The sequence below is a fragment of the Phyllostomus hastatus genome, unplaced genomic scaffold (genome assembly GCF_019186645.2).
Source record: "Phyllostomus hastatus isolate PE091 unplaced genomic scaffold, TTU_PhHast_1.1 phas_contig_308, whole genome shotgun sequence".
NCBI lineage: Eukaryota > Metazoa > Chordata > Mammalia > Chiroptera > Phyllostomidae > Phyllostomus > Phyllostomus hastatus.
The window spans coordinates 34652-106740 of record NW_025333848.1 but is presented as its reverse complement, the minus strand read 5'-3'; the positions used below and the strand labels follow the sequence as shown (position 1 = coordinate 106740).

General features: G+C 38.3%; 1 protein-coding gene across 1 annotated transcript; it reads left to right on the top strand.

The window, feature by feature from the left end:
- The first annotated feature begins 30556 nt into the window (after nt 1–30556).
- Nucleotides 30557–54651, top strand: LOC123819355 (antigen WC1.1-like). Its single transcript, XM_045839686.1, has 11 exons — nt 30557–30701; nt 30777–31091; nt 32201–32515; nt 39910–39951; nt 40041–40355; nt 40619–40651; nt 41239–41376; nt 41785–41880; nt 42151–42201; nt 53109–53255; nt 54521–54651. Exons 1-11 carry the CDS (start codon nt 30557–30559, stop codon nt 54637–54639), a joined length of 1716 nt encoding a protein of 571 aa, XP_045695642.1. The 3' UTR covers nt 54640–54651.
- Nucleotides 54652–72089: the final 17438 nt, after the last annotated feature.

Sequence of the window (72089 nt, the reverse complement as noted above, 5' to 3'; positions counted from 1 at the left end):
AATAACAAATGCAGAAGACAAAGGTGGCAAGCTGATTATGCTCCATCCTTGGGAAAATTCACACAGGCTTTGGAAATTACCCTGAAGATAGGCAATAAATATCTACTGTTTCAGACCAGGGTGAGACTGTTTTAGCTAGAGCAAGCCATAATAGTTTGGATGCATTTTCTAGGCCTGATCCCCACAGGATAACCCGGTTTGAGGGTCTGGCTTCTTTCCACCGCTTTGCTCCTATTGGCTTTCCATACAGGGCTGAGTCACATTTGCCAGATTAAAACAAGCCAGTTCCCTACAAACTGGTAGGAACAAAATCAATAGGGGGATGTTAAGAATAAGATAGGAAATGGAGAAGCCAAAGAACTTGTGTGCACAATCCATGGCCATGAACTAAGGAAGTGATTAGTGGAGGGGAGAAGGGTACCAGGTAGAGGTTGGCAAAGGGAGAAAAATGGGACAACTGTAACAGCATAATCAATAACATAGTTTGAAAAGGCAAAAGTGATTTTTAAAAAAGCAAAAGTAGCAATGTAAAAAAACAATGAACATGAAAAACCAAGGACATGTCATCAGCAAAAAATAATAATTCTTCACTATCCAAGCTCAAAGACATGAAGTTTTGCCATCTAATTGATAAACAATTTAACTGAAGAATTCAATAAATGAAATGAAGAAGAGAGCATTTGCAATGGTGCTCTGCAAATGAGACAAAAAACATTGACCTACATGCCAGGAATTTTGAAATACCAAGTCAAAGGAGAACAAACATTAAAGAATTCATAAAATGAAAAAGCCTATATGATGTGTGAGACTCCATCAAAAGAACAAATATTGGTATAATTCAGATTCCAGAAGGAGAAGAAAGGAAGAAAAAGGCAGAAATTTTACTTTAAAAAGTAATGGCAAAAAGTTCCCAAACCTGAGAAGATATTTGGACATCCAAGTTCACAAAGCTAATAGATCACCTTATTACCCCAGTGCAATAAAAGAACATCATCAAAATATAAGACAATATGAGACAAAATATAAGACAAAATATAAGACCATCAAAACCAAATATAAAGAGAATACTAAAAGTAGTCAGGAAGAAAAAGGATTGAACATGTAAGGAATCCTCTAAAGGCCAGGAAAGAATGGAATGATATATCCAAATGGTTGAAAGAAAAAAGTTTCCAGGCAAGATTACAGAAAAATTACCCTTTGCATATGAAGGGAAGTAAAGTATTTTCCAGGAAAACAAAGCTGAGGAAGTTCATCACCACTAAACTTGCCTTGAAAGAAATCCTGAAAGGAATTCTTCAAATTGAAATGAAAAAAAATGCTAATCAGCAACATGAAAACATATGACAAAATATTGCAAACTGGTAAAGGTTCAACTTAGAATATTCTAATTCTGTAATAGGATGGTGTGTTAACAACTTAACTACAGATATAAAGAAAATTATTATTAAAAATAAGTATAGCTACTATAATTTTTAACAAATATACAACATAAAAAAAGTAAATTGTGATGTCAAAAATATACATAGACTATGAAAGGGTGGACCTCTAATAGGCAATCAAAAGTAAGTTGTTAAAGACTTAAAATGACTGACATGTTTTATGTAGGCCTAATAGTAACTGAAAAGCACAATCCTAGAGTACATGCACTAAAGATAAAGAAAGGAGAAGAGAGCATGCCAACACAGAAAATCAATTATTTTAACAGGTAGGCAGAAACAGAGAGGAAATAAACCATAAAAATGTAAATTTAAAAAAGCTACAAAAGAATTAATAAGAGAATTACTAAGTCTTTACATATCAATTATTACTCTAAATAAATTGAATTCACCAATCAAAAAGCACTAAGTTGGCTAAAAAAAAAAGAGACCCAACTATGCTGTCTGCCAAGACTCACTTACATTTTAAAAGACATACCATAGACTTAATTGAAGGAATGGAAAAAGGTATTCATTCAAGGGCACATCAAAAGACAGGGTAGCTATACTTATACACACAAATACCATATTTTGCTGTGTATAATGCACACCCACTTTGGTGCACAATTGTACACAGGATTATTATACCTTTTATTATACATATCTTATGTAATCATTATACCCATGTATAAGGTATATCCTTATTTTTCCTGCAAAAATTTGGGCAAAAAGGTGCACATTATACATGGCAAAGTATGGCAACCTTTAAGCCAAAAGCAGTAAAAAGAAACAAAGAACATCATTATGTAATAATGAAAAGCTCAGTTCATTAATAAGATATAACAATCATAAACATATACACACCTCACATTAGAGCAACTAAATGTGTTAAGCAAATACTAACAGACCTGAAGGGGAAATAGACAATGAAAATAGGAGAATTTAATTCTTTTTCAGCAATGTAAAGATTATCTAGACTGAAAATCAACAAAGAAATGTTGGACTTACACCATACATTAGGCCAGAGATTTTCAACCAGTGTGTCACAAGAGGCTACAAGAATGAGTGTGCTGCAAGAATTTTTAAAAAATGGAATACCTGATTATTTAGCCATGGGCACTGACTTCTTTTCCCTTAGATTGTCAAAGTTAAAAATGACAATAGCCAACACAACAATTACCATGTGCTATAAATGAATCAAAATTATACCTTTTTTATTTGTTGAGCTGTTTTATTGCCATCTTATGCTAAATTTAAGAATCCCAGAGGAAAAAATGAATCCTTCAAATCTTGAATTTCTAAATAAGTACTAGAATCACATAAAGAACTAATAAGAAATATTCAAAATCTACTAAACAAGAAGTAAACAAGATGACCAGAAAAAATTTCTAAAAGGTCTTTAAACATATTCACCATATTTACAATCTGCACTATATTACATAAATAAATATACAGAGACACATAAAAACTCATTCCCTTATATAACTGAATCATGTTGCCATGATTCAGTTCAAGTTAGTCACTTCACCAAAAGAAGGAAAAATTTCTACAACTGAGACATGACATAGAACTTTGTGTTATTGTATTCAGCTTTATTCACAATATTGATGAAATGTCATTATCCTTTTTGCTTTTTTTATATCTATTTTTGTCAAATTGGAAAAAATATAATATATTTTTGGTTTGCAGCAGAATTTTAGTAATTAGTTTGTGTGTACCATGAGACAAAAAAGGTTGGAAATTGTGGCATTAGACCACACAGACCTAACAGACATAGAACATTTTACCAAGAGCAGCAGAATGTCCATTCTTCTAAACTATACACTGAACATGCTCCAGGAAAGATCATATGACAGTACACAAAAAATTCTTGGCAAATTTAAAGAAAATTGAAATTATACCATGAATATTTTTCAGTCACAGTGGTATAAAACTAGAAGTCAACAAGAGGAAAGGTGGGAAATGTACAAATATGTAGAAATGAAACTACACACTCATGAAATAACAAATGGGTCAAAAATAAATCAAGAGGCAAATTTAAAACTATCTTGAAACAAGTGTAAATAAAAATACCATATACTAAAACCTAGAGGGTGCTGTAAAAGCACCTCTGATAGGAAAGTTTATAACAATAAATGTATGCACTAATGAAACAGAAAAATCACAAGTAAACAACCCAAGTTGAAATCTCAGAGAACTAGAAAAGAAAATATGAACCATGCCCAAAGTTAGCAGAAATAAGGAAATAAAACATCAGAGCATAAAAAATGATACAGAGACCAAATAAACAATAGAAAAGTCAATAGACAAGGAGCTAATTTTTCTTTTTTTATTTTGTTGAAGTACAGTTGTCTCCATTTTCCCCTACCACTCTCCTCCACCCCACTGACCCTCACCTCCCACCCTCAATTCTACCCTCCATTTGGTTTGTCTATGGTCCTTTATACATGTTCCTTGACAACCCTTCCCCTTCCTTCCTCTGTTACCCTCCTCCCCCCTCCCCTCTGGTTTTCAAAAAATAGAAACAAAATTAACAAAACCTTAGCAAGATTAACCAAGGAAAAAAAACTTAAAATCAGAAATGAAAGAACAAACATCATAACTGATACTACAGAAATATATAGGATCAAAAGAGACTGCTATAAAAATTAACATGCCAACAAATTGGAAAATATAGAAGAAATGAATAATTTTCTAGAAACATACAACCTACAGTTATTAAATAAGGAAGAAATAGAAAATCTGAAGAGATTGAATTCATAATCCAAAAACTCATGACCATGAACAACAGTGTGGTGATTGCTGGGGTGAGGAGGGTAAAAGGGGACTAAATGGTAATGGAAAAAATACAATAAAAATTAAATAAAAATAAATAATAAAATAATAACAAAAATCTAAATAAAATAAAAAATACAGGACAGGGAAAAAAAAACCCTCCTGACACAGGACCAGATAGATAGATTCACTGACAAATTCTACCAAACATTTAAAGAAGAATAAATGCCAATCCTTCTCAAACTCTTGCAAAAACTTGAAGAGGAAGGAACACTACCAGACTCACTTTATGAGCCTAGTATTGCCCTAATACCAAAGCCAGATAAACACACTGCATGAAAAAAACAAAACAAAATGAACTATAGACCAATATCCCTGGTGAATATAGATACTAAACTTCTCAACAAAACCTTAGTAAACTGAATTTAAAAATAACTTTAAAATGGTTATGCACCCTAACCTGGATGCAAGGATGGTTCAACATATGCATATACAAATATGATACATCACATTAATAGAATAAAAGATAAAAATCCTATGATCACCTCAATACATGCAGAAAAACCACTTGACAAAACACAACAAATTTTCATGATTAAAACCCTAAACAAAATGAGTGTAGAATAACATACTTCAATGAAATAATGGTCATGTACAAGAAACCCACAGCTAACACTATATTCGATGATGAAAAACTGAAAGCTTTTCTTCTATGAAGAACAAGACAAGTATGATCAAGAACAAGACAAGTATGCTCATTCTCACTACTTCTATTCTACACAGTACTGGAAATCCTAACTACAGCAATTAGGCAAGACATAAGATAAAAGCCATCTAAATGAGAAAGGAAGAAGTAAAATTGTAATTACTTGCAGATGATGTAATCTTATATACAAAAACCCTAAGAATCAATCAGAAATCTATTGGAACTAATCAACAATTGCAGGATATAAAAATAAATATATGGATATTAGTTGCCTTTCTACACACTAACATCTAAAAAAGAAATAAAACTATCACTTTCAGAATGGCATCAAAAAGCAATCAGTTTACCAAGGAAATAAATATCTATATGATGAAAATAACAAGAATTTTGTAAAAAAAAATTTTAAATAAAAACAAGTGGAAAAATATCCAATGTTTATTTATTAAAATAATTAATATTCTTAAAATGTCCATACTACCTAAAACCATCTATAGAATCAACACAATCCCTATCAAAATCCCAATGGCATTTTTTCCAAAAATAGAAAAAATAACTAATCATGAAATTCATACAGGATCACAAAAGAGACAGAATAGAGAAAACAATTACGAGAAAGAACAAAGCCAGATGCATTATACTTCCTGATTTCAAACTATTCTATATAATAATGGAATAGTAATTAAAACAGTATGGTACCATCATAAAAAATGGACACAGAGGCCAATGGAACAGAACAGAGAGCCTGAAATAAACCCTCATGTATACAGTCAACCAATATTTGCCAAGGAAGCCAAGAACATTTAAGGGGGAAAGAATATTCTCTCCCACAAATGTTGGCAATATTGGATAACCACATACAAAAAAAATGAATTTGGATCCCTATTTTAAATAAACTCAAAATGAATAATAAACTTTAACATAAGATCTGACACCATCAAATCCCTAGAAGAAAATGTAGGGAAACCTCATTGACATTGATATTGACAATAAATAATTTTTTGGAGATGACACCAAGAGTACAAGCAAGAAAAGAAAAAAATCAGTAAGTGCTATGACTTTATGCTAATTGGGCATTATATTAAGTGAGATAACTCAGACAGAGAAAGACAAAGACTGTATGGTATCATTTATATGTAAAATAAAAAACAAAATTGAAACAGAAAGTAGAACAGAAGTTATCAGGAGCTAGGTGGGTGAGTTGGGGAAACGTTTAAAGGTACAAACTTGCAACAGTACACAAATAAATCTTGGAGATCTAATGCACAGCATAGTGATTACAGATAATAATGTATCATAAACCTCAAAGTTGTTAAGAGACTAGATCTTAATTTTTCCCACCACACATAAAAAACAATAAGTATGTGGTATAATAGAGGTATAAGCTAAAACTACTAATATTATTTTTAAATGACAATGTTAGTATTTATTTTGTTGATAGCAATGATAAGAAATTTGTGTAAAATTTATTCCATTTTCAAACATTGTCATGAGAGTCACCTTATTTATTTATTCAGAAGTATGAAAAGAATGTGAGAGTGGACTAACTGGTTTACATGAAAATGAATGGAAAGTGAGAAAGAGGAACAGAAGTGTTGAAAAGATGACCAAGGATTAGAAGGGCATGCACTTTTTAACCACTGAAGAATACATTGTCCAGTGCAAATTTCCATATTGTAAAATGGGGATTAATTTTGTAACCCATTTGTAATCTGTAGTACCACCATGTCTCAGGAAACTATAATTATTCCTAGGAGAAGTGTCCTCATTATGTTTGCCTTGGGGGCAACAAATTCTCTGAAGTGAGAGAAGGAAAGACAGACTTTATACTTATTGCCATCAACTGCTCTATTTTTTAATGAAGCTTTTAATTATAAATCAGAAATAAAAGGAGAGGAAAGTCCACCCTATGAAACCAATAATCATGTCCCCTTGGTTTTTGTTTTACTGTTTTTTTTTTCATATACCTGATAACTACTTAAATTTATAGGGTTGACATAGGTTCACAAAATCATACTGGTTTCAAGTGTACAATTCAACAAAACATCATCTATATATACACTGCATCATGAACCCATCACTCTAAGAAAAGTCTCTTTCCATCTCCATTCACAACCCCTTTTGCCCCCCTCCATCTGTATCCAAAGAAACGCAAAACACCTGAGAATTTTTATATTTCTAATCCTAATTTTCCATTAACTTTACTTTTCGTTCTTACTGTTAGATGCTTCTTCTTTCTTTGCACCCATAACATGTGACATCGAAGATCTAGACCGAATTAAACAAAAATCACTTTTACTCGGTCCATGGGGTGGTAGAACTGTCCTAGAAACAGTACATCTAACTGATCTCACCAGCTGCACTGAGCCAGCCATTGAGCCAGACCTATGGGGTGGAGAAAAGAAAGCCACATGTATTTTTTTAATTATATATTTACTGTATCAGCTTTGTAGGAGAGGGGAGGGTGGACAAAGTAGCCCCTGACATTAGAAAACCTTGTTTCTCATATAAGGAGATATGTAAGATTCAGCATCTAATTGGTGTTTGAATTTCAGAAAGTTTCCTTTTATATAGTCTCTAATGGCAGAGAGGATGTTAACTAGAGTTTCTATTGGCTGCTGGAAGATGGCGATGTCAGGCAATGGGACTATATAACCCCCTTCCTGCTGTAGGAGTCCCCATTAAGGGTCAGAAAGATTGCTTGTATGGTTTGAGAAAGTTAAGGCTATTACCTGTAGACATGAGGGTCAAAACGACCATGAATGGACACTGCTTTCTCCAAGGACTTGCTTTTTTCCTCTTCAGTGTCCTAGCGAGTGCTCAAGGTAAGCGTAGCCTCACTTCTTAAAATCAGCAGTGATACTGGATTAGCTCTAACAGTCTGGGGAGATTATCCTTGGAATTGTAAAGACAGTGCCTCCCTATAGACCATTTGGTTTTCACAAAATGTAATCTTCAGTGACAGTCAACACTGATTTTTTTTTCCTGTGGGGACTCTGCTTTTCAAGTTTAAATGAGTGATGTTGCAGAGATGTAAACCTTGTTCTCAGATTGACCCAAATCTGAGTTTCATGCCTCTCCAACACCTAAAGCTCAAATCACTTTCTGCAGTGGATTATGGCTGAGGGTCTACCCCAGGCTGGGTCTCTGATCTGTCCTTCCTCTATTCTACATTATGTCTCTCTCAACTGGTATTTTGGTGTTTCTGCTCTTTCAGCCAATAGATTGTGTGTATGTGTATATATTTGTACATGTGTTTATTGGAAAGATAGAGAAGAGAAATGGGTGGGGGGAAGTTTGAAGAGTATGTGAAGGTTAAATACGAAAGCAAGAATGTGTCTGCCCAGGGAAATCAACATTTTAGATAGGAATCCATAGAACTCACACTCTCTATGCCAAACTGTTGGACTTGGTGGAGGAAGTGGTGGTGGTGATGATACATGTGCATGTGTATATGATTAGGGCAGAGATGGAAACCTTCCTGCCTATAATGAAAGCCCTCCCAACATGAACTATAATTATACTGCCAGATAACCTTGCACCTGCAATCTAAGCCTGACTTTGAGATTCTTTATCTTTCCCACAAACCCACAGCTCTGATGTTTTTCTGCTTTACTGTAGTTTTCCCATAGCATTGGGTTCTTGGTAGAATTTTGCCTTCCTGTCTGTGATGTTTTCCTTTCCTAACTCTTGGGCTGATGGTCCTCAAACCCCATTGTACAACAGAGAAAAGTGATACCAAATGTAGGTGATCATGGGTGAATTAATATTAGCATTGAAGGCAGAAGGGGAATGGAGCCTCAGAGACTTCAGGATGTACCTCTCTTGGTCAACCTTGCCCTGTCCCACTTGGGTACATGAGCTTGTTCTGTGACATCCTAAAAGATCTGCTAATTAAGAAGAATCTTATCCTTATCAACATCTCATGTTGAATTTTCTCTCTTACAGTTCCCGCAGGTCCTCAATGAAAATTGGCCCCCGTTGGGCCTCTGACCCAAGATATCAATGTAGGAGGTCCTAAAATGTGAATAACCTAGCCACATACCTGGAGAGCTGGCTCCCGTAGGTGTGGGCCTTGGACTCTGGCAGCTTTTGCAATGTTCCTCACCTCTCTATTCCTTCCCCTAACCCATCTTTCCTTTTTATTTCAAGCCTCTCCAGTCAGAAGTCTTTGTTTCTCTTCTTTGGGAAATTCTACTCCTCCCAACAGGAGAAAGAATTTCTGTTTCTCACCCTTTTATTATATTTCTTGAAATTTCCAGTTCCTTGGGCTTGGATGATATGCCAAGATTAATTTTGATATTTTTATCTGTATTTAGGGCTTCCCATTATAGTCATGAAAATTCTCTCCTTAATTCAATTAGTGTGCCTTGCTTTGAAGTCTACTTCTTGTGATATCAATATAGCTACTCCACTTGACTTATGGATAGTGTTTACATATATATAAATACATTTTTCCATCATTTAAATGTCAACCCATTTTTTGTCCTCCTATATAAGGTATCTTGCATATAGCATTTACCTGAATTTTGTTGTTTTATCTAGATTGGCTTTTACTTGAAGTATCTAATCCATTTACATTAAATGCAATTAATGATATTGTTTGGTTAGTGTGTGCCTTATGCTTTAATTGACCCACATGTTTTATATTTCTTTTTCTCTCCTTTTTGTCTTCTTTATATTAGACACATTTGTTATTATTCTAGATTTTTCTCTTTTTCTTTGATTTTCAACAGCTTTATTAGGCATGGGGCTTTTCATATCTTTCTTAGGTTTCTTTGAGCTTCTTGAATGTGTGCATTATACTTTTCATTCATTTTTTAGGTTCTCAACCCTTATCTCTTCAAATATTACTTCTGAGGCTCTATTTGTCTCTGTCTCCCTCTGTGTGTGTTTCCCCATCCCTCATCCTCATCCTCCTTTTCTTCTCTCCTTTAAGTCACTGTCTTAAATTGTATCTAAAATTCTTTTAACCTCTTCACTTAGTTCTTTTTGCTGTTGTTGTTCAGTTACACTTGTCCCCATTTTTCACCCATTACTCTCTCCTCCCCTACCCACACCCCACCTCCCACATTCAATCCTCCCTTCTATTGTCTTTGTCTGTGGATCCTTTACACATGTTCCTTGATTTCACTGTTCCCCTTCTTTTCCCTGTTATCCTCCTTACTCCTCTGCTCTGGTCACTGTCAGTTTGTTCTTTATTTCCATACCCATGGTTCTATTTTGTTCATTAGTTTATTCTGTTCACTGGATTCCTCTTATAGATTATATGGTATTTATCTTTCACTGACTGGATTATTTCATTTAACGTAATCTTCTCCAGTTCCATCTATGCTGTGGTGAATAGTAGAAGCCCCTTCTTTTTTTCTGCTGTGTATTATTCCATTGTGTTAATGTACCATCATTTTTTGACCCACTCATTTACTAATGGATACTTAGACTGTTTCTAGCACTTGGGTATTGTAAATAATGCTGATATGATCATTGGGGTACATAAATTCTTTTGAATTGGTCTTTCAGGATTCTTCCAGTATAATCCCAGCAGTGGACACTGGATCAAAAGTCAGTTCCATCTTCAGTTTTTTGTGGAAATTCTATACTGTTTTCCACAGTGGTTGCACATGTCTGCATTCCCATGAACAGTGTGCTAGGGTTCCCTTTTCTCTACAACCTTGCCAGTACCTGTTGTTTGTTGATTTATGATGGTTTTTCTGACTGGTGTGAAGTGGTATCTCATTGTGGTTTTAATTTGCATCTCTCTGATGGCTAGTGATGTTGAGCATCCTTTCATATGCTTATGGGCCCTCTGTATGTTCTCCTTTGAGAAGTGTCTGTTCAGGTCCTTTGCCCATTTTTGAATTAGATTGTTTGTTTTCCTGGTGTGGAGTCATTTGAGTTTTTATATATTTTGGAGATCAAACCCTTGTTCGAGGTATCATTGACAATTACATTTTCCCATACAGTTGGTTCTCTTATCATTTTGCTTATGCTTTCTTTAGCCATGAAGAAGTTTTTAATTGTATGTAGTCCCATTTGTTTGTTTTTTCCATTATATATCTTGCTCTAGTGGACATATCAGGAACAAGACAAGGGTGTCTGCTTTCACCACTTCTATTCAATGTAGTATTAGAAGTTTTTGTCACAGCAATCAGACAAGAAAAAAAAACAAAGGACATCAAAATTAGAAAGGAGGAAGTAAAACTGTAATTGTTTGCAGATGATATGATAGTACACATAGAAAAACCTATTTATTTAATTGTTAATTCTAGATATTTTATTTCCAGTTGGCATTGTGATTTTGGTTTTTATATATTTATAATTCCTCATTTATTTTTTCATATTTTTTACCTGTTTTTTCCTTCTTCCCTCTTTTTTCTTAAATACATAGGTCATAGTTAAAATCCTTATCTGCTAACTTCACCATCTTTATCATGGATTTTTGTCTCTTCTTTTTTTTTTTCCACTCTGTTATTTTGTCATATGATCCCCATTCTTTATGTGCCATGTAAGTTTTTATTGAATGCTAGAAATTGTATATGAAAAAGATAAAATACTCCAGATATATAGTTTAATACCTAGAAGGACTCATCTTCTGTTCTACTAGACAGGTGGGGGAGAGGGGCTGATCACCCATATATCTAAATACAACCTAGAACTGAGCTGGAGCAAGTCTGTGTTGCAGTTTTAGCAACACTCAGTGTACTTCTGATTTTTTCCTGTTTCTATGGCATGGGCTCAGAGGGATTTCAGTTGAAAGCCTGCATGTTTTGGTAGCTTAGCACCCAAGAGAATGAGGGAATATCCACTCTGCTTTTCAAAATTTTTGACTTAGTCCTTTGGCCTCCTGCCCTTTTCAGTTTTTATATTGGGCAAACATTTGAGGAGAAAACCTGTTGTGTGAGAGTGGTCTGCAAGCCTCCAATTTTGCCACTCCAGCACCAGGTAACTCCCAAAGGTAATCCCCAAAGGTATGCTTGCCTCTTTATCCCAACAGGAGTCCTCTGCCTTGCTTAAGCCCAGATTCTGTGCTATTAACCCATGAACTGAATTGAAAAATTCCCATAGCCTTAGCTCATGTAGTTCAGTGGATTGAGCATGGGCCTGCAAACCAAAGGGTCATTGGTTCAATTCCCAGTCAGGGCACATGCTTGGGTTGTGGGTCAGGTCCCCAGTGTGGGACACATGAAAGGCAACCACACATTGATGTTTCTCTCCCTCTCTTTTTCCTTCCCTTCCCCTCTCTCTAAAAATCAATAAATAAAATCATTTAAAAAAAGAGAAAAAAGAGAAAAATTCCTATAGAGAAAAGGAAAGCTGTAGATCCTTGGTAACACTGAAATAATCTCTATTATTTTAGCATATGTAGTCCATGTGGTATCCACAAATATCTAATACCTTTACCTTTTTTTTTAACATTTTCTAGGTTTTTTTTGGATACTGTTTATATTCTCCTTCTGGTATCCCTATTATACAGATATTATTATGTTTCATGTTGTTCTGCAGTTCCCTTAACCCCTCTTTATTATTTTTGAGTTTTTTCTTTTCTTTTCTTTTCTTTCTTTCTTTTTCTTTCTTTGCTCCTTCTGGGAGTTTTTTTCTACTTTGTCCTCCAGCTCACTGATTTGATCCTCTGTTTTACCTAGCTTGAATTGGATTCCTTCTATTATGTTCTTCAATTCAGAAATTGTATTATTCATTTCCTCTTGGCTTTTGTTGATAGTTTCTTTGTCCTTTTTCATACTGATAGAGTTTGCAGTAAGTTCCTCATAGTTTCCCTGTAGTTTTTGGTAATTAACTGTGAGCTCATTGAGCTTCCTTATAGCAATTGTTTTGAATGCAATATCTGATAGTTGACTTGCCTCTATTTCATTTAGCACTCTTTCTGAGGATTCCTCTTTTCCTTTCATTTGGGGATTGTTTCTTTATCTTCCATTTTTTGTGAGACTCTTCTTGTTTGCTTCTGCTTCTTAAATTGATCTGTTTTGACTCCCTGAGTGTGTGGTGAACTTCTGTGATAGGAGACCTGTGAGATCCAGCAGTGCAGATTCCTTGATCTCCTGAACTTGATGCTCTTTGATGCCCTGTATACCACTTATGTTGGCTCTCTAGATATAATTGAGTTTTGATTGTTGTTGGGTCATCCTTTGGTGGGTCCTTCCCTCCAGCTGGTTGACTGAGGGTCATTCTGCCCACCACATCTTATATGTTGTTGTGTAGGTGTTGCCAGAGCAAAACCATAAAGCTCAGGGAAAAAACCCACACCCCCCAAAAATAACCCCCACCCCACAATCCCACTATCAATATTCAGTATTGGTTCAGTAAATGAACCAGTATTAATAATGGTGTAAAGAGATTAATACTATTATAAGAAAGGACAGTGAATATAAGATGACCTACTGAAAGAAAAATTTGAGAAGGTAGAGGGAGGAGCACTAATAAGAGTTGGGAGTTGGAGCAATGGGAAGAGAGAAAGTAAAATTCACACCATGAATAAAAAAAGGAATGAAGAAGGTGGAAACAGGTATGAGAAGGGAAATATATAGTACTAGATTTGAACAGAAATTGGAGTAAAATAAAATAAAGTGAGAGAGAGAAGGAAAAAGTAAAAAAATAATAAAAATATAGGAGCCATATTGGAAAGATCCACCACAGCACTATCAACAACAAATGAGCTAAAATTAAAATAGCTTGTATGAGAATAAGAGGACAAAAAGAAAGAAAGAAAAGCTTAAGAGATGTCTAGAGGGATGGGAAGTGCTCTTGAAATGATAGAGTGAGAGGGAATGCTAAGAGTGAGGAATGAAAACCAGGCTAAGAGAAAGGAAAATGAAAATTTGAGACAAAAATAAAAAATAAAAAAAGGAGAATACAGAAAAATAAAAGGGCAGGATGGGAGAGAAAAAGAAGAAAAAAGAAAAAACAGGCTAAAACAGGGCAAAATTAAAAATTTGAGATGAAAAATAATAGGGGAGGGGATTAGTAAAATCTGAAATTTAAAATACAAAATTAGTGAAGATCTAGAGATAAAATTTAAAAAATGCAACAACAACTACCCTATCCACAACCAACTAGTAAAGATTGCTAAACATGTAGGGAGAACATGGGTATTTTAATAGCATGGGAAAAAGATATGAGATGACCAACAATAAGAAAAATAGTTTTGTGTGACTGGACAGGAGAGAAATAGTAAGAGTGTGAAATGAAAACAAGTTGTAGCAAGAGAGAAAACAAAATTTAAAATGAAAATAAACAGAGGAAAGAAGAAGTTAAAATGGGGGTAAAAGAAGGGAGGGGCAAAATATGTGAATTGACATAAACTATAGTATAAAATCTAGTGACTTAATATGCACAAACCTGATGGACAACAAATGATTGTTAAAAAGCTATGCAGAAAAGAAAATATCACAAATCATGGAGAAGAACACAGTGGATTTTGTCTCAGTAGATTCTAGTACTTACCATTGTTTTTTCATTCTGGATCCATTCCACCTCTGGTGAGGTCAGATGTTGACCCCATATGAGACTTCCTGGGAACTACTGTCTGTGGCTGTCTCCTTCAGTTGTTAATCTAACCACTCTGCACTCAGCAGTCAGGCTTAAGCACCACAGGGCCAGGGCAGAGTCCCTCCTGGGGTTCATCTTCATTCTCCCCGCAGGCATCTCTAGCCCACTCTGTCCCCCACCCCTTTTCCAGAGCCCAGAGTAAGTGGCTGCAAATGAAAATTTGTGTTTGGCCCTTTAAATGGCTCTTTGCATCTCCAGCCATTCATCTCTGGCAGAAAGCAATCCTGACGCTTTTTGCCACTGATTATTATCTGTGTACTTTTTGGGCTCTGGTGCTCTAGGCTTGGAATCCCACCTTGGGGTTTAGACCCCATTCTTCTTAGAGGGATCCAACTGGCCACTTAATTATCCTTCTAGCACTGCCACCTGTGGGTGCCCAGCCAGCCCCTTACCAGTCAGGTTGTGCTGAAGGTGCTTCTGTCTGTCCATGGTTATAAGGTTTCTTTCTTGCTATTGTTCAGTTGTTTATTCTGGGTGATTTCTCCACAATTTAGTTGTAATTCTAGATGGGTCCTGGGAGGAAGTTAGTTTGACTTCCATTTGCTCCTCTGCCATCTTGCCAGATACCATTTTCCAGCTTTTCTGTTGTACCTAGTAGGACCATTGGTCTGCTGTGAACACCTCCATTCTCGATGGAAACAAAATTTTTAGGTTTTAGTCTCTACTCATCACTTGAAGTAAATTGATAGCCATTATTTAACTTCTCTTTACATCTCTTTTTCATGTGTAAAAACTAGACAATAATAATATAGTAGATCTGTCAAAGCAGGAATAGTCCTTTCAGAATATTCCTTTCCCAAATATTCCTTTCAGAGCAGGAATATACTATTTCTGCTCTGTGATCAAGTTAGAAATACATGATATTTTCCCCAGAGAAAAAATAACTCTATATTTTGAATAGCAACTTCTGATATGACAATTAGATTTGTTTGGGAGAAGCAGCAACATTCTATGATTCCCACTGGAATGTGTGGTCAATATCAATCAATATCATCTGACATTATCTCTCATGTAAGATTGCCCAAGCTACTAAGAGAAAAGTATTTTTTTAAACTAAATATCCAGGTCTAGATTCTGAAGCCTAGAATAATAATGGAAGTATTCTGGGGTAAACCATGGCCTGTCTCATAGTTTATTTTTCAGCTCAGAACACTGTATACTAAGAAGAACATTTGTGAATGAGATAAAGCTGATGACTGCTACCTGAGACTTCTGATGAGCTCACTCAAGTTCTTCACTCCATTCCCTTTAATCTTATTCTTCTCATTCTTGGGTCAATGAAAACAAGGTGTATGTGGTTTATAAGAAATCCATCCAGCTGGTAGCCCATTACAATGACTTTAAACTTATTTACCAGCTCAGGGGAGAGATTCTAACATTTCCTGTATATCTTTTACAGGTGTTATACAGAACTCTGCAAATGAGAAGATGAACTCTGATAGGATCCAAATAACACTTTCTATCTAAGATGACTCACCACATTATTTTCTGCTTAAGTTTTCCTGTTTTTTCCTAATTTTCAACCCTATTACTCTCTGATTACTGCCACAGGAAACCAGACCTAGGTGTAATCCTAATGCAGCTCACCTGCTCAGGTGAATTTGTCTTGCACTGGACCAGAAAACCCTCCTCTTTTTCACTGTGTAAATATCCCATTGGCCTCTCTCTCCTCAGACAGTGGACAGCTCCGCCTGGTGAACGGGGGCAGTAGCTGTGCCGGCAGAGTGGAAATCCTTCACCGGGGCTCCTGGGGCACCATCTGTGATGAGGACTGGGACCTGAATGATGCTGAGGTGGTGTGCAGACAGCTGAGCTGTGGAGAAGCCCTCAATGCCATGCTCTCTGCTTACTTTGGACCAGGATCAGGCCAGATCTGGCTGAGTGGTATAGACTGCAATGGAAAGGAGTCCCACCTGTGGAAGTGCAATTCCTGGGGCTGGGGAGAGCATGATTGCTGGCACGAGGAGGATGCAGGAGTCATCTGCTCAGGTCTGCTCTGAACAATGTCTATTGCCTGGGGAGGAGATGGGAGCATTTGAGGATCAGAGTCTGAACCCTGGGGTCGGGGGGAGGGGCCAGGATTGAGGAAAGGAACAGAGGAGAAGAAAGCTTCCTTCCACAGTGCCTGTGGTGACAGCTTGACTGCAGAGAAGGCTTTAAGGCTACTTACTTCAGGGCAGGATTAAGATGGTTCTGGCTGGACAGTGTGAAGTGCACAGAAAAGGAGTCCCAAATGTGGAAGTGCCCTTCCCAGGGCTGGGGGCCATTATATGCAATCATGGGGAGAATGCAGTAGTCATTTGCTCAGGTATAGTCAGGGCATTGTCCACCAGATGAGAGAAGGGCAATTCCTAAGGAAGCTGGTGTCTGATTACTGGGGCAATAGAAGATGGATGGCTAAAGAATCTAAGACATCTACCCATCATCCCCCAAGTGCACAAAACACTTGTGAATGATAGGATTCCTCTACTTTCTTCTTATTGTCTCAGTTGCTATTCTTTCCATCTTCAGTGACAAAATAGTTCATTCTAGAATTATCTCAATTAAAATCAATCTTCGTGATTTTTTAAAATTTTATTTTTGTAAGAATGATTTTGTAAGTGATTTTGCAAATTACTACACACATTCCCTTTGTATTGTGAGCCAACCTAACAGAGGGAGGGTCAAGAATGAGGATGTACTTTCCTGGGTGGAATTGTTTCTGTGTATATAATGTAAGACACTGTTTTGCACTAGATTAGCAAGAATAGAGGCACAGAGGATATCACTAAACCAATCAGAGAGGAATTTATGAATTTGTGCCAAATTGCAATTCTCTTTTCCGAATTCAAGCCTATGTGTTTATAGTCTTTGGCCAGTAGAACCAAAGATATTTGGATGATACGCTTTGGGTCATAGGTTCTCCTTTCATTGTTACATGAAAAGATTCTTCATTTTTTTTCAAAACATCTGCATAAACTCGAACTTTGGAGGGACACTTGTACTGGCAAATCAATGGTAAAGGTAATGAAATATTCATTTGTGTCTTTTATGTAAGAATTATATAGTTTATACCTGACAGCTCAGTGCATTTGGAGTTTTTAATAAGAATGGGACTAAGGGGACAAACAATTTTTGAAGAAGGAGGTTTACAGTGGCTGTGGGTGGTGAGAATGACAATGGGATCTTCCAAAGGACACATATGGGGTTCTTTGAGCAGCACAAACAGTCTAGGGGTGGTGTAGAGAAGGCTCTGGGTAACTTCATGTGAATTCTGTGTGGCTGGTTGTAGGGATTGAGAAGAATGAGTTGTAAGGTGGACTCAAGACTGAGACAGGGAAAAGGTCAGAGTGATAGAAACAGGACCCCAGAGGTGAAATTTGAAGTAACTTGCCTAAGGACACAGGATATCTATATAGCAGGACACCAGACAGGGATATATCTAACCATAATTTTCATTTAGCTTTGGGTGAGGTTGATTAATACAAATATCCCTCTGATGAGGCAGTTTCATTTTCTTTGTGCTGTCCAGAACTCTCATACACTTAGCAGAGGTCTTAATTCTGTGTACTCATGTTTATCCTCCACTAGGAATAAGGTCCTAAAAAGATAAGAACATTCTTTCATTGTGATTTACATTCTTTCATTGTGATTTACCTATCAAAGTTCCTGAAATATGGCAAACTCTACAAAGATATTTGTATTTTGAATAAAACAACATGAAATGGACTCTTTTCAATATTGTTTTCAAATACCTTTTTCCTATCTGAATATCAGACCTGTGCAGGGAGTTTAGAGATGCCTCATTTGAAGCCTCTCTTCTCTCTCCCTTTTCATTATTTGCCAACCAGAGACTCCATTTTTGCCTATTTCTGGGCCTCCAGTGTCCCACTCTCCTTGCTCTTTGCTGCATCCTGATGGAAAATTCATACCAACCACCTCTGGCTTTGTAGGAGAATGCACAGCTCAAGGTCATGGGGCAAGTTTGGTCCTAAGCAGGCACTTGGATCTTTGTGGGTCTCTGAGTGGCCAAATACCACAACAAATGGAGACATTTTCCATATCTCAGACAACAAGGTGCTCTGTTTCCATCAGAGTAGTAGGATCCTGGACTGATGGATGAGGAGCTGAAAGGGTACAGACTTAGGTGAGGCTGACCATCAAAGGACTTCAGAGTTGGTGTGGATGCAGGCAGGACAGAGAAGACAGGGTCAGCAAGAGGTAAAGTAATAAAAATGGGACCTAGATGAAAAGTGATGATATCCAACCTGGTCATCCTTGCTCTCTTGCTTCTCTAGATAAATATCAAGGCAAAAATAAAGCTGTAACAATGAGAGGGAATATTTCTTCTTGCCAAAGGAACCCTAAGTACAAGCTGAGATATAGAAAATTGGGAATCTCTGAGGTGAGATGAGATGTGCTAACCTGGGACGTGGAGCTGGCATTGAAAGCATAAAACAGGCACAGAGGAAGTGAAGTCTGGAGCCAACAGTAATTCTTAATTTTGCAACTTTGAACAAATTCCTCTTATGATAAAGCCTCCCCAGATTCTGTCTTCTCTGGCTTAAAATGAGAACATAGTGCTTGAGGATCCCCAGTATTATTTGCAGCTTTTAAAGCTTGTTAATCTTTAATCTTAGCCCTGAAAGAGTCCATATTTTGCTTGGTGCGGGCTTGGGTGCCTCCCTCCTTTTTAATTCAAGTAAAGATATGTCCATATCTCTTCATATTTATGACTCAATATGTGAGCATAGTTCACTACAGTGAAAGACACAGATTTCAGATTTTAAAGGTTTTTCTAACTTTCAACTTTTATGTTGGTACTTTGGGGTTTCTGTAATATTAGGTTTAACATATTAATTCTAAATTCAGTATTTCTTGATAAAACTAATTGCACCTGTCATTTCTCCTGCTTAGGCAGGTTTTTGGAAACGTGTCCTGATATTTTTCAGGTCAGGTCAGGAAGACCAGTTTCCAATGAAAGGTAAAGAGCTGAACAGGAGCTCTCACTGTAAACCTAGTGCCTACCCTGAAGATTTCACTCTTTGTTCTCAAGTAAAGCCAGTCAGAAGTTCAGTGAGAATCTGTGTCAGTCAGATCCTTCCTTCTCTCCCATTTGTACAGAAACTTCACTTACCTTCCCATAAACACAGAAATAGCACAAAACTAGTGGGGATTATCTGTGGTGAGCCCTGTGTTATTTTACTTCAGATGATAACATCTATGGAAATACTGAATTATTAAAACTTCACTTCTCACTAGCAATAGCAGTCTTACACAGATATTAAAATCTCCTTCCCAATCACAGACTAATGGGAGGATTTGTCATATCACAGAAGTGAACTTCTTTAATCAGTATGAAAATGTGGGATCATGTTAGGTGACATGCTGAAGAAATGTATGTCAGTAGGATTGCCCCAGAATGAGTCTTTGTTACAATCAACTTTCTCAAAGGATATATATAATATATGTAATTTATATATTATATTAATTATACTATATTATATTAATTATATTTATTATATATTTTTTCTCAGTGCCTTATGGTTTGGTGGTAGATGGGAGGAACACAGGATGATAAAATGTGTTAAAAACTTGATCCACAAGTATTTTTCCCAAATATTTTTATCTTCTGACTATACTAAAGTTTTTGCATTTTGGAAGTCTCCAAATTATAGCTTGTTTGCTCTCTGCTTCCTTCATCTCCCTCTCCTTTTTTATAGCATGCTGGCTTCTCATCTCAAGAATCCAAGTAGGAGAGGGATATACACTTGGCACATAGATAGGGTTAACATACCTGAATTATTCTTACTCCCTAATATTTGCTAAAATTCCTCTGTCTGGGAAGAAAACCCAGTATGAAATGATCAACAGACTTAGCTGTCTTACATATTCCCCCTGAGAACTCACTCTCTTCCAGGTTCATTGGCAAATCCTAGGGTTCAAGAAAGATGACTAGGATCAGTCAGTCCCTTTCCCATGATTCTCAAGCTTTCTTAACATCCAAATTCATCTTTAGACAACTTATTTCACACCAGGTCACCTAAGAAATTCTTGGCATTTTTGCCATCAAAACTTGTGGAAAAAATAAAATGTGAAACGGTAAAATTGTTTTGGTTATATCCATATTTCCTCTCTTGAGCTATAAATATGCCTACAATTTGGCATGCACTTATGCCAACCCTCATAATTTTCCCTATCCTCAGTCATTTCAAGATTGGCTTTGGCCTTGGCTGGTGTGGCTCAGTGGATTGGGCACTAACCCGCAAACCAAAGGCCTGCTCTTCAATTCTCAGTCAGGGCACATGCCTGGATTGCAGGCCAGGTCCCCTGCTAGAGGCAAACACACATTGATGTTTCTCTCCCTCTATTTCTCCTTCCCATCCCCTTTGTCTAAAAAAAATGAATTAAATAAAATCTTTAAAAAAAAGATTGGCTTTTGAGATAAAGCTGCTCAGAATTCTAGCCCCAGAAATCTCAGGATATCCTTCTAACTTTGTCTGCCTGATAGGCCTCAAACTGCTGGAATTGCACTGTCTAGGAAGAAAATTCCCACGACTTTTTTATACTATGACTTAATTCAGTTATTCATACCTTTGCTCTCAAGTTTGAAAGCCCACTACAGTGCATTTTCCTTGGGCCTGTAATTACTAGTCCACCAGGTAAGGAATTCTCATTTCTAACCAATTTCAAAGTGTACGTTTCTCCTCAGAAACTTGTTTATGAAAATGCAATTCTGACAATAATTGTCACAACCCTTTTCCATGCCCCACCACCAGAAAAGTAAAACTTTCACACCACTGCCTATGGCATGTTTCTAGTTGCCAAGCCAGGATCATGCACACTTCACTGGGTTTGTTTTGTTTTGTTTTTTTTTTCTCTCAGGATTTGTGCGTCTGGCTGGAGGGGGTGGCCCCTGCTCAGGACGAGTAGAAGTGCACTCTGGAAATAAATGGACTCCAGTGTCTCATGCGAACTTTATGTGGCCCACTGCCCAGGTCATCTGTGCAGAGCTGGGGTGCGGTAAAGCAGTGTCTGTCCTGGTGGATGTGCCTTTCAGAGAGTCAGGTGGACGGTCATGGGCTAAAGAGTTCCAGTGTGAGGGGCAGGAGCCTGAGCTCAGGATCTGCCCCAGAGTGCCCTGTCCAGGAAGTGCTTGCCGGCACAGTGGGGCTGTTCAAGTTGTCTGTTCAGGTGAGATGCACAGAGGACTTTAACCTCCTTGCATACTCTGTTGGGATCAGAAAAACATGAGGTTTTGATAAAATCCTGTTTTGTCCTACCAGCATACACAGAAGTGCGGCTCATGAAAAATGGCACCTCTCAGTGTGAGGGACAAGTGGAGATGAAAATTTCTGGGGAATGGAGAATGCTCTGTGCCTCTCACTGGAACATGGCCAATGCCAATGTTGTCTGTCATCAGCTCAGCTGTGGAGTTGCCATCTCTACCCCAAAAGGAGCCTACTTTGTGGGAGGAGGTGACCAGATCTGGAAAGCCCAATTTCACTGCTCAGGGACTGAGTCCTTCCTGTGGAATTGCCCTGTGACTGCCCTGGGCATTCCTGACTGTACCCCTGGGAACACAGCCTCAGTGATCTGTTCAGGTAAGAGAAAGAGAAGGGCTACCTGGTACTAAGGATGTTTTTTGAGTGAATGTCCCTAAGAGCAGTAAGTTGGCAAAGTTGCCTTCAAAGGTAAGGTATTTCATGGTGAAATATGGTTCTATTGTTCAGCCATCTTTTTTGGTCAATGCAAAAATGTTAAGAACAATAATATTTTTCAAATAAATATTCTATTTAAATATAATCACAGAGAATATATAAGTAATAAGTGTATACCTCAGTCATGTACACCACCCCAGGTTAATGAAGAGAACATTAGAAGCACACAGGAAGTCAACTTCCCCTCCCACCATTCACTCCAGCCTCCCCCCTCTCCAAACAAGACCACTTCTGTAACTTCTACTACATAGAATATTATTGTCATTTTTGAACTTTTTTGTAAAATCATGAAATGTTTTCTTTTGTGTCAAACTTCCTTGACTCCATATTGTGTTTGAAATTCATTCATGTTATTGTTTAAGCAACACTTTATTCATTTGTATTGCTATAGAGTATTCCATTGAATGATCACGTGACTGTGTATTGATCAATGCAACTGATGGTAGATTTGAGTTGTTTCCAGTCCCTGAGTATTACAAATATAATGTTAGGAATTACCATAACAATGATTTTTGGTGCAGGTATGTATATTTATTTTGTATGTTTGATCCTTGGCCTTTTATTTTTACTCTCTTAATGGAATGGTGTTCTGTGTTGAATCAAGTTCTAATTTTAGTGAAGTATAACTTATCAACTATTTTCTGTACATTTAAGGTTTCTTATATTCTATTCTTTTTTATGGTGAGGCTGCACACACCACTTTGTTTATTTATTTTTTAAATGTATTTTATGTATTTATTTTTTAAATATATTTTATGTATTTATTTTTAAAAATATTTTATTTATTTATTTTTAGAGAGGAGAAGGGAGGGAGAAAGAGAGAGAGAGAAACATCAATGTGTGGTTGCCTCTCATGTGGCCCCCACTGGGGACCTGGCCCACAACCCAGGCATGTGCCCTGACTGGGAATCGAACCTGCAATGCTTTGGTTCGCAGCCCGCACTCAATCCACTAAGCTACACCAGCCAGGACTAAATGTCTTTGATTGATTATGCTATTACAGTTGTCCCATTCCCTCCCCCTTCGTTCCCCTCCACCCTACACACCCTCTCCCACCCACATTCCCCCCTTTAGTTCATGTCCATGTGTCATAAGTTCTTTAGCTTCTACATTTCCCATACTATTCTTGCCCTCCCCCTGTCTATTTTCTACCTACCATCTATGCTACTTATTCTCTGTACCTTCTCCCCCTCTCTCCTCCTCTCACTCCCCTGTTGCAAACCCTCTATGTGATCTCCATTTCTGTGGTTGTGTTCCTGTTCTAGTTGTTTGCTTAGTTTGCTTTTGCTTTTGTTTTAGGTGTGGTTGTTAATAATTGTGAGTTTGCTGTCATTTTACTGTACATGTTTTTTATCTTCTTTTTCTTAGATAAGTCCCTTTAACATTTCATATAATAAGGGCTTAGTGAGGATGAACTCCTTTAACTTGACCTTTTCTGAGAAGCACTTTATCTACCCTTGCATTCTAAGTGAAAGCTTTGCTAGGTAAAGCAATCTTGGATGTAGGTCCTTGCCTCTCATGACTTGGAATACTTCTTTCCAGCCCCTTCTTGCCTGCAAGGTCTCTTTTGAGAAATCAGCTGACAGTCTGATGGGAACTCCTTTGCAGGTAACTGTCTCTTTATCTCTTGCTGCTTCTAGGATTCTCTCCTTCATGTTAACCTTGGGTAGTGTAATTATGATGTGCCTTGGTGTGTTTCTCCTTGGATCCTTCTTTGGGACTCTCCGAGCTTCCTGAATTTCCTGGAAGTCTATTTCCTTTGCCAGAATGGGGAAGTTCTCCTTCATTATTTTTTCAAATAACTTTTCCACTTGTTGCTCTTCCTTTTCCCCTTCTGGTACCCCTATAATTTGGATGTTGGAACATTTAAAGATGTCCTGGAAGTTCCTAAGCATCTCCTCATTTTTTTTGAATTCTTGTTTCTTCATTCTTTTCTGTTTGGTTCTTTCTTTCTTCCTTCTGGTCCACTCCATTGATTTGAGTCCCAGTTTTCTCCCCATCTTATTGGTTCCCTGTGCATCTTCCTTCATTTCACTTATTGTAGCCTTCATTTTTCATCTAATTTGTGACCAAATTCAACCACTTCTGTGAGCATCCTGATCACCAATGCTTTGAACTGTACATCTGAATCATTGGCTATTTCTTCATCACTCAGTTGTATTTGCTCTGGAGCTTTGATCTGTTCTTCTGTTTGGGTCATTTTTTTGTCTTGTCAGGCCTGCTATGTATGAGAGGCAGAGCCTTAGGTGTTCACCAGGATGGGTCAACCCAGTTACTGGGTTGTGATGCTGTATGTGGGGCAGGGGTCCAAGAGGGAACAATGTCACTTGCTCTGCTCTCTGTCAGATTTCAGTCCTTTCCACCACTTCCCCCAAGCAAACTGGGCCCTTCTAGTGCTGATTTCCATGTTGGTGGGTTTGTGTATGTTCTAGGACCCTGTGGGTCTCTCCAACAAACTCTCCTGTGAGGCTGGGAGTCTCTTGCGGCACCTCAACCCCCACAGGTGTTTTCAATCCGTGTTTTGAGGCTTTATTTCCTGGCGCTGGGGCCCTGGGTTGCGTGGTCTGTCTCGTTCCCCAGTTTCACCTGGTTTATCTGTGTGCGAATGTGAGACCACCTGGTTCACCAGCCACCTTGTACGCCATGCCCCTCCACAATCTGCCGCCTTGCTGGATCTGCCCACTGCCACCCTTCACCCCGGGTCTACCAGCCACCGCCTGCGCACCTGGGATCTGTCAGTTTCTGCCTTGTGCACCCATGGTTCACAAGCCACCGCTTTTTTTGCCGTAACCCATCTTCGCCTGGCTGCCCATCTCCACCCCTCCTTATAGATCTGGATGAATGTGTCTATTCTAACTTCTTGGTTGTCGGACTTCCATACAGTTCAATTTTCAGTCAGTTCTGGGTTTTTTTGTTTCTAAAATTTTGTTGTCCTTATTTTGGTTGTGTGAGGAGGCACTGTGTGTCTACCTGTGCCTCCATGTTGGTCGTAAGTCTTCCTATATTCTTTTTAAGAAAAAGATCCTACCTGAGGATCACAAAATATTCTCCAAGAGTATTTTATGAAAGCTTAATTATTTTTCTTTTGCATATGACTGTACAATCCTTCTAGGGGATTAATATCTATGTATGGCATGAGATAAGGGTCAAGTTCCACAGTTTTTAATGGCTATCCAATTAACTCAGAATATTTTCCTGAAAAGACTCTTTTCCCTACTACAGTGACACCTTTGTCATAGAGTGCATGCATGTCTGAGTCTTTCTCTAGATTCTGTTCTGCTCCACTGTATAATTCAACTATCCCTGCACCACTACCACACTTTCTTAGTTATTGTAACTTTATAGTAAGTCTAGAAAACTCTGAAGAAGTTTATTTTATAACAACTCCCCTAACTTTATTGTTTTTCTTGCCTACGGTGTTAATCATTCTTTGGTTCGCAGGCCAGCACTCAATCCACTGAGCCACACCAGCCAGGGCAGTCACTCTTGATCTCTTGCATTAGCATAAAATTTTAGAATCAGCTTGTCATTTTTTTGCCCAGAAAAGTATAATGGTATTTTGATTGAGATTAGACTTATTCTACACATGAATTTGAAGATAATTAACCTTGAAAATATTGAGTCTTCCCATTCATTTACATGCTATATCTCTCCATTCATTTAGGTCTTTAATTTCTCTCAGAGGTTTTACACATCTTTCACTAGGTTTTCTCCTAGGTATTTCATATTTCTGATGTTTTTTAGTATTTCTCTTAGTGAAGGTGTCCTAAGAATGAATTCTTTCTGAATTGTTTTCACCTTTTATATTTCCATATTTTTATTTTCACTGATTTGAGACTTACAGAAAAATTGCAAGAATAGAAATTTCCAGATAGCCCTTTATCTACATTCTAGTAATGTTAGTGTCTTGCTATAATCTCTGTCTGCTCCACTCCCTCTGTCTGTCTTTCTGTCTCTCTGTCTCTCTTTCTCTCCTGCCCCATCCCTCCCTGAATATATAAATTCTTTCTGAATTAGTAGGTAAAATTGGTAGGTTACAGACATGGTATCCCTTTACCTTTAAAATACTTCAAAGAATTCCCTTACATATCCACAGCACAATGATCAAATTCCAGAAATGAACATTGTTGTAATACTATTATCTAGTCCATAAGCTTTATTCAGATTTTACTGACTGATCCAAGGAGATCAGCTAAAGGAGATTTAGCTGTTCACAGCTAAAAGGAGATTTGAGCAATGTGCTGCATTCAGGTCTCATGTCCATTTAGTCTCCTTTAATATGGAATATTTTCTGAATCTTTATATCTCATGGCACTGATCTTTTTAAAGAAGACAGGACAATTGTTATGCAGAATGTTCCTCAATTTCAGCTGGAACAATACACAAGGGAATTAAATACAGCAGAAACATAGTAAATTTATATTGGAATCCATCCTGCATCAATGTAAATTGATTTTTTTCCTAAGTAGAAATAGAAAAGAAGGCATTAACCAGATCAATCAGGAAACACCAATCTTCCCTAACTTGTTGTACAGCTTGAGCTATTAATATATGATAGAGCTGATGCACAGTGAATACTATCTTAAGATTTCTGTGATCCACAGTTAGTGTACAGGATTCATCAGTTTTTCTCACAGGTCATGCTAGACAGATCCTTAAGTAAGGCCTAAATTCTTAATGTTCCCCAGGTATAAAAAATGAAACACAACCCGTACTTCACACTACACTAAAAAAAAAATCAAAATGATTACCAACCAACCTATATGTAAAATGTTTAACTATTAAACTTCTAAAAGGAAACATAAGAGAAACTTTGGGGGATCTTGGAGTAGGCAAACATTTCTTAAGGCATTAAGCATTTAAAAAATGAGTATTAGACTTCATCATTAAATGATTAAGGAATTCAAATTAAAGTATGAGGAAAAACATCACTTCACTAACTAGAATGACTAAAATTAAAAGGTTTACAATTCCAGTTTTGACAAGGATGTGGGGCAACTAAAGCTCCATGCATTGCTGGTGGTAAGAGGATATAACGATTTGAAAAAAGGAAAAAAAATTAGTTCAACATACTTTTAAATGTTACCAAACAATTCTACTACTAGATACTTCCTTCAGAGAAATAAAAATCTAGGCTCACAGAAAGATTTGATCATTAATTTTCATAGTATATTAACAATAATTAAAAAGTATAAACAAATTTTATTAACAGAAGAATGAATAAACAAATTGTAGTATATTCAGACAATGAAAGACTTTTCAACCATAAAAAGGACAAACAACTGATAAATGCATCTACACAGGTAAATCTCAAAAACATGCTGAGAAAAAAAGCTATAAAAAAGGAATATATATTATATGATTCCACTGCATTCTACAAGATGTAACCTAAACTATGTGACAGGAGGCAGATTAATGTTTTCCTAGGAACTGGGTTGTGGGGTGAGGGATGTATTGGCTCCCAAGGCAAATGGGAACTTCCTGGGTTTGTGTTCATGCTGTAGGAAGGTGGTTGACTATATAGGTTTGTGCATTTTTCGAAACATGAAAATGTACTCTTAATACAGGTATATTTTATTGCATGAAAAGTATACCTTGATAGAGTTGATTTTACTGGGTTTGTTTTTGTTTGTTTCCAGCTTATTTCTACTGCAGTCCAAAATTATAATTTTTTTATCACTTTCTCTTAATTTTTCTTTTGAAAAAAATTGGAACTCATATTTGCTATAGCATACAATTAACCCTGCTAAATGGCCTACATGCCCTTGAGAATAACATGTATTCTGTAGTTTTGAGATGCAAAATTGTTAAAACACACCATTTTATATTTTAAATACTGATTGATCATTTTTGTTGGCTTGCTCTCTCAGTTACTGAGACAGATGTTTTTATTTTGTGTTTACGAATAACAAAAGCTCTATAAACCCTCACCAACAGTATCTACAAAGCCCATAAGGCTTCTGCCAATAGTCTCTCTAAGAACGTCCCAAGGCCTACTGCCTTGACCCAAAAGACATGGCACATGTTTGGGGTTACTATGAATAAAGATTTTATATACATCCAAGTTCAAGTTCTTATTCAGACTAACATTTTTAATTCTATTCAGTAGAAGTTAGTTAAGGACAAACATTCTCTTTTTATTTAGTAGCAGCATTCTAGATAACATAGTGTCCTGGTTACTAACATTGACTAACAAATTTTCCCAAAAAACTCAGCAGCTGGAAACAAATAATACATGCCATTTTGCTCATGATTTCCTGGGTCAGGAACTTGAGAAAGACTCGATTTGGCAGCTCTATCTTGGGGTCTCTTATGTGGTTTCACTTAGATGTCACCTGGGGTAAAGTCATCTGAAGGCTTGACTGAACTGGAAATCCAGATAGCTCCCTTACGCAGAAAACACCTGGTATTTCAGCTTAACAAGACCACCTGCATATGGCCTCTCCAACATGACAATCTCAGCAGAGTCAGACTTCCCTTAAAGCAAATATTCTACATGAATCATGGGGAAGCCACATGGTTTTACTGACCTAGTGCTGAAAATTAAGCAGTGCTGCCTTCGCTGTGTTTTATTGCTTACAAGCAACTCACGATGGTTTGCCAAGGTCAAGTGAAAGAGATGTGGACCTCACTTCTCCAAGGATGCATTATCAAAGATTTTGTGGAAATGTTTAAAAAAATCATCATGGGTGTATTAAATATCCCACTGTGTGCACTTTCTAATTTCTGCTTTTTTTAGTTTTGTCAGTTATTGCTTTATAAAAATAGGACTTAGTATACATGAAAGTTAGGCTCTTCACCATGTTTCTTGTTCCCCTTATTATATTTTTTATTATTTGCCTTTCTGTGCTTTATTCTATACATTTGCCTCTGATCTTCTGTTTTACTATTTCTACTATGTGCTGATCTAATGTGCTGTTACACTCATTTTTTAAGTTCTGCTGACTTTTGAAGTCTTAGAATTTTTATTTGCTTTTTATAATAACTTCTCTGCCAAGATATGCATTTTGTGATTTAATTCTATGAACATTTTAATCATGTTTATTTAAACTCCTTGGCAGGTAACTCCAAGCTAGATGCCTTGTGAAAATCTTTGTAATGTCGCCTTTTTCTTCTTGGTTTTCTATGAGATCTCTTTTACATGGGAATTTTTTAAATGTTAGGCATTGTTGATAGAAACTGTAGAAATCCTTCAGAAAGCATTTTATTTTGCTTTCTCCAGGGACCTGATTTAAGGGTGGATTGCCTTATTTAAAAGAAAGTGCACTGATTAGAAGCTGAGCATCACTTCCTGTGAGGAATATTCTTAGTTTACTTTTCCTTCTATGGCACAAGGATTCTGGTTAACAGGCATGGTCCTCCATGGCTCATCCTGAATTACACTTTGTGCTCCCCAAACACTGTGAGCCTGGCAAAATCTCTGCTGAGCTGTTCAGAGTCTCAGCTATAACCTTTGAATTCACAAAGTCCTCATGAGGTAAGTGGCTCACCCCTGCCCTTTACCTCTTTTTTCTAATTTTAATTTTTTAATTTTTATTGTTGTTCAAGTACCATTGTCTCCATTTTCCCCCCCATCACTCTCCCCCACGCACCCACCTGCACCTCTCACCCTCAATCCTATACATGTTCCTTGATGACTTTCCTCTTCTTTCCCTGTTACCCTCCTCCCCTGGCCCCTCTGGTTACTGTCAGTTTGTTCTTTATTTAAATGTATCTGGTTATATTTTTGCTTGCTTGTTTGTTTTGTTGATTAGGTTTCATTAATAGGTGAGATCAGAAGGTATTTGTCTTTCACTGCCTGGCTTGTTTCACTTAGCATAATGTTCCGCAGTTCCATCCACACTGTCAAGAAGGGTAGGAGTTTATTCTTTCTTTCTCCTGTGTAGCATTCTATTGTGTAAATGTACCATGATTTTGATCCATTCATTTATTGATGGGCACTTAGGCTGCTTGCAGCAGGACATAAAGGAAAGAATAAACAAATGGGATGCTATCAAAATTAAAAGCTTCTGCACATCTAAAGAAAATATCAGCAAAATGAAAAAGGAAACAACCGTATGGAAAATCATATTTACCAATGTTACCTCGGACAAGGGTCTGATCTCCAAAATATATAAAGAACTCACACAATTCCACTGCTCTTCTTTCTGACAGCTTTGATCCTAAAATCCTCACTGCCTTGGTAGCTCTACAACACTTTCAAAGAGTATTAATGTGTGCCAGTTTTTTTCTAGACTCACTTTTCATGCAATGTTTAGCTTAAAAAAGAAATCATTTTCAGAGACACAACTCTCCATAAAGAAAGTGAACTCTAATATTATCAGCTATTAGATAATACTCTAATATTAACATTGCTCTTAACTTACAGCTTTCATCTCAGACCCTAATGCTAGGTTATTATGAAATTAAAGTTCCTGCTCTTCAACCCTGCTAACCCTCTGATTGTTTCTGTAGGAAACCAAACCCAGGTGCTGCCCCAGTGCAACTCCTTGACTGACCCAGAAGGCCCTGCACCCTTAGAAGACAGTGCTGCTAACTGCTCAGGTGAGGGCTCCCACAGGACCAGAAAACCCTCCTCTCTTTCCCTGTGTTAATATCCCATGGCTTCTCCCTCCTCAGACAGCAGACAGCTCCGCCTGGTGGACGCAGGCAGTCGCTGTGCCGGCAGGGTGGAGATCCTTCACCAGGGCTCCTGGGGCACCATCTGTGATGACAGCTGGGACCTGAACGATGCCCAGGTGGTGTGCAGACAGCTGGGCTGTGGGGAAGCCCTCAATGCCACAGTCTCTGCTCACTTCGGGGAAGGATCAGACCAGATCTGGCTGGATGACGTGAACTGCACAGGAAGGGAGTCCCACCTGTGGAAGTGCCCTTCCCGGGGCTGGGGACAGCACAATTGCCGACACAAGGAGGACGCAGGGGTCATCTGCTCAGGTCTGCACTGCACATTGTCCTTGGGCTGGGGAGGAGGTGGGTGCCCTCGAGGATGGCAGTCTGAGCCCTGATGGGTGTTGCTGAAAATGGGCCATCGAAGAAGGAAGTTCCCTTCCACAGGACTTGTCTGTCTAGCAGTTACAGCAATTGGTGCTTTCCTTTCCTCCTGCAGCAGCTGGGCCTCTGGTCCTCCCTCCTCAGTAATAAAAGCCATTCTTTACAGAGTTTCCATTGAAAACAGGGCTCACTCTTCAATTGCTTATGGTAGTAGCAAAATCTTGAGATCCTACTGATGTTATAATTAATTACCACATGGTTTAAAACAACACAAATTTATTTTTCTATAGTTGTATACATTGTGTCCTTTGTGACAAGGGTCTCACTGGGCTTGTTAACACCAAGGTGTCCACAGGGCTGCATTCCTTCTGGAGGCTCCGGGAAAGACTTCCTCTCCCTGGTTTTTCTACTTTCCAAAGCTGGTGTGCATTTATTTCTGGGTTCCATGCTCCATTTCCTTCTTCAGAGAAACAACATCGCCTCCCTCTGACCATTATTTCTTAACCACATTTCCCTCTGAACTGAATCGGGAAAGTTTATTTGTTTTTAAGGGCAGTGGGTCTAAGGATGTGATTAGACTGAACTCACCTGCTTAATGCATGATACCTCAGGTTAATCTCACCATCCCAAGGCCCTTATCTTAATACTAACTACAGAGTCCCTTTTGCCATAAAAGGGAACATTTCACAAGTTCCATGGGTCAGGATGTAGAAATATTTGGGGGTCCTTTATTCCACCTACCACCCATTATTCACACTCCCTTTCACATACTCTGTCAGAAGTTTTGTCGGAAGCAGGATTGGGCTCTTCTCCCTGCAGAGGGCCCAGGTTGGTGTTCCTCTCTGTTTATGCTCCACTACATCTTTGTGGTAGAGATAGACAGACACAAAAGGACGAAGTCAGGGAAAGGGATGCAAATATCAGTCTTGCCACTTAGTGGGTGTCTCCTCAGCAGAGTCAGTGATGAGTATTCACATCCTCTGGGAGAGAAAAAGAATACAGAGCTTTGAGTGGACCACTCACTGAGCCCTGTTTCTGCGTTTCACTTTTAGAGTTCCTGGCCCTGAGGATGGTGAACAAGGACCAGGAGTGTGCAGGGTGGCTGGAAGTTTTCTACAATGGGACCTGGGGCAGTATTTGCCACAGCCCCATGGAAGCCATGACCTTGTCCACGATCTGCAGACACCTTGGCTGTGGGGACTGGGGGATCCTTGACACTTCTGTTAATTTTAGGGAAGGTTCTAGACCCCGATGGGTGGATGGAATCCAGTGTCGGAACACTGATATGTCTCTCTGGCAGTGCCCTTCTGACCCTTGGAAATACAGTTCATGCAGTCCAAAGGAGGAAGCTTACATCACGTGTGCAAGTATTTACTGTCTGTTTCTATGTATCCATCCCACCCCTGTAGGATGCTGTTAGTGATATTTATATTTTCAAATCTGAGAGAAGACTTTAAGATGAGTGACTTTAAGATAAAGATGATTTAATCCACTTACTGCAATCTGGTTTCAAAGAAAAAAATGAGAAAACCTGTGCTCATGGCAAATTATGTGAAAAATACCAGAAAGATAGGCAAAAATCATGTGGGAGCACCATTAATACTCTGACAAACTTTCTAAGGAATTGCTAACTATTTGGAGTAGTTAATAGATTTGCTCAGCACTTTAATGTAAGTAAGGGGCCAAGCAGAGAATCAATCCTGATTGGTTTATGTCTTAAACTCATGATATTTTACTTTGAAATGCATCTATACCACTTAAACTAGTTCTCAAGTCAGCCTGTTTGTTGATAGTAATTGAGTACCCGTAGGTATAAATTTATACTTTAGGAAAGAGGACAGAGGAGAGAAAAATTATAGTCATGGCTCTCATAGAATTTATAATCCAATGATGAAAAGACTCATGAGGCAGAAGTTTCAAGTGTCATGAAAAATGAGAAAGGGCTTGGAAGCATGTAATAGGGGCAAAAGAAGAATCATTTGAATGGAGACTTACAAAATCAGTATGAGTTTCTCAAAGGAAGAAAGGAGACAGATCATTTTGGTCATTGTAAATATTGCGTTGGGATAGGACATGCAATATTTGTGGTTTCTGAGAAAATTCAGTCATGGCCAGAGCAGAAACAGGGTGAAGGAAAGGGGTACAGGAGTAGCAAAGGATTAGCTTGGAATGAAGAGCAAAGCAAAGACCTTAGGCAGTACCAACAAGAACAATGCTGTTAAAAAGAATTTTTTTTTTTTTTTACTTCTTGGCTGCCATATCATGGAGAACTGCTGGGAGGTCAGTGGACTCATTCCCTATATTTTTCTTCTTGAATTTGTCTCTTCTAAGAGGCCCTCAGTATATTGGTCTTCTTGGTTGATCGTTCATCTTCCGGGACTTTCTCCTTTACTATTGTGTACTCTTATGCTCTCTCATCCCATTCTTCCAAAATTTCTCAGAGCACACTGGAATTTGGAGCCCAATTATCTGCAAATTCCCTTATATCCTCAATACTCCCTTCACTTTTATGTTCAGCTCAAACCTGACTCTTCCTGGAAACACTGATTTTCCTATCAATTGGAGGCTGTGTGTTTCTCTTCCAACACACTTTTCCCTGTGCTGAGACTTGGATTAGGTATGCTCCTCACTCTCAGTTGCCATTTTCAACAATTCCTCTTCTGTGCTTCCTCTCAACATCACATTACATTGAAACTAACATCAGGAGGCAATTCCACCTACTACTTCTGCCTGTTGCTATCATTACCCAAAATTCTGCTCAATGTCTCCCCACTGCCACCTTGTCCACTAAAGACTAAAGCACTAGACTTACCAGGTTCTCCATCTATGTCTTACTCCTAGAACCATTAGTAGTTACTTCAGCATACTTAAATGCAACTAAGGCAACAATCCTGGCCTCTCAGTTTGTTAAATTCCTCATTTCTAAGCACCTTCCCTTCCATCCAACCTCTGGCTATGCATACCCTACCAACCATCAGTAACTGTACACCTTGAAATCTTGACTTCTCTATTCCATTCTCTGGTCATTGATTCTTATCTTATGGCTCATAAACTTTAATGATCCTTCTTCCAATAATTTTCATCCTCGTGGAAATGCCCAACTTTCCACTATTGATTTTTCTTATATTTCTTCTTTCCTCATGTCTTCACATTTTTCTTAGCCAGATTAGATAATATGATCCAACATTATAATCATTTTCCTTTAACTACACTCCCTTGCCTCCTCTTTGTCAGTCTTAACAGACACACACATTAGGATGGTTAAAGTCAACTACCTAACTACTCTCTGCCTGTACTAGATTAATAAAGCAAGAAAAGAACACACAGCACATTGCTAGTCTACTTTTGAATTCATGGACACAATCTTTAATGAGCATTCCACACTGCCCTGAAGTTCTACTGTACTCCTCCAATATGTGTGCTTGCCCTATCTTTAAAATTATATTTTACATATGAAGTGTTCTCCCCACACTTCAAAATGGGGAAAAGGGGGATGACTATAATTGAACAACAATAAAAAAATAAGCAAAATCCAATTCCTACTATCCATTCTCAAGACCACAATCTTGCGTCTTACCTCACTGACAAATTAGAATAGAAACAACTCCTTGTCTTCCTTTCAACACATCTACCAACTTGTGATCTGTGCACAGGCTTTCTACTTGGCTTCACCATCAGTGGCCTTAGTCCTTATCTTAGGCCAGTTCTTCTTCTTGGGCAACATATTCTAATCATACTCACCTTGTCAAAGTCTTCAGTTCCTCAGTTATGCCTTCTTCTTTGGCACCATCAACTCCTCCCTGTCTCTTGGTATGGCCTCAACTGTCTCACATCATAAAAAATACCTGAACAAACAATATTCTTCCTCAACCTAGATTCTCTCCCTACCTGCTACCCCATCCTTATTTTCTCTGCTCCACAGCCATGTTTTCAAAAGTATGGTCATTAATCACTCACTGTATCCACACTTGTGCATCTCACACTATTCCTACATTATCCGTTTAAGTTTTAGGCTCCACCATTACTCAGAATCAGCAAGAAAATAAAATATAACAAACCTTTCTGTCCTCATTATTCTTGACCTTTCAGCAGCTTTCAGCAGGTTGACTTCTCTTTCCTTCTCAAATTTTTTTTTCTTTTTGCCTTCTGATGATTCTTCTATCTCACTGATTGTTCTCCTTATTCTACCTCATTGATTGTTGATCTTATTTTTACAGAGTTGCAACTCCTGTGCTCAGCCTCTAGATTTTGATACTCTTAGGGCTCTGTATCACACACTTTCCTCTTTGTTACCTGGACTCCTTTCCTAAGGCCCATGTCCTAAATGACTTCTATATACTAACAGCAAACTCCACAGCTGTTCTTTGCCATTCACTCCAAACTCATTTTTTGTTGCTACCTGATATCTCCACTGAATATTAATGGGCCATTCAAATTTATTCCAAAACAGGACTTTTTTCATTTAATCTTTATTGCAATTTTTGCATCATCATTTAGTCCCTTTATACCCCCATTCCCCCATCAATCACCATACTGTTGTCCATGTCCATGTGTCCTTTTTTTTGTTTGCTCAACCCTTCACCTCCTACTTCCCCTCACTTAGCTATCACAAAGCAGGATGTTTTATTCTACCTGCTCAATCTCTGTACCTAAATTTTTCCTCCCTACTATTATTTCTCATTTCAGTTAATGTCACTACCATTACTTAAGCTCAATAGATAGGAGTGAATCTTTATTTCTTTCACTTCCCTTCCCCTCTATTCCAGTATAACAGCAAATTCTGTTGGCTCTCTATTCAGATATATGCTTAACCTTTTGTTCTTTCTATTTTCATCATCATCAACATATTAATCACCTTTGTAATTAAAAGAAAATTATTTCCAGCATTGGATACAACATTCCAGCACCTTACTTCCAACTTTTTGCCTTTTACAGTTTCTCAAAAGTGTTGTGTGCCTTTTCCCCATCACCTTATTCTTTGATATTTTTATTTCTGGTTTCCACCCTCTGTCCAATACTACACTCCTAAAAAAGGTCTAGTTATTACAATCAATGATATACAATGAATTTAATGGGCGCACTTCAGTTCTCATTTACTTAGTGTCTCAGTAGTATTTAACACATACAAGTATTCCCTTTTCCTTGAAACTTTTTTTTTTAACCTGGCTTCCAAATGCAGTATTTTCTGGGTCCTATTGGACCCTTCATCCCATAGTAGGATGAAGTGCCTTTAGAAGTGATGCTAGCACATTTCACTGTCTAGGTGCACATGTGCCATTTGCAAACACAGCTGGAAACCACATCACAGGGAGTCTGTAATTAGGTTAATTAGCAGAAATGCCAGAGTATATGTAGCCTGGTTGTTGGCCTCACACTCTGGAGGACTTCCCATGGAAGAGGGAGGGGACTCACCCTGAGCTCCTCCAGTGGCAGGGCCCTGACAAGATGGATGGAGGTTACCAGGAGGCAGGTTTTGGTTTATTGTAAGCACAAGTATCATAAGAGACTCTTGCCACTCTGATGGTCCCCCAGGGAATGAACACTGTTATACATAAAAGAACACTGGAGGCAAGCAGATTGGCCTGCCAGCCTTTCCTTATATCCCCTTTTGCTTGTCTCTGTTCCTTCACTGAATCAGCTGCACTTTTTCCTGCTGGGCTTGTACCAGGCTTGGCACTAGGGAATTTGTGTTCTTCCCACTAGTTTGTTTTAAGATTAGAAAAAGGCCAATTCCTTTCTCTTTCACTTAAATCACAAAAACAATGCTTACTTACCGTAAGCAGGAAAGACATAAAATGTAAAAGGAGAATTGTATCCTATGACTCCTTGTTCATTCATATCCTCCTGATATAAACAGGATTAATGGACTAGTAAGGACCATTTTCTAAATTCATCCATTTTCAGTAAGGCATATCCAAATTCATGCCCAGAAAAGAATTTATGTGAATGGTGTTTTATTATTGGTTTTTACAAAGTTGAGATTCAAGCATACATTTTATTGTTAAATTGGATTTTTAATTATTTATTTTTGGTAGTTGTTCCATTACCATTTATCCTTCTTATACCCTAGTCCACCCTAACCACATCTCTCCCTCAGTCACCACATTGTCCTCCAGGTAGAGGTAACTCATTTAAATAATGGGAACTATTTATTCACGAGAAGTTGGTACTGCAATTCATGTAACCATTTGCTTATTTATTGGTAGTCCAATTATTTTCAATTTTTCCCTATACAAATAATCTTCTGATAGATATTATCATAGTGTGTATCTTTACAAACTAGTGAGTTTATTGCTATAGGATCACTCCTAATATTTATATTATTAGATCAAAGGATAAGGAGGTATGCACACACACACAAATCTTAGATATGGTCAAATTACTTTCTCAGATTAATTGTTTTCAATGGTCTTCTTCATAACTAGATAGAAGATGCTGAGATTTTTCAAGAATTTGATTCTGTTTTGTTTGCTTGTTTGTTTGTTTTTTGTTTGGGGGGTGATTGTGTTTTTTTTTATTTTAATTGTTGTTCAAGTACCGTTTTCTGCCTTTTACTCCCATTTCAGCCCACTTCCCTAGCCCTCCTCACCTCCCTCCCATTTCCACCTGCACCCCTAGTTTTTGTCCATATGTTCTTTATATTTGTTCCTGTAAACCCTTCCCCTTTCCCCCTGAAATTCCCTCCCCCTCCCCTGTGGTCAATATCAACCTGTTCTCTATTTCAGTGTCTTGGGTTATATTTTGCTTGTTTGTTTGTTTTGTTGTTTAGGTTCCTGTTAAAGGTGAGATCATATGGTATTTGTCTTTCACTGCCTGGCTTATTTTGCTTAGCATAATGCTTTCCAGTTCCATCCATGCTGTGGCAAAGGATAGGAGCTCCTTCTTTCTATCTGCTGCATAGAATTCCATTGTGTAAATGTACCATAGTTTTTTGATCCATTCATTTAATGATGGGAACCTAGGTTGCTTCCAACACTTGGCTATTATAAATTGTGCTGCTATGAACATTGGGGTGCATAGGTTCTTTTGGATTGGTGTCTCAGGAAGAACTTGATTCTTAAGCCAAACCACATAGACACTCCAAAAGCCTACAAGTCTCATTCTATTTGAAGTCTGAATAAAGGTAACAGTTGCTTTGCTTCTCTTTCTTTCTCCTCCTTCTCTTCTCCCTCTTTCCTTCTTTCTCTTCTTTCCATCTCTACCTTCCTTCTTTCACATTTTCACAGTGTTTTCTCTTCCCTCAACACTTTTTCCTGTCTCTTGGTTTGTCCCCACCCCTCCACCACACTACACCCCGTTCAGGTATACTTTGGACAACATGATGGGAGTTGCCTGAAATCCACAGCAGTGAGAAATACATATTTTATAGGCAGCGCCTCACTCCCTTCCTTGCCTCTCTTTCTTCATCTTTATGTTCTTACTCTCATGAAAGACTGAAGAAACATTAAACTATAAGACCTTACATTAATGGTAATTTTCACCAAACACAATAAATAAAAGGTAGTGAGGTTTTCAATCCTGAAGTCACAACTACCCAAGAGAGGTCCTGCCATTATTTTCAGAGACGTTCTCTGCATAGGACAGGAAGTTTGATAGGATGAGAGAGAAAGGTAAGATCATCTCTGACATTTTATGACAAGTACTGTGTATACTTCTGTTTTTTTTAAGATTTTATTCATTTATTTTTAGAGAGGGAAGGGAGGGAGATAGAGAAAGAGAGGGAGAGAGAAACACCAATGTGTGGTTGCTGGGGGTCATGGCCTGCAACCCAGGCGTGTACCCTGACTGGGAATCGAACCTGCGACACTTTGGTTTGCAGCCCGCGCTCAATCCACTGAGCTACGCCAGCCAGGGCTACTTCTGTTTTCTTGTGTTGTTCTGAATTTGTGTCTATTTTCTTTGATTTCAATTCTTATATGTGTTTTGTTTTAAACTTCTGTGTCTTCTTAATGTAGTTTTTTTTATTACTTTTATTTGAGTCTTATAGAGACACTTCTGTCTTACTAACTAGCGAGTGATCTATCTTTCTCTAATTCTACTTGCTCTAGTCCTTAAAAAAAAGTGTCCTGACCCTATAGTTATCTTTTTGGCTTGTCCATTTTTCACTCTCAAAAAATTATAAGCAAAGTTTACAATTTGTTGTATAATTTCCCTTTAAAAAGTATAAGTGCAATATTGAATACAAATCACTTCTGTGATTCTAGACTTATTTGTTTTTAACATTCACTATTTATTACCACATATCATTAATGTTAATTTCCATTTCTTTTATTATCTTGCTGATCAGCAAGATTGAAAAGAATTATATTTCACTGGATTTTATTCATTGACTCATGCATTCCATAAATGTTTGTCAAGTTCTTATACATAGCATTTATAGAAGGTTCTCAGTGTATACTTGTTGAATAAATATGTACAATGTGCCACACATTGTCTTAATAGCAGAAACACAGAAGTAAAAAGATATGCAAGGCCCTTATTTAGGGACACTTTCATTCATGGGTATGTATGTGTGTGGTTTTATTTGTATTTGTTGTGGAATGTGGAAAGTGATAAACAAGCACACAGATAAAGTAATTTCTGTTCATAATAAAGGCTAGGATCCAGTGAATGTCTCAGTAACTCAGACCTTTAGATTAATTATGAGGCCTGTGTTTTTACTTGTCATTGGACTGAGCCAAGAACCCTAAATAATCTTGTTGTGGGGCAAGACCACGCCCAGCTGTCCCTGATCCAGTGTCTCCATTGTTTGCTTCTATAGGAATGAGACCCAAGAGCTGTCCCACTGCTGCCCCCTGCACAGGTACATCAGCCCCTCCCACCTCCCCTATGGGCTCCCAGGGTTCCTTCTCTCCCATCAGGGGTGATAAGAAGGTGCTGCCACCTTGTCAGACAGAGACAAGCTCCAACTCAAGGATGGAGACACTGAATGCTCAGGACGAGTGGAGGTTTGGCACAGTGGCTCCTGGGGCACAGTGTGTGATGACTCCTGGAGCCTGGCAGAGGCCGAGGTGGTGTGTCAGCAGCTGGGCTGTGGCTCTGCCCTGGAAGCCCTACAGGAGGCGACATTTGGCCCAGGAAAAGGGCACATCTGGCTGGATGAGGTGCACTGCAGGGGCAGGGAGTCCTCCCTGTGGGCCTGTGCTGCACAGCCCTGGGGGCAGAGCGACTGCAAGCACGAAGAGGACGCTGGAGTGAGGTGCTCTGGTGAGTGGTGGAGAGTGCGTTAGGTAGGCTCTGGTTGAGCTGGAGCTGGGGTGGGGCAATGGGCTGGGCTGGGGTAAGAAGAGCAGTTGGTATTAAGGAAGTATCTAGAGGCTGTAGGCCTGGATTGGGAAAAAGGGGAGCCGGGAAGACTAAATAGTGATATTGTGCTAATCAAAGGGAGATTTCAGGGCTCAGGTGGGGAAACTGGGTTACCCTGCATTCTGGCAAATTCCTGTGCTCCCAACTCCTGTTTTTCTTTCTAGGTAAAAGATCAACATTGCCAACCACTACAGCAGGTACAGTGCCACCATCCATGGGTGTAAGACCATGTTCAAATTTTGGAACATGTTCTGTAGAATCTCTGAGAGAATTAGCCAACTCAGAAAAGAAAAGATCCTGAGGAGCAATCGGGTTGTGGGGAGTTATCAGGGTGGTTTCCTTGGACAAACTTCCCCTTCCTTGGTTCACTGTGTCAGAAGTTTCTCACGCACTCAGGCCATAGGTGCTGGTTCTTGTGTTGCAGAATCTCAGTTTTTCTTTACCTGCCCATGAGCCTTGCTCCTCGGCAGGTGATACCTATGCTAAGATTGTTTGATGTTCCAGTCTGGTGATGCCCAAGAGAAGGGGCTGAAGCTGTGCCATGACCCTCAGAGATGGTTGTAGTTTTAGGGCTTCCTGATAAACCCCAGCACTCCACACACCACACTGGAGAAGAGTTGAATTTATCTTAGGACATTAGCTGGTAGAGTGCTCTCCAGGGTCACAGTCAATCCCATTATGTTGGAAGCTGGACATCACTGTCCTGAGCTCTCTGGAAATGTTGGTGTGAGATTCCCTATACATATGTCCTTCTCCAAATCTTTTTGGCTTTGTTTTTTTTTAGGGACCAGATCTGGCTCAAGTTCTGTCCCTGGCATCTTCTCCCTGCCTGGGATCCTTTGCCTCATCCTGGGGGCCCTTCTCTTCATGGTCCTCATCATCCTGGTGATTCAGTTGCACAAACAGAGAGCAGGGGGCAAAGGTGGGCTGCAGGGGGTACCAGATAACATGGAAAGTGTTTGCAGGGAGGAAATGGGGCAGGAGTACCAAGGGGAAAACTGGACAAGGTATCTGTTCTTACCTCATTAGTTTGCAAAATCCATCTGCCCCTCATTAGCCTCTAAGGGCTGAATATTCAGATGTTTTTGAGAGTGGGCTGTTAGCTCTCATAATCATGGCTTTATATGTGAAATGAAAAAGTAGGAGCTGAGCTTTGGATACAGATTAGACAATGGAAGAAGGTGCAGACATGGTGCTCGGGGCAGCGGGGGTGGGGTCTGGAAACTGTCAGGGTTTTTCCACTTGTGAGCAGAGGAGACAATGAAGGATCAGCCTATTGATTCATCACTGTGTCAAGGGGAAATCTCTGACCTGCTGGTGGTTTGCTCAGCCTTATCCAGCTTTGAAGATGCTCTTGACCAGGCTGTATATGAGGAGATTGATTATCTTGTAACACCGAAGAAAGAGGATTTTCTGAGCAGCCCAGGTGAGTGTCCCTGCCTTGCCCTCCTGGGACCTCTACTTCTCAGCCATCCACTGGCTCTGAGTCAGGTCTTCTCAGCATCTGCATACCCCACATATACCCCAGGCTCACAGAGGCAAGAGGGGCCTGTTCACAGCCCCTGTGACCTCCTAGCCTTCCCTTGATACCACAACAGCCATGCTAACCCAACATTTATTCTCAGCCTTACTTTGCAGCCTCTGGATGCAGGAAGGATTGTTCTGTTTGATTTTATGATGTTTTTCTTCACTTTAGAGCTCCTGTCAGATGACTCAGTAACAAAACTGCCATATTACACCGAGGATGGTGAGTAGAGTAGTCACTATAAATCTGTTCTAGGTAGGAGAGGTGGATCTCTCCTGGCTAGGCACTGGGGGCAAGGGAATTTCCCCCAGAGATGAGAGCCAGGGGAAATAGCCTCCCTTTGACTGAGATGAGAGGGTTCCTTTGTCTTACTGGGCTCCAGTCTTCCTCTTCTCTGGCAGCTCCGCAATGCCCCATTATGGGGTTAGGCTCTCAGTGTCCACAACCACCCTCATTCAGTCACAAGAGCACAAATTATTTCTAAAAATAACATCTGGAAAGTATAACCTGATAAAATATTTTAGTAATGATCCTCGGTGTACGAGTTCCTTTGAAAAATGTAGATTTTTAATCAAGAAATAATGGGATATTTGGATCATTTTCCAGTTTATTGTCACACAGAAATGAAACACATGACCTTGGAAAGACCTGTTAAAGCATGGGGGTGTATGGTGCCCCTGTTTAGCATCCATCAGGATCTCTGGGTCACAAAGGTTTAACTAAACCAACCCATTTACTATGGTTTTATCTGATCCCCTTGTCTGCCCATCGAAGCTCCAGCCCAGAGGACTGATGGATTTAGCTAGGGTTACAAAAATGCAGAAGTGGCACAAGTGTCAAAGTCTCCTTCTGCCTCTCAGATAGGTGAGTGGAAAGTGCCCTCAAAGAAAAATGGGGTGAGAGATTTTCAGACAGGTAGGTGGGATTAGTAGATCCCTGTCATATTTTGTCTCTGGCCTAAACAAGGAGAACTTGAACTTCTTAAAGCCCATTCTTCTTATAGATTCTAATGTGGATGACCTCATATGTTTGATAGCATCACTTAGACCGTGTGCAATCCTCTAATGCTTTCAGATTCTGGAGAGTGAAGAAGCACTCTGTAGTTTTGGTAGCTGTTTTCCATAACTTCATCCTTTTTTCTTTTAAATGTTTTATTGCTTATGTTATTATAGTTGTCCCAATTCTCCCACTTTGCCCTTCTCCACCCAGCCCACCGCTCCTTCCCACAGTCAATCCCCACCCCATTGTCCATGTCCATGGGTCATTCATATGTGTTCCTTGACTAGTCCCCTCAGCTTCTTTCAACCAGTCCCCTTCTCCTCCCTCCTCTCTTACAACTGTCAGTCTGAGGCATGCTTTCTATGCCTCTGCCTCTACTTTGCACATTAGTTTCTACTTTTGATTAGATTCTGTTTAGAAGTGAGATCACATGGTATTTGTCTGTCATTGACTAGCTTATTTCACTTAGCATAATAGTCTCCAGGTCCATCAATATTGTAGCAAAAGGTAGAATTCCTTCTTTTTTAATGTTGCATAGTATTTCATTGTGTAAATGGACCTCTTGCACAAGCCCCAACCAGTGCCTATACTCGCAACACAGGCATATGTCCTGACCAGGAATCAAACCCATGACCTTTCATTTTGTACAATGATGCCAAACTAACTGAGCCTCACCAGCTAGGGCAGTTATCAAATCCTTTTAAATTCAGACTTTCTTCTCCACCGCTTCCTCTTAATTCTTCAGGACATTGTCATTTCTTGTCTAATTATAAATCACTGTAAGCAAATTATATCAATTCATCTCTCTTTATTGGAAGTTGATGAAGGACAAATTAGCACTCTCCCACAAACCTGCATCTAAGTGGGAAAGAAGGCAAAAAATAGGAGACCTAGACAGAGAAGATCCAGAAGGAATATAGACAGAAGAATCAGGAACTTTTGTCTATTAGTTTTACATATTTAAAAATATAGTATAGTCATCAAAATCCATAAAATACATATGACAGCAGTAGCACTAAGCATGGGAGTAATCAAAACATGTTGTTGCAAAGTTCTTATACTTTACTTGATGTAGTACAGCATTTTATCTAATGAGACTGTAATAAAATAATGGTGCATGTTCTAATTTCTAAAGAAACCACTGAAAATTGATGTAAAGTTATATAGCTAAAAAGCCAGTAGAGGAATCAAACCAGAATATTACATATGTTCACTTAACTAAAAAGGAGGCAGGAAGAGATGATCAAAAGAGAGAGTGAGTAAATAGAAAATAGAGAGCAAAATGGTAGTGCTAAACCTGACCATTTTATAATTATGTTAGATGGAAAGGGACCAAATAGTCCAATTAAAAGGCATAGGTTGATTACTGCACATCCATCAGAGTAGCTAAAATGAACAATAGTGATCATAACAAATATTGATGAAGATGCAGAGAAACTGATTCTCTCATACATTGCTGGTGGGCATAAACCCACTTTGGCACTGTCTTCAAACTAAACATGCACTTACCATATGATGCAGTCATTACATTCTTGAACATTTAACCCAGAGTATAAAAATTTATGTTCATGCAAAGCCTGTATACAAATGTTCTAAGCAGTTTTATTTGTAATAACAAAATATTGGAACCAGTCCAAATGTCTTCAACAGGTCCATGCTTGAACAAACTGTGATACATCCTCACAATGGAATACATTTCTGCAATAAAAAGGAATGGACTACTGATACATACAACAACCCAAATGGGTTTAAAGAATATTATGCTTAGTGAAAAAAGTTGCAGAATGTTACATCCAAAGGTTATATCATTCTATTTATATAAATTAGAAAATGGCAAAACTATATAGATGGAGAATAGAATAACAATTGCCATAACAAGGTGATAAGGAGAGGGGTGAGGTGGGGTGCAAAGTGAACGTGAATACAAAGAGGTAGCATAAAGGTAACAAAGAGGTAGCATGTTCTTTTGTGGTGATTGACTAGTTCTATATCTTGATTTTGGTCATGTTAGGCTTTTATACTATTTTGTACAATTTTTCAAGTTTAATTTTTACTACTTCCAAGTAAGCATAAACTCATACTTTGTCCTTAATAATAGAGGAGATTGCTTGGTAGTAAAGTGTAATAATAAACTTCCCTGTTATTTAGATCTACAAGTATACATAGTCCTTTTTTTACATCTTTGCTTGTTCCTTCCATCACTTACTGATTCCATGGTGATGAGTAGTTTTCCTATGTTATTTACACAATCTTTTACATTTTTCAATGGATGTGAGCTTTTTATCTTAACTTTTGAACACCCAAAAATAACCACCACCTTTGTAGTGATTCAGAAACCAAAATTAACTCTCCACTTAACATGCTTATTTCTCTGTAGTCTCTTTGCTCTTTTTACTCTGGTCACATCACATAATCTTCACAGCCTGTTGTGAAAGGTGCTAAGCATTTATCTCTGTATGATTCTTTTCTTGATGGATGGAGGGTGGAAGTGCAACAATGTTACCCTACAGATCTTCACTTTATATCCTTTGCTCTAATTTGGATATTGATTTGGATTTATAAATCATATTCCTGGGTTTATATCTAAACAGAAAAACTATGTTCCCCAACTGTTCCAGATCCATCTACCTGACTCTGGCCCAGAGCTGACAGTGGGATTAATGGGTTGATATACATTATTTCAGAGGAGATAGTAACAGAAAGTAGTCCTCATCCAAAGGTTGGTGCAAAGTCTTTCTCTCAGACTCTCTTTAGAGCAAGAGGATCTTCAGCATCTCAAAGACATGGTTTTTTTTTTTTTGCTTTATGCTGTTATTTAGAGTCTGATTCTTACTTAGTAAAAAGACCTTACTTCTCTTTCAATCTTATTTCCTCTCAATGGGAGCTGAGTCTTCTTTAACTGAGAAATTTATTTAATATAGTTTAGTTAAAATAATTATTGCAAGATTAAAACTCAGATTGTGTCCAAGCAATTATTACCACTTATAGAGATCCAGTCAAACTTTTCTGGCAGCATATACAAAAAGATGAAAGTGATGTGCAAAAAAACTGGGATCATCAATTATTGAATTTGTCATGGTGCTCATTTGGTGATTGAACACAGCCAGAAATTCTAAAAGGTTATTGATGATTAGCTAGAGTGAAGTTGTTCTGCTTGTCCATTGTGTTTGAATGTGACACACAGGGACAGAATCAACCCTAGATTTACTATTTGTCGAAAAAGGAATTGTGATAACAAGAGTCAGATAACATTCACTCAAGACATGAACCTATTAAAAGTGGTAGTGATAACAAAGAAATATATTCTAGGAAATGCAAATTTTACTCAGAATATGGAAACATTCTCCAGCAGGACTTTATCTCATTAAATATTTGATGATTACACTAACCCGGTTCCACTTATTGAACTGAAATGAGTAAAAAATGACAATTTATTTAAAATGGGGAGAGATGAAAGAGAAAAAGACAAAGAATGTAGAGTGAAAAAGATCATTTTAGAGAGAAGAAACACATATAAAACACAGTTTCAACAGAGCTCAATGGTTTAGGAAATGCTGAGCAGTTCAGTATTGCTTGTTCCTAAAACAACTGTAAGGAAGTAGCTACTGATTCTAAAGAGAGAGTTCCAAAATAAAAAATAAAAAATAAAGAAAGAAAGAGAGTTCCAATGTGGGGAGCTTCATAAGTTATGGGTTTTGAGCTTTCTAATGTAGTGTACTGTTTCCCAAATTTTGATTTCAGGTAATATATGGGCAGTTTTAGAAAAATAAATGTAAATATAGTTTGTGAAGTTCAGAAAAATTTCTACTATAGATATTTTTAGTAGTAATATATGAGGTCTGTCCAGTAAGTATTCAACTATGTAATATGGAAAACAGACACTGATTGAATAAGATACAAGAAACATTGTACTTTGGACAATGTTGCCTTAGTCCCCTTCAAAGTAGGCACCTTGGGACCTCACACAGTTCTCCCAATTGCCAACAGCTGCCCTGTCTATTTTCCTAAATCTCATCGAAGGTCTGGAATCTCTTCTCTTTCAAAGATGATTTTAGTTTTGGGAAAAGCCAAGAGCTACAGGGCACCAAATCTGAGCTGTAGGGGAGCTGAGTCACTTGTGTGAGTTGATGTTTCACCAAAAAGCTGCATGAGACATGATGCGTGAGTGGGTGCATTGTCATGATGAAGCCTCCAATATTCAGTTGCCCATAGCTACAGCCTTCTGAATAATCTGAATAGTTTCCATGGAGGTATGTTCAAGCTTAATACACAATCTGATGCAGACTCATTACTCTACTGCCTCAGTCATTTTGAATGTGACACCCACACTGTACACTTGCTCACTCAATGTGGGGGTGTACTAGTCACCCCCACTGACTAGTACAGTGAAGTTGTCATTATTCATGCACATGCATTCCAGTCCACTCTCCTTGGCTGCCAGGTTACATTTTGTCGCACAAACTGTTCTCATTATATTAACAATGATTGGACATTTTCCCAGGCAGACCTTGTATATTCTAGTTTTAAACAAAATGTTTAACTATCTTTTAAAGATAGTAAATGTAAAGAAAATCTTTGTTATATAGCTATACAGTTAGAATGCTAGTATGGAAATATGTGTTATGCTGGTATACAAATAACTAAATATTGGAAACTTTTGTATAGCTAGCAATAAATCAGTAGTGTTTTTTTGGCAGAAGAAATACATTGTTTGGTGTGCCTGACCCTCTCCTCCTAGCTTTTCTTTCTTTTGGTTCTGCTGCAGTAAACATGTAAGGATGGTGTGGGATGGGAAGAGCGCAATATAAATACCCATAAGTGGGTTTATTTGGTTGTACTGATATTTGTTTTCACAATATTGAAATTATATCACACACATCATCCTTATATTGGCTTTCATCACTTCATATATTATGGGTATCCCTCCAGGTAAATCATCTGTAAAACAACAGCAAACATCTTATTCATAACAGACTAGTACTAAAGTTTGTACAACTATTTGCCTATTTGTTATTAGTAAAATTGACTTCAATTTTTCCAGTCTACACAGAATTTTGTAGTACACTATTTGCAAATAATCTCTATATACTGGTGAATGTATTTTACCTTCTTTCTCAATCTCACTCTCTCTCCCTCTCTCACACATGAACACAAATGTACACACCCCATTGAGGTAGACCTTGAACAATACACTGGGAGTTGCCTGACATTCACTGCTGGGGAGAATATGATAATAGATATTTCGTAGGCAGGGCCTGTTCCTTTCCTTGCCTCTCCTCATCTCTTTGTCTTTCCCTGTTGAAAGCCAAAGATACAGGGGTGGGAAAAAGCAGATTTATAGCTATAATCATAAAATAATTAATAAGAAATAAATAATAAAATAATTAATTGGTAAAATAATGAATAAATCATAAAATAATTCATTTTTTAAAAGAATAAACTCACATACTCCCAACTGTAAACCAACTTTTGCCTACCTTGTATGTTAGACCTTATACTGACTATATTTTTTCCTGACTATATTTTTTCCTACATCATGAATTGGGAGGTAGTGGAGTCTCTGACCCTGAAAGTGAGCAACCAGCCCACAGAGAATTCCTGTCATCATTCTCTGAGACGTTCTCTGCATAGGGTAGAGGTTGGATAGAATTATGTAGAAAAGATATACAGATTTTGATATTTTGTAAGTGTCATGCACACTTCTGTTTTGTGTTTATGTATATATCCTTGTTGTATTTCTACCCTTTTATTTGTTATCTCTGTGTCCTCTCAATGTAATTTTTATTACTGCATTTTCATGCAGACATTTCTATTAATAGCTCAATATTGTTCACCTATCTTTCTCTGAATTCTACTTGTTCTATTCTGTGTATTACCTTTTTTAACAGTTTCCTCTTACTATTGTAATTTTTGCTTGCCCACATATCATACTGAATAACAGATGAGTAGTTTAGAAACAATTTTATAATATTCCACTACAAATTATATGTGTATATTGAATATAAATTAATTCTGTGCTTATGAAACAATTGTTTTAATATACACTGTTTTTAACCACAAAGCACTATCACTGATTTGTATTTCCTTTACATTCTTACTGAGGTACGAGAATATAAAAGAATAATATTTCACTGGATTTTATTTATCTATTAATTTATTCAATAAATATTTGTCAAGCACTTATACATAGTATTTATAGGAGATTCTCAATATATACTTGTTGAATGAATGTGTACGATGTGCCACACATTGTCTTAATAGCAGAAACACAGAGGTGAATAAGATATGCAAGGTCCTTACTCTAGGGAGCTTTCATTCAGGGGTGTGTATGTGTGAGTGTCTGTGTTTCTATTTGTAGTGGAATGTAGAGAGTGATAAAAAAGTAAACAGATAAAGTAGTTTATACTGGTGATAGAGGCTAGGATCCAGTGAATGTCTCAGTAACTCAGACCATTAGATTAATTATGAGGCCTGTGTTTTTACTTGTCATTGGACTGAGCCAAGGACCCTAAATAATCTTGTTGTGAGGCAAGACCACACCCAGCTGTCCCTGATCCAGTGCTTCCTCATTGTCTGCTTCTGCAGGAATGAGATTCAAGAGCTGTCCCACTGCTGCCCCCTGCACAGGTACATCAGCCCTTCCCACCTCCCCTGTGGGCTTCCAGAGCTCCTTCTCTCCCACCAGGGGTGGTAAGAAGGTGTTGCCACCTTGTCAGACAGAGACAAACTCCAACTCAGGGATGGAGACACTGAATGCTCAGAGCGAGTGGAGGTTTGGCACAGTGGCTCCTGGGGCACAGTGTGTGATGACTCCAGGAGTCTGGCAGAGGCTGAGGTGGTGTGTCAGCAGCTGGGCTATGGCTCTGCCCTGGAAGCCCTGCAGGAGCCCCAGGAAATGGGCACATCTGGCTGGATGAGGTTCAGTGTAGGGTCAGGGAATCTTTCCTGTGGGCCTGTGTTCCAGAGCCCTGGAAGCAGAGAAATTGCCAGCACAAGGGAGATGCTGGAGTGAGGTGCTCTGGTGAGTTAGAGGTCAGGATTTTGAGCTATGACTGAAGGAGAAATTACTTTGTACCCAAAAGCACTTCCTCAATTAACCTGCTGTTCTGTGCTCTGGCTGCAGGAGAGACTACTGCCTAATCTGTGATAGAAAGGACACCCATGTATTTAGAGGCCTGAGCAATGGAATTAACATATTTCTGGCAAAATTAATCATGTCAGTATAGGAAAGACCTATTGATCAGGAATTTATAATTCTACAAAGTTGTGGCAGCTGTGATTCTCCAAAGCTTTACAGGCTAACATTTTATAAAAATCCCTTAAAACCAGGTTTAGTTTGGGTTGACAAAGCTCAGGGCCAGACCTGGGTTGATCACATCTTGGGGTTCAGGCAGACCCACTATATCTGAATGGTGATTTCATGGTCTTGAGGACTCAGGAGATGACCAGGAAAAAGGGAGGTTCTAGCAATTCCACTGCTGGGACTATATCCTAAGAACACTAAAACACCAATCCAAAAGAACCTATGCACCCCAATGTTCATAGCAGCACAATTTACAATAGCTAGGTGCTGGAAGCAACCTAGATGCCCATCATTAAATGAATGGATCAAAAAACTATGTTACATTTACACAATGGAATTCTATGCAGCAGAAAGAAAGAAGGAGCTCCTACCCTTTGCAGCAGCATGGATGGAGCTGGAAAGCATTATGCTAAGCGAAATAAGCCAGGCAGTGAAAGACAAATACCATATGATCTTACCTTTAACAGGAACCTAAACAACAAAACAAAGAAACAAGCAAAATGTAACCAAAGACAGTGAAATAGAGGACAGGCTGACAATGACCACAGGGGAGAGAAGAGGGAATTTCAGCGGAGAATGGATAGGGTTTACAGGAACAAATTTAAAGGACACATGGGCAAAAACTAGGGGGAGGGTGGTAATGGGAGGGAAGTGTGGAGCATTGGGTGGGTGGGCTGGATTGGGAGTAAAAGGGAGGAAACTGTACTTGAACAATGATTTAAAAAAGCTGGGGGAGGTTCTCCTGGACTTATGACTCTCTCTAAAATTACATGCATTACCCTCTTCTCTCCTCTGGCACCAAGTCAGATCAGCTCATCTCTGGTATCTCCTCCTTACTGAGATCCTCTGTAGCATACTGGGGTCTCTTCTTTTCTGGCCCTTACCATCCTGGGGATTCAGCTACAAAGACAGACAGCAGAGCCCCATAGTGCGATGTAGGGAGGCTAAGTGATCTGGAAAGTAGTGAGAAGGGTATTGAACCAGTCAGTTGTGATATCAAGAAAAGTGAAGAAGTATTGATCTTCATCCCATTATCTGGAAAAACTCTACTTTCTCTTCAAAAGACCAAAATTTGAAGGAATTTAATCCTTTTTCCTGAGTTGAATGTAAAACTGCTCAATAATTTTTGAGTCCTTAAAAAAATTATGACCTCCTATGTGAATAGTGCCCACAGAATTCAGTGTAGGATCAAAAGCAGGGTTGGGAAACTGAAGTCTGTCCCAAATGGGCAAAGGGCTAAGTAAGGGGACGTGGTAGTCCGCAGGAGGTTTTCCAAGGATGAGCATAGGAGAACACTGAAGGCTTTGTCTCTTGGTAAAGTGAACATCTGCAGGGCAGTCTCTACACTTGTGTCACTTTCCTCTGCTTTATCTGCTGTCAAAGATGCTCCCGATGAGGTCATGTACCAGGAGACTGATTACTCTGTAAAACCAGAGAAGGAGGACTTGTCAGACAGCTCAGGTGGGTTCCATACCTTCCCCTCTGTTCATGAGTTGGCCTTGGGTTATCTTCAGCAAGCACAGAACCAACCACCAATTCAACCTCACACAATCAGCCTCCTCCTAACCCAAGGGCTGAAAGCCCTCTCTCTACAAGTCTGAAGTCTCAAGTTTCTTTTTGAACAATGACATTGCATCTCCTACTACAGGAAAAGTTTTTCCATTCCTCTGTAATGTTTTTCTCCCTATCAGGAAACCTGTCTGATGACTCAGTGACTAAGATGCTTTATTATACAGGGGACAAGGAGGGGAATGGAGACTCTGACTCTGCCCCAGATAGTAGAGACTGGTCTTCCCTTGGAAGATGGGGATGAAAAAAAAGAATATCTCTGAGAATTCCTCCTATGATTAGGACAGAAAGGATCCCTTCTCTCCAGTTTACAATTTTCTTCTGTCTGTCCACTCTGTGACCACAGAAAGAAAAGATCAGGCTGAGTTCTCTGTATCCACAGCTACTTCTACTCAGTTATAAACATGCATCTATTATTACAGATTCAAAGGCCATTTATTAAAACACCTAAGACTGATAACCTTAAAAATTCTGTATCAAGAGAGAACATTGGGAAGTATGTTTGGATCCTGAGATAGTATGCTATTTGGATCATTTAGTGGATTATGTGTATATTGATACAAAAAATTATTTTAATAAACCCTGAAATACATTGGAATGTTTGGTGCCTATACTTATCAACTACCAGAAGCTCTTATTTATAAGGGATTTAAGAGAAGAATGTTCTCCTGGATCTTCTCCAGATAATAACAAAGAACAGCTTTTGGGAGGAAGCAGGGCCAGAAGAGTTCCTGGAAAATAAATTCTGAGGTCAACCGAGCTCTAGAGGGGATTAAAATCCAGAGCTCCTGTGACAGGGACTGGTGGGATTTTCTGCCCCTTAGTGGTCTATATCCTGGCTTCCCTCACCCTGCAAGTTCTGTATCTCCTACAGCTTCAGAGGTGACATGGACAGCCTGGGTTTTCTTGGTCCAAATTTGTTCTTTCATTATTCACTGATATGTGCATATTACATGTTACAACTCTGTACCATATGCTTGAAAATAGTACCTGAATATCCTATCAAAATAACTTCTGTTAATCTTTTATGGTATAAGAGCCTATGTTAAAAAATATTATTGACCTTGACATATTGGAATACTTAGAATATTTAAATAATGTCTGAGAATATTGAGATCAAATACATACCTTTGAGACAATCATGGAATATGGTATCTATATTTATTAGCTATTAGAATCTCTGCATTAGAAGAGACTTAGAGCATCACCTTGTCCAATCATATTTTGATATTTCACCTACATCCTTGTCTGTTTTCAGAGCCCCCAGTACAACATGTCAATGCCATAAGAAACAGTTATGATGATGTTGAAGAGTTACCTGTTCCTGAAATTCTTTCTTCCCCTGACATGAGGGAGAATTGTTTTTTCCCAAAAGAGGGAGGTGATGTCTGCTGTTCTCAAAGAGGTGAGTGGACAGCTTGGTCTCCAGTAGCCTCATTTCCTTGTGATGGAGAAGATGAGTATGGGCCGATTGACAGTTAGGTTTTCTTTATTTGGATACTTAGTTAAGATGAGCTCTCCTTTATCCCAGTATATTGTAACCATTTCATCTCTTCTTTTTTTTTAATTACTTTTTTGTTGTTCTATTACAGGTGTCTGCATTTTCCTCCCACCATCCCTTCCTCCCCAGCCAAACCCACCGCCCTCCCTTGCTTCCACCCTCACCTTTGGTTTTGTCCATGTGTCCTGTATAGTAGTTCCTGAAAACCCTTCTCCCCACTATTCCTGTCCTCCCTTCTGGCTATTGTTAGATTGTTCTTAATTTCAACATCTTTGGTTATATTTTGTTTGCTTTTTTCTTCTTTATCACAGTATAGTGTAGCCATTTCATCTTCTCTGGGAGGAGAAACATATTGTGTGCACGTCCACCATCAACTGATGTAAACATCTCTATGAGTTGCAAAGACTTTGTTCCCATTTTATACTCAAGCTGAAATATATGTTCTGACAATAATTATGGTGTCTCCTTCAGATTGTGAAAAGGAATCTGGAAAGTTTTTCAATATGAATGTAAATTAAATTTATGAACTATTAAAATTTGTTTTGGGAGAACCATGTAACCAAATATTTTAAGTTTGCATTGCCCACTATTAACTCAGAATATGCAGTGGCTTAAATTAGAGTCATAACATCTCAGCCCTGAAAGGAAACTAAGATACAATTTTCTCTCAACATTTCAATTGACAGAAACCTTCATTCCCTAGGACTAGGCTTTCTGTTTATATGTGAGCATGTGGCCCTGGGCAGCAGGGGTATCTGACTGAGCTGCTCCCTTTCAGCATCTGACAGAGGACCCAGGATGTTCTCATGAAGCTTTTAGGCAGATTTGGTCTGTACTGAGGTGTTGAGGCAAGGTCACCTGAGGTGCTCTAGAAAGAACATCTCCTGCCTCCATTTATTAAGAAATCAGGTCACTGGTGTGGAAAAGAGCATTCATGTCTTTTTTCCTCTCCTTGTCATTATTCATCCACCTCCTTCCAAACTGTGGAGATCAAGACAATACTACACAGAGAAGCAGAATCAGTCTAAAGGAGCTCTATCTAGCCTTTCACAGAAACTCTGAGCCCTCACAGATATTTGGTAGCCACTTTGTACTAGTCTCCTTCCTCCAAAGGATTCTGTCTTGTCTTTTTGTCACCACTGACATCAGAATTCTCCTTACTGTTTCAGGCATCTCTCTCCAGTCTCCTAGTGAAGCTGTCAACACTAGCATGGAAGAGAAAGGGTCCTGTTTGGTCCTGAGACAAGAAGACCTTGGGTATGATGATGTTGAGCTTAGCACCAGGTAGCACCATTCTTGGAGCAAGTAACTCTTCAAAGAATCCTCTGTAACATTGTTTTTCAATAAATGAGGGTCCTGTCTTCTTCCTTACTGCAGAGTTTTACCTGTACCTATGATGAAAGGAAATTATTCATAATAAATACTCTGAGCTTCATAGATAAATGCTATTCTTTAAGTATTTAGGTATTTTCACCCATCTCATCATGGAAAATTTAATCTAGAAACATTCTTCTTTCCTCAAGTGAAGTCTCAGTTGAACAGTCAGTGTTATCACCTCCCCTCAGATGACACTCTCACCTTCCTTTAGGATCAGAGAAGGTCACACCTTCCTTGACCACCGTAAAACTCAGAAAACTGGCCCTGAACTGGGTGTTTACTCTTAGGAAGATAAACTCAGAAACACATAACTGAGCATTTCAAAATATTTCACCTCTCTCTAAATCCTAAAAGAGAGGTTCAAAGTGAAGGTTGGTAGGTAGAAGGGAAATGGTGGCAGCCCTTCTCATTTAGCTCAGATTTTATAAAATATTAATGACATACATCTACTACTACACAGCAATATCTTTTACTCTAACTGCCTTTTTTATGGTCTAGTTATATCCTAACATCCTAAATCTCCACCATTTCCAACAAACTGTGTCTTTTCACAAGATACAGTCTGTGTTCATAAACCTATCATTTTCTCTCTTTTTTTTAACTCTATCTCTTTTTCATTCTCTTCTCTCACTGTATTTGTGCAGACACCAAACAATTCTAACCTCCCTGATTACAAGAGCTTTTTAAGTGGCTCTATTTATTTTCATCTCTTTGTATCCCAAAGGATTATTATATATTACTTGATCATCATCAAAAGAAAGAGAGGAGAGAAGAAGGACAGGCAAGCCAAAAAGATGTAATTTTCTTGCCTAAAAAGCACTACTACTCTATAACCAGCTATACTAAGTTTCCAAAATTAAGTTATTTGCATGCCAGCATAATGAATATTCCCCTACGTGCATTTTAACTGTATAACTATATAACCAAGATCTTCTTTACATTTACTATCTTAAAAAGATAAATATTTTGTTCAATAGTAGAATATATATTATTATCAAAAATATCTATAAAATAATAGAAATTTTTCTGAACTTCACAAACTATACGTACATTTACTTTTCAAAAACTTCCCATGTGCTACCTAAAAATCAAAATTTGGGAAACAGCACACTACATTAGAAAACTCAAAACCCATATCCTATGAAGCTCTCCACATTTGGAACTCTCTCTCTTTAGCATCATTAGCTAGTTCCTTACAGTTGTTTTAGGAACAAGCAATACTGAACTGCTGAGCATTTCCTAAACCATCGGGTTCTGTTGAAACTGTGTTTTATATGTGTTTCTTCTCTCTAAAATGATCTTTTTGTCTCTACATTCTTTGTCTTTTTCTCTCTCATCTCTCCCAATGTTAAATAAGTTGTCATTTTTTACTCATTTCAGTTCAATAAGTGGAATCATCAAATATTTAATGAGATAAAGTCCTGCTGGAGAATATTTCCATATTCTGAGTAAAATTTGCATTTCATAGAATATATTTCTTTGTTATCACTACCACTTTTAAGAGGTTCATGTCTTGAGTGAATGTTATCTGACTCTTGTTATCACAATTCCTTTTTCCAGAAATGGTAAATCTAGGGTTGATTCTGTCCCTGTGTGCCACATTATTCAAACACAAGGGACAAACAGAGCAACTTCACTCTAGCTAACCAACAATAAGCTTTTAAATTTCTGACTTCATTCAGTCACCAAATGAGCACCACAACAAGTTCATTTATTGATGATCCCAGGTATTTTGCACATCGCTTTCATCTTTTTGTATATGCTGCCAGAAAAGTTTGACTGGATCTCTATAAGTGGCAATAATTGCCTGAACACATTCTGAGTTTTAATCCTGCAATAATTATTTCAACTAAACTATATTGAATAAATTTCTCAGTTAAAGAAGACTCAGCTCCCATTGAGAGGAAATAAGATTGAAAGAGAATTAAAACCTGTTTACTATGACAGAATCACACTCTTAATGGCAGCATAAAGCAAAGAGAGATCATGTCTTTGAGATGCTGAAGATCCTCTTGCTCTAAAGAGAATCTGAGAGAAAGACTTTGCACTAACCTTTGGATGAGGACTACTTTCCTGTCACTATCTCCTCTGATCTAGTGCATGTCAACCCATTAGTCCTACTGTCAGCTCTGGGCCAGAGTCAGGTAGATGGATCTGGAACAGTTGGGGAACATAGTTTTTCTGTTTAGGTATAAACCCAAGAATACAATTTACAGATCCAAATCAATATCCAAATTACAGCAAGAGAAATAAAGTGAAGAACTGCAAGGTAAGATTCTTGCATTCAACCCTCTATCCATCAAGAAAAGAATCATACAGAAATAAATGCTTAGCATGGAAGTAGTAAACATTAAACTTGAAAAATTATACAAAACAGTATAAAAGCTTAACATGACAAAAATCAAGATATAGAACTAGTCACCACAAAAACCTCCTTTATGCTACCTCTTTGTATAGCATACCTCCCACCCCAGCTCAGTCTTCTCCCTATCACCATCTCTATAGTTTTGTCATTTTATAATGTTATATAAATAGAATCATATAACTTTGGAATATAATGTTCTGCAACTTTTTTCACTAAGCAAAATACTGTTTAAACCTCTTTGGTTGTTGCATGTATAATTCATTCTTTTTTATTGGAGAAAAGTATCCCATTGTCCAGATGTATCAGACTTTGTTCAATCACTGACTTACTGAAGACATTTGGACTATTTCCAATATTTTGTTATTAGCAATAAAACTGCTAAGAACATTTGTTTACAGGTTGTTTGTGAAAATACATTTTTATTTCTCTGGGATAAGTGTCCAAGAATGCAATGGCTGCATCAGATGGTAAGTTCATGTTAGGTTGAAGACACTGCCAAAGTGACACTGGACCCTACAAGACACCTACTATATCAGGGCACACTACCACCACATTGAGTCAAAGCAGCCCTACCTAATACATAGAAACAAACACAGAGAGGGGAGACTGAAAAAATGAGGAGACAAAGAAATATGGCCCAAATGAAAGAGCAGAAAAGAACTCCAGAAAAAAACTGAACTCAATGGTTTAAACAATCTATCAGATGTAGTGTTCAAAACACTGCTTATAAGGATGCTCAAGGAACTCATTGGGTACTTCAACACCATAAAAAAGACCCCAACAGAAATGAAGGATATACTAATTGAGATAAAGAACAATTTACATGGAATCAACAGTGTAAAGGTGGCTATTACTTCCAATACTATGTTGAATAGAAGTGGTGAAAATGGACATCCCTGTCTTGTTCCTGACCTTAGTGGGAAAGCTTTTAGCTTATCCCCATTGAGTATGATGTTGGCTTAGTTTTCTCATATATGGCCTTTATTGTGTCCTTGAAGTATGCTCCCTCTACTCCCACTTTGCTGAGTGTTTTTATCATAAGTGAGTTCTGTATCTTATCAAATGCTTTTTCTGCATCTATTGATATGATCATGTGATTTTTGTCTTTCCTTTTGTTTATGAGATGTATTATGTTTATTGATTTGTGAATATGGAACCATCCTTGCATCCCTGAGATGAATCCCACTTGATCATGGTGTATGATTTTTTAGTGTACTGCTGGATGCAGTTTGCCAATATTTCATTGAGGATTTTAGTATCTGTGTTCATCAGTGATATTGGCCTGTAGCATTCTTTCTCTGTTGTGTCCTTATCTGGTTTTGGGATTAGGATGATGCTGACTTTATAAAAAGAGTTTGGGAGTCTTCCATCATTTTGGATTTTTTGGAATAGTGTGAGAAGGATAAGGTTTAGCTCTTCCTGAAATGTCTTGTATTCCTTCTGTGAAACTGTCTGGCCCAGGACTTTTGTGTCCTGTCAGTTTTTTGATTACTGCTTCAATTTCACCAGCTGTTGTCAGTCTGCTCAAGCTTTCTGCTTCTTGATTCAATTTTGGAAGATTATATGTTTCTAGAAGTTTGTCCATTTCATCCAGGTTTTCAAATTTCTTGGTATATAGTTGTTCTTAGTAATTTCTTATAGTCCTTTGTATTTAGTGCTATCAGTTGTAATCTCTCCTCTTTCATTTCTGTTTTTATTTGGGCCCTCTTTTTTTCTTGATGAGTCTGCATAAAGGCTTGTCAATTTTGTTTATCTTTTCAAAGAACCAGCTCCTGGATTTATTGATCCTTTGGATTGTTCTTTTAGTCTCTGTGTCATTTAATTCTGCTCTGATCTTGATTATTTCCTTCCTTCTACTCTCTCTGGGCTTTGTTTGTTGTTGTTCCTCCAGTTCTTGTAGCTGTAAAGTTAGATTGTTTATTTGAAATGTTCATCGTTTTCAGGTAGGCCTTTATCACTATGAACTTCCCTCTCAGGACTGTCTTTACTGTGTCCCATAGGTTTTGAACTATTGTGTGTTCATTTTCATTTATTTCTAGAGAAATTTTTATTTCTTCCTTCATCTCATTATTAACCTTTTCATATAAATCTCTTAGAGAAATACAAAGGGATTATTACATTGCATCACCAATGCCTTACAAGGTTCTTTATGAAAATAGTTCTTTCCACTTTTATTCATAGACCTCCCCCTCCCTAAAACCCAGATATTGCCAAGTGTCCCTTTAGTATCCACCCTTCAGATACTAAAGCTTTCACACAGAGCCAGGCTTGTCTACTTGACACTTCCCAGAGCACCTCTTAACAAGCTTTGCCAGCAGACTCCCTGAAAATCCCCTTCATACACAAATCCCAGTGGTAGGTATGGCTGGGTTCAAGGTGGGGCAGGGCTGGTAGTAGGAATGCTCAGAACTGCACTGCAGCTTTTCAGAAGCAGAGCTAGGATTCTGGCTCCAAAACCTTTGCTCTTTCCACTCTACTATTTGGCATCTGGTTAAAAACCATCACTTTTTTTTAATGATTTAAATAGAAACACAGATTCTATCTTATAATAAATTTATCTTGTTATAGTCAATGTATTTTTTGCATTGGATTCCTTTTTTAGATATTATCCTATTATGAAGTATAAAAAGGAAATTAGAAAGGAGAGAACATAAACTTTCTGTGTTTTATATACTATAAAATATCTTCCAGAATGTGTCTGAATATCAAGCATAACACTAGGTATATGATACACTCAGTAAGCTATAGTTACTGTTATCGGCATGGTCTGCTCATTTGCTATTCAGAATATGAAAATTCTGCTTGTAAACCCAGACACTGAGGTCAAACAGTTTTACCAGGACCACAGAAACAGATTTCAGGTTCCTAAATGTGTGATTACAAAGCCCACATTTATCCAACTTAAACTCGGCTTTGTTATCCCTCCCTCTCTGCACCCACAAAGTGCTGTTCTCAATGGTTTTGAACTCTCCCTTTCATTATCCCGCCTCCTCACTCCTCTCCTCACCAGCACTAGACACACTTCACTTTCCATGGTATCGTTCTCCCACTGCAATCATAAAATACACTTTGGAATTATTTACTAGACCCTGGTGCCAAATATGACACAGTGAGTGCCTGTATATAAGTCAGTAGCTTTTAATTACTTTAAACAATGTTTTTCTGCTTGATGTAACAATTTCAAACCCACAAATTCAACATTTGTCAGGAGGCAATGAAGACTCAGCTTATGCCTGTGGGTGAAAAGTACCATAGAGTGAAATCAAAAGAGCTGTGCAGTTTTGGTCTGTGAATGTGAAGGTAAAATACATATGAAAAATTAGTGAAAATGTCTCAAAGAATACAATCACTTGTGTACTTCTCTAGCATTACCCACTAATTATTCATTGCATAGTAAGAAAAGAATGCTTATTTTTTTAAATGTTGTGGATGCAGTTATAAATGAACAGATATGTCATCTATGCTGTGCAATGATTGCATGCTTATAAAACAAGTCACTTTGTAAAAAATTATGTATAATGAAGAATAGAGGGGAAATCCATAAAGTGATGTAAACTTTAGAGTTCAAATGTTTGTATTTTAACCAGGAAGGCAATTAATTTCAATGGTCACTTCTTAAGAACATTAGTTTTGTAAATACCCAGGAGACTCAAGTCTGTCTTAAAGTGTTGTCTCCAGTCAACTAACCCAAAACTGCAAGAAGCTCTGTTCCTTTTCATGTATTTAATGGATCTTGTTCAGCTATAATTTATTAGTGTTTAATATGTACCAGGCTTTGTGGTAAGGCTTGTATTCATTATCTCATTTATTCTTCCCCACAATGTTAAAAGATAAATATTATTATCACCATTATGCAAATGAAAAAATATCTACTTGACAACAGATTCATGTAAATATTAATAATGGATATGTTTCTTTGAAAGTTACATCTTTAGGGCCTATTTATATCATTCACATAGTTCTTAAGCCAGACTTCTCAAGGTCCTAAGACTTAGAGTTATTCCATTGTTTGTACATACAGTAACACTTTGAGGACACTTCATCCATTTCTCTATAAAATAGGAGATAGATTTATCTGCTTAAAGTGTTGTTCAAGGAAAATGGACAAGAGTTTAGAAAGTTCAAAACCACTACTAGAGAGAAAGGAAAAGGAGTTCACTCTGAAGTCCTGGAAAGGTAAGAATCTGGGAGGAGAGTGATTCAGAAAGTACACAGCTAGGGCACCTGCTGTGGATAAAAAAGATGAATTACAGTGATAGGGATTTGAGTTTTCTTAAAGATTTTATTTATTTATTTTTAGAGAGAGAGGAAGGGAGAAAGAGAGAGAGAAAAACATCAATGTGTGGTTGCCTCTCATGTGTCCCCTACTGGGGGCCTGGCCCACAACCCAGACATGTACCCTGACTGTGAATCAAACTGGTGACCCTTTGATCCACAGTCCTGCACTCAATCCACTGAGCCACACCAGCCAGGGCAAGGCTTACAATTCTCTATGTGTTTATCAGCCTCACTAAAGAAGGGGAGGAATGAGAAGACAATGAAAAAGGTGGTCATTGCAAGCAGAATGTATAGCCAGAAGACCACATTTAGGAGCAAACAGGTGTCTGACTCAAACTCACACATGAAGATGAAAATAGGGATAAAAGAATTCTCTGTTCAAGCTCTGTCACCTCCTAAGTGATCAGGATGATAAAGTCACAGTTTCAGAAACAGTGGAAGTGATGAATGTCTCAGTGGGGGATTAACCAAGCCTCTTCCTACATATACCATACAGGACACACTGAGTAAAATCAGATAACTTCAACAAAAGCCTCAATGACCTTAATTACTAGCATATTTGAACTTGACCAGGAAGAAGAAAGACTCATACTCAAATACTTGGAATAAGTGTTCCTGCACTGGAATCACACCTGCATACAAAGGAAACAGCCTGTTTCCTCAGACTCCTCAGCTTTAGAGCCAGCTTTATTTAGAGAAAAAGACACCTAATTTGAAGGATAAAGAAAGGTCAAATGTTCCTGAGGAGAAAGCCCAGATCATTCCCTAGAAGGTCCAGAATTCTCTGTCTTGGTGTGTTTATTCACATCAGGAACATATGTGTCCCATTGACTGTGTGTCCCAGTTGCATGTGTCACAGGAGGGAATGGTTTATTTTCTGAGATAAAAGTGATGCTGTCTTCTGAACTAAACAATACCAGGCACTGGGATTGCTCCTACTATCACCAGAATGTGCTCTCTTGGTCCTCAGCAGCAGCTTTGGAAACCCTGGGGAAACAGCCAAGGGATCAGGTCATAGCATATTCAGTACCAGCACACAGCCTTGTTCACAAATGGAATTCCCTTTGAAGCAACATCTCTGCATTCCTAACCCACCACACAAACCCATCTGACATGTTGCAAAGGAGCACCTCACAGCAGAAGTTGTCTAATGCTTCAAGTCACGCTCCCCAGGGATGCCCAGCCCACTGCCACAGGGAATACTCTGTCCCACCACCACTCCCCAGTGCACACAATGATCCCAGTTCCTGGTCTGAACTCAGCCTTCTCTAAGGTGACCAGCACAGACCCAATGGCAAGATGCTAATGTGCATTCATGGCCTTTGCCAGCTCCCAAGACTTGTTGCATGCCATCTCCAGAGGCCTTCATGCCTAATCTCTCTCTGCTGTGAGAAAGTGTTTCCCCCCAGGGCCCACAAGCTCCCCATTTCTCACCTAAAACAAGAGAGAAATCACTGATACCATGGCACAGCCTAAGACAAAAATCGTGCCCAGTGCAGGACTGGACAGGAAACATGCAGCCTAAACACTGCCCTGTGTGAGTTTCTCATCCAACTGAAGAAATAAAATCCCAGATAGAAAAGACAAGCATGACTATGGGCTGGAATAATTGGGGAACTATTTATGGAACATTAAAGAGAAATAAGAGCAATTAAACAAATGAAACAAAAAGGAAATGATCTCGTGAGAGTTGTGGTTACTTTCTGGTTTCAGGAGATGAAAACAGGAACCAACGTCCTCATGTGCATTTATGGGCTTCATGTTGAGCACACTCTCAGAAACTGAAAGTTTCTCAACCTAACTTTAAAACTAATTAATGAGATAAAAATCCAAGTTTAGAAACTGAAATGGAAAACAATCATTGATATTTTCTTTATTGTCACTAATAATCAGGAGAAGAACAATATCTGCTCTGTGTTACTTTGAATTCTTTCCAAGAAAGACTTTGCTTGCTTATGGCAAGTGTGTGGGGCCGAAAGACACTCAGTGACTCCTGCACATCTTCTTCCTCCAGAAAAGCCCTTTCCTGCTCATGAAGAGCTTTGTTCAATACTTTTATTATTTTTCATATAAAGTCTGTTTGTGTGTTCTGTATACATAAATGGTGTTTTTCCTAGGAGAAAACACTATTTTAATCATCATGAGTGAGATATTTTAAAAACAATGTGAATATTTGCCTTTCCATTTAAAAACAAGGTTTGTCTCGGGATGGTGAACACATAATATACAGATGATGTATTATACAACTGTACACCTGAGAACTATATAATTTTTTAACCAATGTCACCCTAATAAAATCAATAAAAAACAATGTTTGAAACATAAGATTAATTTAATGATCCAAAGTATCAATATAAAGTTAAAGGGGAAAAATATGAAGGGTTGTTGACATAAAAATGTTATATGAAGATTATATGGAAGGATACTAATAGTTCAATGAAACCATTTTTTATTTGATCTTTAGTAGTTGAATGATTGTGGAAGTTTTCTCCCATGGCATCATTAGCATAAGAGATAACTGATTTTGAGTTCAGAAATTAACGATGTCAAACTGTTTTCTTATACAAATATAAGGGAAGTAACCACCCATCATCCATGAAGAAAACTGTTAGGTCACAGGGATTGGTTAACAGTGCAAATTTTTTTAAAAAAAATGTCTTTCACCGCCTGTCTTATTTCACTTAGCATAATACTCTCCAGATCCATCCATGCTGTCACAAAGGGTAGGAGCTCCTTTTTTCTTTCTGCTACATAGTATTCCACTGTGTAATGTACCATAGTTTTTTAACCACTCACTTACTGGAGGGCACTTAGGTTGCTTCCAACACTTGGCTATTGTAAATTGTGCTGCTATGAACATTGGGGTGCATAGGTTCTTTTGAATTGGTGTTTCAGGATTCTTAGGGCATAATCCCAGCAGAAGCCAAAGGGGGTAGGTTCAAGGGTGGGAGGTGGGAATGGATGGGGGCACTGGTGTGGTGAAAAAGGAGACAAACATACTTGAACAACACTAAGTAAATAAATAAATAAATAAATTCTTCAGGCATATCACTATCCAGGGAGCATGTTTCAAGAGCAATGGTTTCCTGGGAAGGAAATTAAGACTAGAATGTCAGTGCACTATATACAGTATGTAACTTATATATCAAATAAGTCAAATAAGATTAGGGGGTCATGGATGAAAAACTATCATGATTGTAGTGTGCTTTTAGAAAGATAAGGGAGAGGATGGCTTCCATACTTAGAATTAATTTCTAAACAAATGCAATCCCAGCATAATATGTGGGCAATGTTAAGCCTTTCTGACCTAGAACCCTGAAGAATCCCTGATCAAAACAGAAACAAAAGTAGCTAGAGGAGCCCTGTGGTGTGATCACTAAGTGTTCTGCTGAAGCTAAGCAGAGAGCTAGCTTTGCTTTGCACTGAATAAGCGACTGAGCTGAATTACGTCATCAATTCTTCAACTCTCCTGCTTCCTTTATGGTCTTCCTGAGAGATTAGGACTGGGAGACAGAGGACTACATTTCCCACAATCCCTTCAAAAGCAACCTGGGCTAAATTCCACCAAAATGTGTTCTTTATTCACAGATTTAGTTTTGGAGGGGCCTTTGCACTTACCCTGAAAATTGCTAGCCTTGGTGTTGCAGCATTGTGACCTTTAGAGGTGGTTTCCTGTGGTTTTTGAAACTTCATGATGAGGATTTTGTAAGATAAAATTTCCTGTAATAAATCATTTCCTACTTTAAGTACCCAGAGGGCTTTCTGTTTGATATCTGATGTGAAAGCCTCTGTCTCCTTAAATTCATTTAATCCTGGGTAGAATGACATTTGGGGGAGTGGGACAATAAAACCTTACAGTTGCATTTGTCTTCCAAAGTAGTAAAACATGAGGAATGAAACATTTACAAGATATTTTCTGAGCAAGTAAACAGAAAAAAGGGAGAAAGTAAAAGAAATTACATTCATTCAGAAATAATCACAGACTTAGGAAACAAATAGGAAAGACATGCACAAACCCAGAGATAAAGGAAACAAAAATTATTTAAAACTTTTTAAAACAATCAGGATATTAAAAAGAATTAATACAATGTAATAACATATAAAAGAGAATAATGAAAATAAAATGTAAGATAAGATAAAAAAGAAGTGTGCACCCCAAAACAGCCAGAGAAGAGATATACAAACATACAGAGTGACACACATCCCAAAGAAACAGATGCAGGCACAGAAGACCAATATCATATGGCCAACTTGAGTACCATCTTAACAGACATCCTTACACTTTTACAAAAATCAAGGTGAATTAGGATTTTAACCGGTTTTTTAAAATTTTATTGTTCAATTACAGTTCACATTCAATATTATTTTATATTAGTTTCAGGTGCACAGCATAGTGGTTAGACAATTATATACCTTACAAAGTGTACCCCCCAATATTTCCAGTACCCACCTGGCACCATACATAGTTATTACAATATTATTGACTATATTCCCTATGTTGTACTTTATAACCCTGATGACTGTTTTTTAACTATCAATTTGTACTTTTTAAGCCCTTTATCTTTTTCACCCAGTCCCCCAATCCCCCTTCCCTCAGGCAATGATAAGTCTGTTCTCTATACCTATGAGTCTGTTTCTGTCTTGTTTGCTTGTTCCTTTTGTTTTTTAAATTCCACATATAAGTGAAATCAAATGGTATTTCTCTTTCCTGAGGGACTTATTTCATTTAGCATAATACCCACAAGTCCATCCATGCTGCCACAAATGGTAAAATTTCATTTCTTTCTATGACCAAGTAATATTCCAATCTATATAGGTACCACGTCTTCTTTATCCACTCACCTCTTGATGGGCACTTGGGTTGCATCCATATCTTGGCTATTGTAAATATCTCTGCAATGTGCATATATTCTACCATATTATTGTTTTGGGTTTCTTTGAATAAATCCCCACAAGAGGAATCACTGGGTCATGATGTAGTTCCATCATTAAATTTTTGAGGACTTTCCATACTGTTTTTTATAGTGGCTGCACCAATAGTGCAGGAAAGTTCCCTTTTCTCCACATCCTCACCAGCACTTGTAGTTTGTGGATTTATTGATGATAGCCATTTTTACAAGTGTGAGGTGATATCTGACTGTGGTTTTAATTTGCACTTCCCTGATGATTAGTGATGTCATCTTTTCATAGGCCTATTGGCCATCTATATGTCCTTTTGGGAAATATCTACTTGGGTTCTCTGCCCACTTTTTAAAAAATTATTGTTCAAGTACAGTTTTCTGCCTTTTCCCCCACCACACTTTTAAATCAGATTATTTGTCTTTTTGGTGTTAAGTGTTATGAGTTCCTTAGATATTTTGGATATTGACCCCTTATTGGCTGTATCAATGGTGCATAGCTTCTTCCATTATGTAGGCTCTCTTTTCATTTTTTAATTTTTATTAAATTTATTTGGGTGACATTGGTTAATAAAATTATATAGCCTTCAGATGTACAATTCTATAATACAATATATCATCTGTATATTGTATTGTTGTTCACCACATCAAGCTTGTCTTTTACTTTTGTTGGTGTTTTTTTTCACTGTGCAAAAATACTTTTTATTTTGATATAGTCCCATTTGTTTATTTTCCCTTTTGTTTGCCTTCCTGGAAAAGACATATCAGAAAGAAAAAAACCATTGCTAAGAAAAATGTCTGACATTTTATTGCCTATGTTTTCTTCTAGGACTTTTATGGCTTCAAGTCTTACACTTTAAGTTCATTTTGTCAAAAGTTCTTTCTCACAAATTACAGTTTCAATTTACCATTCAACACAGAAATCCCTGATCTGATAGGTAGCACCAGAGACTTTAACATTTCTACTCACAGGAGTTCCTTCCATCTCAAACCAACCTATTCTATGTCTCCAATCCAGATTATCTCTCCATTCCTTTCCTGCCCTTCACCTCTCCTTTCCCTTTCCCTCCCCCCTACTCCTTCTCTGTCTGACTCCTTCTCCTCCTCCTTCTTCCTTCCTTCACCCACCATCCTATCTCTCCAACTAGAGATATGCACTTGGATGCATTATGACCCAATATGACAAAGACACTGAACTTTGTTAAGAGAGGCAAACAGCAAGAGAGCCCAAGTAAACAGGTGTACTTGGTAGGTAAAAACGAGGAAGAATTATGTGAAGGAACTTAACATGAAAAGAAAACCTGATGTGGGAGAGGAGAGATAAAAAATTAGTTTCCCTTGATAGTAAAGAAGCACTATTGATGAGGGGCCATAAGCTTTGGGTAGAAAAGAAAATCCACAGAATTCCTTCTGCATGCATCTATCTCACCACATTTCACCCTAACATGGGAGAGGAACATGGCACTTATATCATGAAACAGTGCAGGAGTTAGAGGGTGGAGGAATTGAGTGAAAAGGAAAAGGGACTCATGGACATGGACAACAGTGTGCTGATTGCAGGGGGAAGAGGGCTGCTATAAGGGGGTTAAATGGTAATTGAAAAAATGCCATGAAAAATTTTTAAAAAGAAAAAGAAAACAGTGCCAACAAGACAAAAGCTTTTAGAATGTTCAAATGATTTTGCTGTGGGAACACTTTGCGTGGAGACAGGAAAGGCTCACCTGTGGTCCTGGGTTAAATAATTTTTTAGACACATGGGGACCATTAGCTTTTTTTCCTCCTTTGTAAAAGTGACTACATGTGTTACTTTAGTAGAATGAGACATCATAACTCATTCCCCTAGGATTTCACCTGGAAGTAAGAAACTTGAGGTCTGAATTGACTAAAAACAACTGAGTTTACAGTAATATTGTAATAACTATGTATGGTACCAGGTGTGTGCTAGACTTATTGGGGGAAATCACTCCTTAAGTTACATGGATATCTAGTCACTGTCTGGTATACTTAGGTTCTAAAGGCAAACAGAGGTCTCAAGAGCAGTAGCAGAGGTGAAGTGTAGCATGAATTAGGGAAGTGGAGACACATTTACAAATGACTGAGAGTTACAGTGACTTCATGTGAAATTTGGGGCAATTCACTTAACTTTTCCAACCACAATAATAGATTATTCTCGTTTTAAATTACATATTCTTATTTTTATAATGGCACTGCTGAGCTAGACATTCTGGTTGTTTGCAATAAAACCACATACACTTTATTTTATCTGTCTCAAAGCAACACAACAATAACCTTTTGAAGACCTGGCAATTCTCTTTTGTGTGAAGGAAACCTGGTCACACCATCTATAGCATATATTCACAAAGAGGTGATGATATTGTGGGAACAGAGAATCTAAGCATCCAGCATGTCCCCTCCTTATGATGTCAAAGGGAGCCATGGTATAACACAAAGGAGGGAAGAGTGACCTTAACTAGAGAGCAAGTCCCCTCACATACACAGTCTTCAGGAATTATGGTCAACACATGGTCAGAATGTTACCCAGAAAAATGGACTGTCAGTCTTCCCAGGTTGTTTCTATGATGATCTCATCTCTACAAAGTCCTTCTGCACTTATCCCTCTCACAAAGAAAACATTTCAGCAAATACCTGGAGAAGAGTCATGGTATTTGTCATTGTCTAGCATGAAAAACTGGTAGTTTAGTCATTGAGCCACTTGAGAGGGAACCTTGATCAGAAGAGAACCATCCCAGGTGAACATGAAGAAAGAGAAACTTTTCTAGCAAAGGAGACTCTAGATTATAACCCTCCATTTATTATGGAGTTCATGAGGATTCCACAAACCTCTGCTTGAAAAATGTTCTTCTTGGAAGACTCAGCAGTCTTAGGCCAAACAGAATAGGAGGAGGCTGTCTCACTGAGACCACATTTGAGTATGAGGCTCTTAGCTATTTTGCACATGGACTATGGGAGTAAATAAAGCTGCCAGCTTATGACCATATGAGCCAGGGGTGAAGGGCAAAGAATAGTCACTTGGCCTTCCCAGATGGTCCATTTGTACCTCATTTTCTTTATTCTTATGCACAGCATTACACAGAAAATACCTGCTTCTGATCAAGACTAAGACAAAGCATACTGACTCAGAGACAGTCATCTGGAAATTCCTTCATATATTTCCAGATTCTACTGGGTTCACTTTATCCTTATACCTGGGCATTATGTCAGCTCAGGCAGGGCCCCCAATACTTCCTCATGCTCCACAGCTAAACCAGAAATGAGCTTCTTAACCCAGTTCTGACCTGTGCTCCCAGGTATTTCTTTCATATACAAGATTTTGATTTCTAAGACTACTTAACCCTCAATCAATTCCTTCAAGATCAGAAAAGACCAGACATTGTTTTCATGTTCTCCATGTTATAATGTACACTACTATCTCCTCCCTCCATATACCTGTTCTCTCATTCTGGGTTCACTGTGCCCTAAGGCCCATTATGGCACTTACATTTCTTTATATGTTGGTCTATCTCAAGGAAAAAGGGAGAGACCATGACAAAAAGGAAAAATACAAACAGCATGGAAAAGAGGGCAGAGGACCAAGGCCCACCATTTGGGGATAAACTGACCCCTGGTTCAATCTCTGCCATCGAGACCTAAGACAGGTTGTGGAATTCTCTGCCCCAGCTCTTTTATCACCTGGGTGAACAGAGTGATGAAGTCAGTTTCAGGCACAATAGAAGTGATGATGGTCTGGGCAGGGATTGGCCAAGCATCATTGAATGCATGTTATACAGGAACAAGTAAACTCAGGGAGCTTCACTTCTACCAGAGCTCCATGGAACCCAAAATACTAACCCAGCAGGCCAGACTAGTAAGAGGGCAGATTACCACACAGATGTTTAGAATGTGCATCTCACTGCATCAGAATAATATTCATTCACCTAATGAAAGAACTATTTCCCTAGTGTTCTCAGCTCAAGAGCCAGTCTTATTAAACAAGATATCTAAGTTGAAGGACCAGAAAAGGACAGATTGTCCTGAAGAAAGATATCAGATCCTTTCCTAGAAGATCTGTAAAACTTTGTCTTTGTGTGGTTATTTGTGTCAGGAATGTGTATCATAGATCATGGAATATCTTCCCAGTCACAGGTTTTCATGGGAAGGGAACAACTTCTCTAAGGTGGGGGTGGTTATGCTGTCTTCTGAGCTAAACAGAAGGTTGGACAGTGACATTTCTTTGGATATTGGAACTATATCCAAAGTTGGATATATCCACTATTGTCTGAATAATACCTTATTCTTAACCTACTACACAAACCCGTCTAACATGTTTCAAAAAAATCTAGATCAATAGATTCTCTCCCATTCAAAAGAGCACCTGACAGCAGGAGTCTAATGCTCCAAGTCATTTTCACTAGTGATTCCCCAGCCCACTGCCACAGGAAAAACTCTATCCCTCCACCAATTCCTGGTCTGAGTTCAACTTTCTCTTAGGTAACCAGAGCAGACCCAAACACAAGACACTAATGTGTATCCATAGTCTTTGTCAGTTCCCAGTACTTATTGCATATGATCTCCAGAGTACAGTTTACTCTTCTGTCCTCCATGGAGAGGTTGTCTCATTCCATTTTTGGCTTCCCAGCATGGGGGAGAGGTGACAGCAGAAATGTTAAAATGCCTTTCCTGTCCTCTTCAGTATGTCTTTCCCTATTTCTGTGCTCTAATCAATTGCCATAACCCCTCACCTGCAACCTTTCACTCCTTTGGACCTATTTTTGTCAGCAGATCATTGTTCAAATTAATATTACTGGCAGGGGACAAACACTAGAAAGGTCTATACTATCATCTTTCTCAGAAGTATAAACCACACATTTTTCATGTAGAAAATTCTTACACTTTCTTGAGTAGGAATTAGGTTCCCAAAATAAGGCTACAAAATTTATGTTCTTCAGTATGTATTATACATCTAGTATACCAACACATTGAAATTGTCTTTTTTGAAAAAAATTTATTTCAAAGAAATTACAGCTTTACAGCAAGTCACACAGATAACATGTTTTGGTTGTTTACAATTTTTTAATATTACACATAAAACTGGTATGAGCAACCACATACAGATTTCTGTGTAGACATAAGTTTTTGTTTCTCAACCATAAATGTCCAGGAGTAGTTGGGTAATAGGGTAAATGTACATTTGATTTTTCTGAATCACAAAACAAGCCTCAGGGACTTCCAGCCAAGATGGAGGCATAGGTAGACACACTGTGCCTCCTCACACAACCAAAATAAGGACAACAACAATTTAAAAACAAAAAACAACCCAGTACTGACAGAAAATTGAACTGTATGGAAGTCTGACAACCAAGGAGTTAAAGTAGACACATTCATCCAGACCAGTAGGAAGGGCAGAGTCAAGGAGCCAGGATGGAGAGGGCTCACCCCCAGGGCAGCTGGTGGACCCCAGGCACACAGGTGGCAGTGGGTGGTGTCAGCAAGGCAGTGGATTGTGGAGGGGTGCGTGCCCACAAGGCGGCCAGTCAGTCCCACATTCATGTACAGATAAACCAGGTGAAACTGGGGATGGAGACAGATCTCACACCCCAGGGTCCCAGCACCAGTAAATAAAGCCTCAAAACACCAATTGAAAACACCTGTGGGGGTTGAGGTGCTGGGAGAAACTCCCAGCCTCACAGGAGAGTTCGTTGGACAGACTCACAGGGTCCCAGGACTCACACAAACCCACCCACATGGGAATCAGCACCAGAATGGCAATATTTGCTTGGGGGAAGTGGGGGGAGTGACGGAAATCTGCCAGAGAGTAAAGCA

Bases quoted from the DNA above. Each gene is read 5' to 3' on its own strand.
- LOC123819355 (XM_045839686.1), top strand. From the start codon at position 30,557: ATGAAATTAAAGTTCCTGCTCTTCAACCCTGCTAACCCTCTGATTGTT. The intron at 30,702-30,776 runs GTGAGGGCTCCC...CTCCCTCCTCAG, and splicing joins CAGTGCTGCTAACTGCTCAG to ACAGCAGACAGCTCCGCCTG. The intron at 31,092-32,200 runs GTCTGCACTGCA...TTTCACTTTTAG, and splicing joins CGCAGGGGTCATCTGCTCAG to AGTTCCTGGCCCTGAGGATG.